Source organism: Malaclemys terrapin, chromosome 4 (genome assembly GCF_027887155.1).
Source record: "Malaclemys terrapin pileata isolate rMalTer1 chromosome 4, rMalTer1.hap1, whole genome shotgun sequence".
In the NCBI taxonomy this organism is placed as follows: Eukaryota; Metazoa; Chordata; order Testudines; family Emydidae; genus Malaclemys; species Malaclemys terrapin.
In genome coordinates, this window is record NC_071508.1 from 134,981,154 (window position 1) to 135,053,242 (window position 72,089).

The 72,089-nt window shown below is 43.6% G+C and overlaps 1 long non-coding RNA gene across 1 annotated transcript; it reads right to left on the reverse strand.

Moving 5' to 3' along the window:
- Positions 1 to 7,476: 7,476 nt before the first annotated feature.
- Positions 7,477 to 40,895, reverse strand: LOC128837092 (uncharacterized). The gene is made up of 3 exons (XR_008444887.1): positions 39,970 to 40,895; positions 13,759 to 13,810; positions 7,477 to 7,554 (listed from the first exon to the last, which is right to left on the reverse strand). It is a non-coding gene; the product is annotated as an uncharacterized LOC128837092 (long non-coding RNA).
- Between the last annotated feature and the right edge of the window lie 31,194 nt (positions 40,896 to 72,089).

The following is a 72,089-nucleotide window of genomic DNA, read 5'->3' on the forward strand; positions in this document are numbered from 1 at the left end:
ATAAATTAAAAGATGGCTAACTGATAGGTCTCAAAATGTAATTGTAAACAGGGAATCATCATCAAGTAGGTGTATTTCTATATGGGGTGCCGCAAGGATTTATTCTTGGCCCCATGATATTTACGTGTTTCATCATTAACCTGGAAGAAAACATACAATCATCACTGAATAACAGATGACACAAAAATTTGGAGAGTGGTAAATAATGATGAGGGCAGCTCACTGAGATAGAGCGATGTGGATCACTTGGTAAACTGGGTGCAGCCAACTAATATTGCTTTTAATTAAGGCCCTATTTAACTTGTGATACTGTGGAATTTGCGCACTCCAAAATATTAGGCTCCACTGCAATTTTGCCAGAGTCTTCGTAACCCCAACAAGGCTGGGCCCAGGCTTCCTGGAGCCCTTGACCTCCAATCTTGTAGTGGTCACTAGGGTGTCCCCACTCTGAGGTGTTCTCTCTCCACTGGACGCTTCCCTGACCCACTGATCATTACATACAGTTCAAAGCAAATACAATTTATTAAACAGCAACCACTTTTTTAAAAATAAGGAAAAAAATGAGAAAGGTTAAAGGAAAACACGTCACCCCACTCTGTGGCACGGGGACATCACAACCAGCGTCTCTGGAATGTCAGGGCAGTTCACAGTCTGATCCTCACATGTCCCAGGCCTCCTTCCCAGGCCCTGGTTGTGCTGCAGGGATGCTGCGGGTCAGACACTTGCTCTGGTGACGGCCATGTGCCTTGAGGCTGTAGGTGGCAGGACCCTTCTTTCCAGCATCACCCCTGCCCCATTGGGGTTATGATCCCCCCCTTCAAGTTTGTCCTGCAAGGCCTCTTGTCTGTGGGCATCTTCCTGCACTGGGCCCGCTGCCCAGGGCCCCCCTCGCTTTCCCCCCAGCTGCTCGCCACACCTGGCTCTGGACTGCTCCAGCCCCAGCCCCAACTCTAGCCCCAGCCCCGCTGCTGCTTTGCCTCCAGCTCCCTGGGCTGCTTTTCTGGCCCCTCTGGCTCTGGTTGCTGCAGCTCTCCTCCCAGCACTGACCTGCTTCTCTACTTCTCTCTGGCTGGCGCGGATCTGCTCCCCAGCTCGGTTAGGGGTTCTGCTCTCTCCTTAACTCGGCCCCACTCTGTTCCATGCAATTCCAGCTCACATGGAGGACGGGACCCCCCACCTCCTGCAGGGCCGGCTCTGGCTTTTTTGCCACCCTAGGCAAAAAAGCCACCCCCCCCCACCACCAGTGCGGCAGGGGAGGGCGCTGAGCAATCCCCGACCGGCCAGAGCGCCGGGAGCAGGGCGGGGAGCCCGACCGGGGCTCTCCGCTCTCCCCGGCGGCCAGAATGCTGGGAGCAGGGCGGAGAGCCGGCCTGGGCTCTCCACTCTCCCTGGTGGCCAGAGCGCCGGGAGCAGGGCGGAGAGCCCGGCTGGGGCTCTCCGCTTTCCCCGGCGGCCAGAGCGCTGTGGGGAAGGCAGAGAGCCCCCAGCGGCCAGAGCACCGGGAGGAGGGCGGAGAGCCCAGCCGGGGCTCCCCGCTCTCCCCGGCGGCCAGAGCGCCGGGAGGAGGGCCACTCTCCCCGGCGGCCAGAGTGCCGGGAGGAGGGCGGAAAACCCAGCCGGGGCTCTCCGCTCTCCCCGGCGGCCAGAACGCTGGGAGCAGGGCGGAGAGCCGGCCTGGGCTCTCCACTCTCCCCGGTGGCCAGAGCGCCGGGAGCAGGGCGGAGAGCCCAGCTGGGGCTCTCCGCTTTCCCCGGCGGCCAGAGCGCTGTGGGGAAGGCAGAGAGCCCCCAGCGGCCAGAGCACCGGGAGGAGGGCGGAGAGCCCAGCCGGGGCTCCCCGCTCTCCCCGGCGGCCAGAGCGCCGGGAGGAGGGCCACTCTCCCCGGCGGCCAGAGTGCCGGGAGGAGGGCGGAAAACCCAGCCGGGGCTCTCCGCTCTCCCCGGCGGCCAGAACGCTGGGAGCAGGGCGGAGAGCCGGCCTGGGCTCTCCACTCTCCCCGGTAGCCAGAGCGCCGGGAGCAGGGCGGAGAGCCCGGCTGGGGCTCTCCACTTTCCCCAGTGGCCAGAGCGCTGGGGGGAAGGCAGAGAGCCCCCAGCGGCCAGAGCACCGGGAGGAGGGCGGAGAGCCCAGCCGGGGCTCCCCGCTCTCCCCGGCGGCCAGAGCGCCGGGAGGAGGACCACTCTCCCCGGCGGCCAGAGTGCCGGGAGGAGGGCGGAAAACCCAGCCGGAGCTCTCCACTCTGCCCGGCGGCCAGAGCGCTGGGGGGAGGGCGGCGAGCCCGGCCGGGGCTCTCCGCTCTCCCCGGCGGCCAGAGTGCTGGGAGCAGGGCGGAGAGCCCGCCGCGGCTCTCCGCTCTCCCCAGCGGCCAGAGTGCTCGGCCAGAGTGCTCGGGCAGGAGCGCCCCACTGCGCCGCCCCCCTCCAGGCGCCGCCCCAAGCACATGCTTGGTGGGCTGGTGCCTGGAGCCGGCCCTGGCCTCCCGACTCCCTCATTAGCCAGCCCACCCTGTCAATCAGGCTGACCTGAAACATTGGCCTCTCCCCCATTGCTCCTGGGGACTGTCAGTCTCAGGGTCCTGATTTCCCATCGACCCCTCCCCTTTCCTTTTGGTACTGGGGCTAGCCAACCAAAAGAACCCCACTGAGTTTTAGTAAGGGGCCAACAGTGCCCTTACATTTGGGTACACAAACAGTGGCATCTCAAGCTGGAATAGAGAGGTTATTTTCCTGCTGTATTTGGCACTGGTGTGAGCACTATTGAAATACTGTGTCCAGTTGTGATGTTCACAATTCAACAAAGATGTTGAAAAATAGGAGAGGACAAGAGCAATAAGAATGATTAAAGAAATAGAAAACCTGCCTTATCGTGATAGACTCAAGGATCTCAACTATTTAGCTTAACAAAAGAGATGGTTAAGGGGTGACTGGATTACAATGTATAAGTACCTACATGGGGAATAAATATTTAATAATGGGCTCTTCAGTCTAGCAGAGAAAGGCATAACATGAGCCAATGGCTAGAAAATGAAGCTAGACAAATTCAGACTGGAAATAAGGCATACATTTTTAACAGTGAGAGTAATTAACCATTGGAATAAGGGTCATGGTGGATTCTCCATCGCTGACCATTTTTAAATCAAGACTCGATGTTCTTCTAAAGGATCTGCTCTAGGGAAAATTTCAGGAAAATTCTATGGCCTGCGTAATGCAGGAGGTACAACTAGACGATCACATGATCTGTCCTTGGAATATATGAATAAGAATTTGGCCTAATATTTTAACATCGTATTCATTTTTCTGTATATATTAGACAAAATCTTTCAAAAATATGAAATCCTTGGTTTTCAGTTACACCAAGGCCCCTTTATGTGACAGTGACTCTGACACTGTATGAACCCTATACATGATTCCTCAGTGTAAAAATGGGAATCATGTCTTCAGTGTTAACAGATCACAAGTGATACCTTACTGATGTTAAAAAATATTTATAAGTTCCAATATATTACTTTTAGCTGCAATAAATTTCTATGAGACAAGCCCACACATGCAAAGCAATTCAAAAACAGAAGCATCAAGCTAAAATCCCACACAGTAGAGTCAGGCAACATAGGCAAAATGCATTAGCTATCATGCATTACCACACATTTCCTTGCAAACGCTGGGTGCTGTCCTGCAACCCCTTAGTAATGCTAATAGTTGTTTTGAAGTTCAGTAGTCCAACGGACTATTCACATGAGTAAGGACACTAACTTAAGTGAGGGTTTACAGAACTGGGTCCAATGGGCCTGATACAATGTCCATCGAAGCCAATGTTACTCTTCCCACTGTTTTCAGTGAGTGCTGAATATGTTAAACTCTTTTGGAAACAATGGTAATGACACAGTAATTAAAATATGATCAATAGCAGTTTGACCTGAGTAGGAACTGAATAACTAGGCCCTTAAGCAACAGGGAGTCCAGTGCACCTTAAAGACTAACAGAAGAAGTGTCTGAAGAAGTGGTTTTTTACCCACGAAAGCTTATGCCCAAATAAATCTGTTAGTCTTTAAGGTGCCACCAGACTCCTTGTTGTTTGTGTGGATACAGACTAACCCAGCTACCCCCTGATACTAGGCCCTCAGACCTTATTTCATTAAACTTTTCCATTTATAATATTGTCACAGTTCATGGAGATTATTGCATATCTAACTTATCCTGTAACCATAATGTTGTTTATTCTTTGTTATGAACCTTTTCATTATTTCTCATTAGAACCCCAGAGAACAGAATCAGTTACAATATTCTTGTGATGAATTTCCCTTTAGTTGATATCAAAGTTGTGAAACAGGTAGGATCAGAACTGAAACTAATAACAGTGAAGTTAATCATGTCACCATAAGTGAAATGCAGTAATAAAAAGTAATTGAGTTTAATACATAATTTAGATCATTACTTCTTAATGCATTTTGCTTAGGTGTTGAAAGAAAATTATTTATCTCATACACAGTTAAGATTTCATTTGTTTTTATAATGGAATGCTTTCCAATTGACTTTAATAAGAACAGTTTGTTAAATCAGATTTTGAATTGGTGCATAGATTTGAAGTTCATATGGTAATTTTTGACATGATATATGTAGCACTTGCATTCCCCTCTTAAAGTCGTTGGATTTATTCTCTCACGAGATTTAATATTCATTGTTGTCTTATATTACAAAAATTAAATTGGTTTTCTCTGATGTCTTGATGGGAGGCAATTTGGCTTATGATTATTTTATTTTATTTTTAAAGCAATTAATAGCTTCACTGGCTTTTTGAGGCACTCTGTTCTTTTAGCTATCCGTCATGGGCCTTGTGACAAAATTCTCTGTGAAAAACTTTATATTACAGATGCTTTCAATGAAAGCAGACACTCTTAATTATTTTTTATTTATTTACATTTTCTCTTAATGATTCTCCTGACACAGTGCACTTCAGTAGCAACTTTAGTGACCTGGACAAAAGGTTCTTTATGGTGACATTATGCCATGCCATATTGTCAACAGAATAATATGGTCCAATTCCTGTTAGTGCATCCATTAGAAATCCCTCTCTATCTCCTTATTTCTTTCTGGGGTTCAGTTGAGAACTGCAGAACTCAGCTCACAAGGGATTTTTTTTCTAAACATGAAAATAGTCTAATTGTCAAAATGAGTATGTTACTTATGGGAGGATGTTTTATGTTGTTTAGGGATTAGGCCCTCAATTCAAGAAAGCACTTCCGCATTTGCTTAACTTTAAGCACATGGATAAGTCCCATTGCTTTAAGCACCTCATATAGTTAAGCACATGCTTAAGCAGCCTTCCTGAATGGGGATGGTTTATTGAATTGGCACCTAGAGCAAGAAGTTGAAAGTCAGGACTCTTGAGTTCTGTTCCCAGTTTCTGACATCGACATCCACTATGGGCTTGGGTAAATGCCTCTTTATGCCTCAGTTTCCCCACCTGTAAAATGGGTATAATGATACCTATCACACAGGGGCATTATGAGGCATATAGCCAATGTCTGAGAAGAAGTTTGAGATCTTTGGCAGAAGGCTGACAATATAAATGCAAGTCGATATTATCATTACTGTGCATGCATGTCCTTTTCACTATAATGTTTCAAAATGTGATCCATTTTGCATTTTTATCCATCACTTTTATTTATGATGACTCTTTTCACACCTGGTAAGTTTAAACCCACAAGAAGCTGAATTATCTGCCTTGTGAGCTTCAGTGTTACGAGGTGGAGGGCTTCTATAATTCCTGACAAAGGCTTGACCTGTAAAGGTGTGAACCACAAAATGTCAGCTGCAGTTTGTAACTTCCACTGTGTAAGATTATAAATATTGGACCAAATCTTTATCTTGCCAAAGTCAGTCACAACATTCTTATTAACTACAATGGGACCAGATTTTGGACAATTATAAACAAAAATCAGGGTGCTTTGTAAAGTCATTATTAATTGTCAGTGACACCAGAGACTACTGCTGGTTTTTCTGATACCAGGTGATTGAATGCAATCCCAACAGAAATCTTGAATGAGTGCATGTGTACATTTCTTTTACACTATTCTTTTAGTATCTCGCCATGAGCATTAGTTTTCTGCTATCAGACAATTCTACTAGCCTATTCCACTTTCATTCCTGCCTAATTTTTTCAAGTTACTCATTGCTGACTTCTTTCCTGTCAGTTAGCAGCCATCATTGATTTTGTTGATCTGTTTGTGGTGTCTTTTTGTCTCCTTCTGTTGGCATAGCATGTTCAGAAGACTCTCTCATTTTTTTTAAATTAATATTATAAAATCATAGAAATAAGAGCTGGAAAAGAATTACTAGGTCAATTAATCCATTGTCCAGTGGTGTGTCCAATGTCACATTACATGATTCAAGTCATGGAGTTCCTAGAATAATAAAATTGGTCTCACTAATATTCCAGGAAGATATTGACCTATTAATCCAATAGCTTGGTACAGAACCCCTGTGAGAACCATTATGCAGCCCATTGTCTGTGCTAGAAGCAAAACCACCTCTGCACCCCTTCAAGGAGATTTCGGCCTATGGATTCATGTAGCAATACTAGATACCACAACAATTAGCTGCTTATAAATCCATAGATCGACAGAGGTGCATCCAGAGGCCACTATCTGGCCCTTCCCTTGGTCTGCTGCCTTTCCACAATCCCCAGTTTATCTCTGTATTACCCTGGGGAAAGTCACCATGGAGCAAAGCACGATGGCATGCAGAGAATGCAGAGTCTCCTTGTGTGTTGTGCCCCTGCTGCTTGCACCCTGTGCATAGAAACCGCAATGGTTCTGCTTTCTTTAGAGACTCCAGCACCTACCGAGGTTGGGGTTTGTGGGTAGTAGCATTTGTCCTTGGATAAGGAGTTCAGGACTAGGCACGTACTTATTTTTTGCCATTTTAGTCTCCTTAAATGTGCATGTAAAGGATTAAAAAATATTACTAATATCAGTGGATTTTAAATATTTATATTCTCATTCAAAAATCGCCTTAAAGGTGGAGTTGGGGATTAATAAACAGATCAGGTCTCTATATCACTGTAAAGGTATTCTGAAGCCAGTATAATACAAATAAAACAGAAATGGACCACATGTTCCTTTTTTTCTATGTGCATTCATTTTAAATCTAAAGTCTTGCAGCATAAAGTCTATAAATACTTAACTGGATTTCTAAAAAAAAAAAAAAGAAGAATATGCTTAGAGGTAAGTAACTGATTAGCGGCTTATAGAGCACCCACAGTTTTGAAAAGGAAAAAAAAAGAAAGTTATTTCAGTCTGAAAATAACTTACCTGCAGGTGTGAGGTGATGCTATGCTTTCACGTTTCCAGGTGACACATTCTGGTGTAGTGTGTTTCGCATCGTGTTACCATGTCACATTCCTTCTGATGCAAAGTGACAGATGAAAAACTCAGGATGGGTTCTCCCCATATACCCCTGAGTCTGTGTGGGTGTATGTGTCTGCATAAGAAAGGTTCAGAATGGGTGCTGGCTACCTCCTATATAGACGAGGGAAAGCTTGCTATTTCCTTTATATCTGTGGGCAGAAGGAAGGAACTCATTAGAATGTGTCAAGTTTCTAGTTCGAGTGATACTGCACATGTAATCTCATTAGCTCTACTGGGGAATTGCAGGAGTACGTGTGTAAAACAAGGTTTTATGGATGTAGCTCAGCCAGTAGGTACTAATGGATGGATAATGGGTTTGTTCATTTGTTGTTTTCCTGATTTGGGGTCAGATCCTCTTCTGGTGTAAACTGGAATAGCTCCACTGAAGCACGCCGAGTTACGCCAGCTGAAGATCTGATTTGATCAGTATTTAGATCAGTTTTTCATTCACTGGGTAACTGATTACTGTGTTTTCTGAAAGTGTATATGTGCACATGCTAGGAATGTCACAGGAATGCAGAATGCTTGTTTGTGTTCCTCAGAGAAATGGGTGGACTGGTTCAAAAAAGTAAGAACCCAGCTCAGAGCCTTTACCCTGTCTCTAGCACAGAACCGTTTTTAAAGGTGTTTAGATTCTCAGTTCCCTCCCCACCTCCCTCCATTATTTATCATCCACATATACCTCACCTTCTGAATTCTGGTCTGGACCAAAGATGCAATTACTCCAGTGTCATGAAAGAGACTGACCAAGTGACATTTTCAGCCTGACTGAAAATAGAAAATGCCAGATACAGTAAAAGCTGTTTTATCTGGCATGTTGTGGGGATGGGGAGCTGCCAGTTAACTAAGAGGGAGGGAGTTTGGGTGCAAGAGGGGGTGCAGGGCATGGGCTCTGGGAGGGAGTTTGGGTGTGGGAAGGGGCTCGGGGCAGGGAATTGGGGCATGGGAGGGGGCTTGGAGTGCTGGATCTGGGGACTGTTCACCTCGGGTGGCTCCCCACAAGTGGCAACCTGTCCCAGGTGCTCCTAGGCGGAGGCACAGCAGGTGGCTGTGTGCACTGCCCCCGCCCCGCCCTGAGCATTGGTTCCGCAGCTCCCATTGGCTGGGAACCTTAGTCATCTTTTTTCCAAGCTGAAAAGTCCCAGTCTTATTAATCTCTTCTCATATGGAAGCTGTTTCATGGGCAGCAGGTATAAAAGGCCGAGGCAGGCTAAGTCTCTGCTGACCTAGGCCATGGCCCCACCCATGTTCCACCCAAAGGCCCCGCCCTCCTTCTCCCTCTGCCCTGAAGCTGGCGGGGACTCAGCTCCAGCCAGCCGCATGGGGCGGTGTTGGGGCCAGCAGTTTGGCCTGGTGCTGCGGGGCTGGCATGGCTGGGATGGGCGGGCCGGGGCTCCTCTGGACATGGGGGGCAGTCATCTTGGGGTGCCTCTGGCCGTGGGGATGGTGATGTATTCAAGATGTGGGCATACCATGGATTTATATAGAGACATTATGATATTTTCTATCTTATATATCCCTTTTGTAATGGTTCCTAACATTCTGTTTGCTTTTTTGACTGCTGCTGCATATAGAATCATAGAATCATAGAATATCAGAGTTGGAAGGGACCTCAGGAGGTCATCTAGTCCAACCCCCTGCTCAAAGCAGGACCAATTCCCAGCTAAATCATCCCAGCCAGGGCTTTGTCAAGCCAGGCCTTAAAAAGCTCTAAGGATGGAGATTCTATCGCCTCCCTAGGTAACCCATTCCAGTGCTTCACCACCATCCTAGTTAAATAGTTTTTCCTAATATCCAACCTAGACCTCCCACACTGCAACTTGAGACCATTGCTCCTTGTTCTGTCATCTGCCACCACTGAGAACAGCCGAGCTCCATCCTCTTTGGAACCCACCTTCAGGTAGCTGAAGGCTGCTATCAAATGCCCCCTCACTCTTCTATTCTGCAGACTAAATAAGCCCAGTTCCCTCAGCCTCTCCTCATAAGTCATGTGCCCCAGCCGCCTAATCATTTTCATTGCCCTCCACTGGACTCTCTCCAATTTGTCCACATCCTTTCTGTAGTGGGGGGCCCAAAACTGGATGCGACACTCCAGATGTGGCCACACCAGTGCCGAATAGAAGGGAATAATCACTTCCCTCGATCTGCTGGCAATGCTCTTACTAATGCAGCCCAATATGTTGTTAGCCTTCTTGGCATACTGTTGACTCATATCCAGCTTCTCGTCCACTGTTATCCCCAGGTCCTTTTCTGCAGAACTGCCTCTTAGCCAGTCGGTCCCCAGCCTGTAGCAGTACATGAGATTCTTCCATCCTAAGTGCAGGACTCTGCACTTGTTCTTGTCGAACCTCATCAGATTTCTTTTGGCCCAATCCTCCAATTTGTCAATCCTCCAGCATATCTACCTCTCCCCCCAGTTTAGTGTCATCCACAAACTTGCTGAGAGTGCAATCCACCCCATCATCCAGATCATTAATGAAGATGTTAAACAAAACTGGCCCCAGGACCGATCCCTGGAGCACTCCGCTTGATACCGGCTGCCAACTAGACATCGAGCCATTGATCACTACCAGTTGAGCTCAACAATCTAGCCAGCTTTCTATCCACCTTATAGTCCATACTTTTTTACCTTGCTGATAAGAATGCTGTGGGAGACCATATCAAAAGCTTTGCTAAAGTCAAGATCTATTACGTCCACCGCTTTCCCCATATCCACAGAGCCAGTTATCTCATCATAGAAGACAATCAGGTTGGTCAGGTATCTCTTGCCCTTGGTGAATCCATGTTGACTGTTCCTGATCACCTTCCTCTCCTCCAAGTTCTTCAAAATGGATTCCTTGAGGACCTGCTCCATGATATTTCCAGGGACTGAGGTGAGGCTGACCGGTCTGTAGTTCCCCGGATTCTCCTTTCCCCCTTTTTTTAAAGATGGGCACTATATTTGCCTTTTTTCCAATCGTCCTGAACCTCCCCAATCATCACGAGTTTTCAAAGATAATGGCCACTGGCTCTGCAACCACATCAGCAAACTCCCTCAGCATTAGATCTGGCCCCGTGGACTTGTGCATGTCCAGATTTTCTAAGTAGTCCTTAACTTGTTCTTTCACCACTAAGGGCTGCTCACTTCCTCCTCATACTGTGCTGCCCAGTGCAGCAGTCTGGGAGCTGACCTTGTCTGTGAAGACCGAGGCAAAAAAAGCATTGAGTACCTCTGCTTTTTCCACATCATCAGTCACTAGGTTCCCTCCCCCATTCAGTAAGGGTCCCACACTTTCCCTGACCTTGTTCTTGTTGCTAACATACCTGTAGAAACCCTTCTTGTTACCCTTCACATCCCTTGCTTGCTACAACTCCAGTTGTGCTTTGGCCTTACTGATTACACCTCTGCATGCTCAAGCAATATTTGTATACTCATCCCTAGTCATCTGTCCAAGTTTCCACTTCTTCTAAGCTTCCTTTTTGCGTTTAAGCTCACCTAAGATTTCTCTGTTAAGCCAAGCTGGTCGCCTGCCATATTTGCAATTCTTTCTGCACATCAGGACGGTTTAAAATACAGCCAGTTCCCCTGGACTCCTTTCCCCCTACTATTAGTCTCCCAGGGGATCCTGCCCATCAGTTCCCTGAGGGAGTCAAAGTCTGCTTTTCTGAAGTCCAGGGTCCATATTCTGCTCTTCTCCTTTCTTCCTTTTGTCAGGATCCTGAACTCGACCATCTCATCATCACTGCTGCCCAGGTTGCCACCGACTTCTACTTCCCCTACCAATTCTTCCCTGTTTGTGAGCAGCCGGTCAAGAGGAGCACAGCCCCTAGTTGGTTCCTCCAGCCCTTGCACCAGGAAGTTGTCCCCAACACTCTCCAAAAACTTTGGTCCACACTAGTATTGCACAGTCTCGGAATTCAGAGAAGGACAAGTTTTGCTCAGCCCTTGCATGGAGGTGAAAAGCTGAGAGATTTCTCAAGCCAGATTAATAACGGCATTGGTGCAGTTGCCAGCACAGGTGACCTCCCCAATTCAGGGGCTGAAGGGAGCTGATTCAGGCCTGGCACAATCTCTCCCATTACAATCGTCCCTAAAGGCTACCAAAAGTGCATGGAATCACCCAGATCTAGAAACACCCTGGCTACATCTCATGACACCCTCCCCCCTCACCACACCCCAACTCTGCCCCTAGCCTGCTGTGGCTCACCCCATGCAATGCGGGAGGGGCTGCAAGATAACATAGAGCTGTAGGAATCACCAGAGCAATCTCTGGGGAGGGATCTTATACCTGCCCTATGGCTTGTTTGCAGCTGCATATCTGGTATACAGGGACCACAGGCCCAGGCCAGTGTTGAATCAGCCCCCTTCTCTACTCCCCTCCTTGCAGACCTAACTAGGAGCTGGACACAGTCAGACCCGGAGTGGGTTTTATTTATTGAGAGTTAGCAAATAATGATCTCAGCCCAGCTGACTACAGTTACTCAAAATAACTTCTTCTAAGGGTGGATGGCTGGAAAGAGCTGAACCATCTGGGGAATGAGATGCCCACAGACATGTTATGGTTTTTAGCAGACAGTCTACCAGAGAGTCACATCACAGGCCAAAAATACCATCAAGCTGTGGTTTTACTGCTGGTGGTGCTGTTGTTTCGTTTTCATGCTTTCACTCGTGTGCCTGTTCTATTGGTTTATCGCATTACCCGATATAACATGATGCCTTCACATTTCTTAAAAAATCATTTTCCTTTGGATCAATAACAACGGTAGTAGCCAACTGATGTTCCTTGCAGCAGAGCAAATAAGCAAGTGCCTGCAGTCAAAATGTGTCAAGTGCTTCAGTAACAGTGTGGTTCCTGCCGGAGGCAGAAGCTCCTTAGCTAGCTATAGGAGGGGTGGGCATTAATTTTACAAATGGCTGGTTCCCAAAAGGATTCAAATCAGATACACAAAGCCGGGGCTGTACTTTGGGAATGGGAACAACATTATGATCGTGCTTCTGGCCCTTCAGAATATTTCTTTTTCAGACATGGGGATTGACTCACTGTCAGTAGTGCAGGAAGATGGAAATGACACGTCCTTTGTGCCAATGATCCTCCTGAACTCACCCTGAGGTAAGGCAAATGGCCTTTGCGCTAACACCTTCCATCAGTGCTTCTGCTACAGACGGCTTTCATTTGCAGGAGGAGTTTCAAAGGAGTGGGGGTTGCACTTCTTCCACGTAGCCCTCTTTGGCCATCTCCTCCTGAGGCTGCACTGACCCGAGACACTCCCAACCCCATCGGAGTAGGAGGGAGGTGGTGATCCCTTCCAGATGCTGCAATCTCATCCTTTGGTGGACTTTCCATCCCCAGGGCCTAGCAAAGGTGTTTATGCTGACGCAATCCAGGCTGGATTTTGCAATGAAGTTAGGCTGAAATTTCATGGTCTGAAGCTTCATTTCTCATCAGTTCAGGTATTTTGTATAAAAAACCCAAATCATAGCAAGACTGTCTGAAAAAGGGATGGGTTGGATTATGTTTACAAGTATTTCAATGCAAGTGAATGAATGGACTACATTAAAGATGGATCAGTTCACAATATGTCTGTTTCAGTACATTTTCACATAACCTTTGGTTTTCAAGCCACCCTCTCTTTTTTGATTCTTTACGCACTATGATTCCTTGCTTGATTACTGTGTTGGTGAAGGAGGGAACACGGTAGCTTCTATTGTTAACAAGCTCTGTGGTCTGAAACTGGATTTGTATCTGGGGATGTGTGTGAGTTGCACTGCAGCGTACCTATAATGTGGCTGACTGGGGGGTGGGGGGTGTGTGTGGAAATCCTGTTTGAAATAATCCTTGCGGATCTAATACACAGCTGGGAATGTTTCTGATCCAAAAGAAGCCAAATCTTAAATGTCTTGGAAGAAATCCTTAAAATCAGATCAGTGGAGAGGAAGAGCTTGACAGAAAGACAACCTGCTGTGCTGCTCGGAAGGTGTTCTAGAACCAAGTCAATCAGATATCTTCTACTCATCTACATATACCATGTGACTAACAACACCAGCCGAGGTGATGGTTCTAAGAGGATGAGCACTGCATTCCTGGGAGGAGTGATTATCTCCGAGGGGTGACAGGTTACATACTGGAAGAAAAACAATTAGCACAGCAGTGAGGAAGCCAGTGGAAGACAGATGGGAATAGCAATGTTAGAGGCTTTTAAACTCAGTGTGATGCATCAGAGATTAAACCCTTTATACAACAGGCCTGGAGAAGCTGGCTGAAATATTTTCATAAATGATAGATATTGTTAGTGATTACACTATTTGTCATATAATGGATTCAGACACTAGGTGATGGCATCTTGACTTGTGATGCTGTAAGTTCATAGCTTACCTGCTTTGATTATTTTAGTGGTGCTTTTCCTGTTATCATAGCAAAGGGTCTTCTATTAAGAACATAAAACAGCATATTAAATATACAAATTCTGGGGTTAACAATTCAGCAGTAAAAATTCTCTCTGACTCAGCTGGGCTAGGCTGCAGTTCAGAACCATTTGTTTTACAAATGCAGTTTGAAAATGTTTTGTTTTTTATTTAAATATCAGTTTGAAGTTCTAAGAAAAAAATTAAGCTAAAGTTGTATTTACACAACTGAAAAATGACTTACATTATAATATAATGTAAATATTTCACATTGCTAGATTGCCCCAACTTGACATGACCCCATTTACCAATTACACACAGAAAACTACATCAAAAGGACATTATTAAGGTTGCAAAGAAAGCACTCAAAAGGTTAGGAAATAGCAGAATTAAGGTGACCTGTGTAACCTGAATTCAACCATCTTGTGCATATGCATCATGATAGAGCCGTTAGTTACATAACCACATATTTTTAAAACATAACATAAATTAGTTTCTATGATGTGCATGTCTTTACCTTTCTAGTACCTCTCTAGCCATTTGCTAGTCCAAGATTTTGGACATGCTAGAATAATAATCATAATGGCTTAAGTTTTCAAAACTGACCAGTGATTTGGGGTGCTTCTGTTTCTGAATGCTAATTCAAGACTCCTGATTTTTTAACTTTTTTCTTTTTTAAAAAAGCCTTGAAGAATCTGGGAACCCCAACATTCAGTCACCTAAACTCAATAGTCACTTTTGAAAATGTACACCCTGTTGGCTAAGTATATGTCACAGCCCTAAGGTGTCACCTGCTGTGACTGTACCCCTTCACAGGCTCCTACAGCTGACAGCTTTAACTATCTTAATGGCATAAACATTTTAGCCGCCATCAAAGTGCATTTTCTAAAACATCAGCTTTTCAAAATTATGGAAATGAAATCCACAAAATATTCATGTAATGTTACTTTTCCACTCTAATCGCTTTAATGCACTTTACCAAAGTAACTATTCCCCATTGTAACAATAAGAAAAGAAATTGTTTACAAATTGTACATTGAAATTTAAGTTACTAGTAGTAGCAACAGGTTTATAGTGACAAGTCACTTTAGATTGGAGTTTAATTTATGAAGATTGCTTTACCTGAGGCTATGGTAATCTATGCCTTTGGAGTAATTCACACTCTGCCTCATTTCTAATGCAGTCAAAGACTGTCGTATTTCACTATGACAATGTAATCACAGATCCACATTAAAAAGTCATTATTGTTTAGAATCCAGCTTGGTTTGAAAAACACTTACTATAAAATTCAACAGCCTTTGTAAATTACCCAGAGGTTTACTCAAGAATACAAGGTGCAGTGATTTAAATCTGGAATTTACTACTTTATTGATTATATAGGATTTTTAGGTCACTGCATTTACGGGAAATGATTAGTGAGTAATCAAAGTAATAAACTCCCTGATGCTGGTTCATAAATAATTATGAATTGAATTTTCTTTATCAACTATTAGATGTAAACTGCTTTAACTGTAAGAAATCTTTATTAAACTTTTTTTTGTCATTTTTTGTAGTGTGGTCTGAAAATCAATAGTGATAATAAAAGAAAGACCCCAAAGCATTATTTCTGATTTTGGGGGGATGGGCATAAAGGACTCCATTAGACATTCCAACTGCACTTTTTGGTTGCCAGCTGATTAGCTAAAACTTTTGGACTGAATTTTAAACTATGCTGGACTTTCTTGCAAATTAGACAGCTCCTTTGCCAGCACTATTAGAGCATGTAGCCAATAAATAGATAAATTCTGCCTACTTAGTGATGTTTTAAAACCCAGATTTATATTCTAACAAGCAACTAGCCTTTTATACATTACTGTACATGCAGCAATTATTGAATTCCTACTTATCTTTAAATTGTTAAGAACCTTTTCTTTCCTTTTTCCTCCCTGTGAACTGGAGGGGTTTTAGCTGTGACTATTGAACAAGGATTCAAAAGCACAATAAAAACAAATGATGCAATGAACCAATTAAAATCATTGTATATATTTTTCTTTAATTAGGCATTTATGAGCTGTGAACTGGATCCGATATTCCCAAAGCACATGACATGTGGACATGTAATAGCAGCTTTCGGGATGTTACATTAGCTTTTTATGCCTGCAAATAGAGTTTGGTAAATTAACTTTAGGAGTAATTTAATTCAGTTTTGTTGGAGTACAGGACAGGTAGAAGCTGGAGATGCTCCTTTCATATTAGGTTTTTGAATATAGTACATTTAGTGACAATCGTGATCCGAGGTCAACAGTTTCACATTTTTAAGAAGCGGCTCATGAATATTTTCGGGTCTAGTAAAAGTGAATACTAAAGAGCTGGTTCACACAGAGATGGGCTCATTACCATGTTGGTGACTGAATACGTACAAGAACAAATTCTTGCCAGTAAATGAGACCATACAGACAAGTGTTTTTCTTCCTGCCTGAAGCAAATAGTGCCATTTAAAAATGATTTTAGACAGCTGACTTTTTTTTTTAATGCTATGGCTAAATTGGGCAAAGGAAAATTCTCTATTTAGGATCTTGTTGTTTTCAAGTTGATATATTTCTATCCCAACCATAATGAGAATATCTATAACTGGAGCTGTAATCCATGCAGCTCTGAATGTTCCCCTGCTCCTACCACCACCTTCAGATGACCCATGCAAATGAGCGATCATCAGTACTTTAGAAAGCTGCACTGGGACTTCCACCATGAAAAATAACAGGAATTTTTCCTGGAGCGTTCAGCTTTTAGGCACCAAGTTTCTGGGGCCCTGTAGAGGCCTATGGCTCTGCCCTCATGAATATCACTGTAGGACTAGAGCCTTTAGCCTGCAATGTGTTCTAGCGGATAGGGTAGTAGACTATGGGTAAGTCTCTATGTGAGCTGAGAGGTGTGATTCCCAGCTCGCGCAGAGGTACCTGTGCTAGCTCTGCTCAAGCTAGCACATATAAATAGCAGTGTCCCCAGGGACACAGGTGGAGGATTGGGCTAGCTGCCCAAGTGTGTACCCGGAGGATCAGGTGGGATTGTACTCTGGGTAACTAGCTCAAGCAGCTGCCTATACCACGGCAGACACACTGCTATTTTTAGGCACTCAAGCAGGGTTAGTGCCCCCCAGTGTAGACCAGGGACCAGCACTGGTCCATGGATCTGTCATTGAGAAACACTGACTTAGGAGACCTGGGTTCTAGCCTGCAGTATGACTTTGGGCAACTCATTTGACCTCTGTTTCCCCTGCCGTTGTCTGTCTGTAATTTTTTAGGGTGTAAGCTCTTTAAGGTAGAGGGTCTCTCTTACTATATATTTATATGGTGCCTACCTCAGTGAAGCACCACTGTAATATCAATAATAATCATTTGTGAATTAGATTAAATGCACTCAATACATTAAAGAATATCCTGCATTGAGTTGGTTACAAGTTACTGGAAATAATAGCAATTTAAATTGAATATTGTAAGTTCCATGTGGATTTGTTCACTGAGGATTTTAAATAATGTTGTCCAGGCAACAGGAGCTGCAACAGAGTCATTGTAGTAGAGATTTCAGTTCACACCAATCACATAGATAGTCTCTGGGGTATTAACATTTACTTTTGGAAAACCAGACAGCTCCTAGACCCTCAGCTGAAGTAAATACACTGACTTTCACCAGCTGGGGATCTGGCCCAGTGTCTTTAAGACGGCTAGTTGATAGCTATGCCTTACATGAGCCAGCAGAGGACCTCAATAGGTAACGGTGCTGAGCTTGTTTGGAAACCTGGCCCCAATTTTGGATGCTGAGCATTTGAAAATCCAGCTCTGAGCTCTTTTGGAGATCTGGCCGTAATTGACAGATCTTAGCCCCCATAACCGTACTCTGAAGCCGGAAAAGTAAAAACAAATGGGCAAACATCTGAAGTGACCAGGCAGTAGTAATAGTAATAAGGAAAGGCTTTGTTAGGTTTCTTAGACAACTTTGTTTCCTAAGCCCCGATGTGTCTGTACACAGCTTCATTTGAGCATACGCCCATTCTAATCACAATTTATAGGAAAGTTCCATTTATAAAGGGCTAATAAATGAGTAACAGATATTTTAATAAATGGTTCATTGATTGGTACAGATTGTTTATAGAATCCAACAAGCCAACAGATTGTTCATAATACTGGCTTAAAACTACCCATAACACCTTCTGTAGATGGGCTGATAGCTACCTACAGTAGCTACATGGCTGTTGTGTACTTATAACAGCTATAAATCATTTATTAGCCCTTTATAAACTATTTGTAAATGCAACCTTAAGATGAAGGGTGGCCTAAATTGTTGCCATTGAGTATTAAGTAATGCTTTGAAGTAAATGGATTTATGTTGAATCGGGGACAGTGTGACTCATGGGTAGGCTTTTGGAAAAGCAATTTTCCTGACTTGAACTTTTTAAGTAATTCTAGTTTGTTGTTCTGTTTTAGGACATGATCCTGCAACTCCCTGGACACTTGAATATTTCTTATAAGAGTTCAGAGTGCAGATTTTGAATGTGGTTGAACAGTGCATTAAACTTCCTTGGGTTATGTTTCAAGAAAGTAAATAAGCCCCTTGAAGATGTTTGCAATAAAGTAAGGTATCATTTAGTGACACGTTATCCAACCAGCAGTTCACATAGATGGTGGCTTATTTCCTTATTAGCATAATTAACCAATAGTGCTTTCTTCATGGGTCTCAATTTCTAATTGAGGTACAGCTGTGAAACAAAGTTCTGTCTCCATTAAAGCATGTTGTCTGATTACAAGGGCTTTTATTCCCACAATAATTGCATTTAGGGTAAACACTTAATTGGCAGGAATAATTAACCAAAAAGGGTGACGATTTCTGTATAAATCTATTCATTATTGAGATACTGCTGTGATAGCAATGTCTACTCCTAACTAAAATGAACATGTAGAAAATAGGGTGACGGAGCCAGACAGATAATAGCTAGAAGTCCAATATAGATTTCTAAATAATACTACAATTAATAGTAATACTTAGTACTTACATAGTGCTGTGTCTCTTCAAAGTACAGTACATGTTCATGGACTGCTAACATTTCTCATGTTCTCATCTTATCAGACATTGAGCTAATAGAAGTATTAGAAGACAGTCTACCGTACGTTATTCTGTAATTCTTCAGTTAGTGCAAAGATACTGGTCACATGCCTTCCTACCAACGCAAACTCGTAATGAATCCTGAGGTGACTCAGAAGCCTGAAGTTTGCAATTTGCTGCGGGGATGATGGGTGCGGAATAAATAAAAAAAAAGAACCCACAATAATCTATTCTGATTTAAAAACATTGGAAATCAGATTCAAGACCTGGATGGATGGATCACCTCCTGCAATGGTTTGGGATGAGAAGACCAGCTATAGGTTGAAAGGTATTGAATAGATGGATGGGAATTGAACCTGGTACTTCTGTAGCTAAATGCACCAGTCTTAACTGCTTTATATAAAGCAGTGGTTTTTAACCTGTGGTCTGCGGACCCCTAGGAGTCCACAAACTATGTCTAAGCTTTCCAAAAAGGTCCGTACCTCCACTTGAAATTTTGTAGAGGTCTGCAAATTTAAAAAAAACTTGAAAACCACTGATCTAAACAACCCAATGACTTTGGTGAGAGAGGGATCAGGCCAATTAACCTAGAGGGAGTACAGACACCCCCCGGGTTACGCAAATCTGCATTTACGGAAAAAGTTCCATAAGCTAGAAATAGTGTGGGGTTTTTTGCGTAATGGTCGGGTATATGTTTCCGACTTACGCAAAATTTGAGTTATGCAAGGCGTGCCAGAACGGAACGCTTGTGTAAGGTGGGGAGCATCTGTAATATTTATACACACCGATACATAACCTAGCCACTGGAGGGCGACAATGAGCCACACTGAGGTCTAGTTCTCAGGTCTCCTTTATTTTCTTTTATTCATGCTTTTTGGGCTTTCCCATGTCTTTTATACCCATTTTATAATTTAATTTCCATACTGTTTTTACTGACAAAGATCTGTATTATGTATTTTACATAAACTGCAGTACATTTAACTGTTTTATAATTGAATTTGTTTATATTTCATGTAGATTTCCTTCCTTTAAAAACTGCTAATGATAAAAAAAAATTAAAATACCTTTACATATGCTGTTCATTATGTTTTATGGATGCCTGCCTAAGCATAAGGTTACATGCAATGGGTAGGATTAGTTCCAGTGTTCACTCATCCAAATCTCAGGAATTCATAGATAATAGCTTAAATAGTTAGATCAACAGTTTGAGTGTGTATTTTGGAATTAGTCAATGCTCATTTGTGTCTTATCTAAAAAGAGCCAGGTGCTCAGTGCAAATTGCCATAGGACTGTTTAATCCCACTGATTTAAATATCCTCTTTTCTTTTCTTCTTCACAAAAGTGGAGGATGAATGAATGCAAACTTGTGAGGATGAGGAACACTTACTCGGGACAGAAAGGGTACTTCTATATTGTAGAGTGAGGCATGTTATCACTTCTATATCTAAGCACTCTTTTCTAGCCTCTGTCATCACTGTAGATCAAACTGCCTCAGTCCACACACTTACCAGTTTCTATCATTATTTTTCTGAAAAATTAAACAAATAGGAAAAAGGAAAAATCCTTATTTCTGTCCCACTCAAGCAGCCTGGCAGTTATCACAACAGCATAAATGAGAGACAGAAAGGACTGGTTAGGTCTTCTCACCCTTTTCTCTCCTAATGCCGGATTGCTTCCAATGGAATAATCTACTGGTTTTTTAGCTGAGTTTTAAGTGACCCAAAATGGAGTTGCCCCTTCTTCCTGTAGGAGAGAGAACTTTCTGCAACCATTACCAAAATGCAGCTGCTTCTGAGGTGGAAAATAACAGGCCAGCAGCCATTAAAATGGTAACAGCAACAATACAATGCACTTTAGAGACAAGAAGCAAAGAAGATCATCTCAGTCAATGAAATAAGCAGGCAGAATATAACTATCATTGTTTGGGAACCAGGGGATGCACCCCTCCTCTCGCAGAAAATGCCCTGGGATCTTAAAGACCATAAATGATCAGGCTCCAGGTATTATGTCTCATCCCAAAGACAGTACTACTAGCAGCTGGGGCCACCTGGCACCAAGCTGAGGTGCTCGTTCAGTAAAGTTTCAGAAGAGAAAGGTGAGCAATCTGGAATCGGGAATCAGGAGGTCCTGATTTCTAATTCTGCTTCTGACACTGACTGAGGGTATGTCTACACTATGAAATTAGGTTGAATTTATAAAAGCTGGTTTTATAGAAATCAGTTTTATACAGTTGATTGTGTGTGTCCCCACATAAAATGCTCTAAGTGCATTAAGTCGGCGGACTGCGTCCACAGTACCGAGGCTAGCGTCGACTTCCGGAGCGTTGCACTGTGGGTAGCTATCCCACAGTTCCCGCAGTCTCCGCCGCCCATTGGAATTCTGGGTTGAGATCCCAATGCCTGAATGATGCAAAACAGTGTCGCAGGGGGTTCTGGGTACATGTCGTCAGGCACCTCCCCCTCCGTCAGAGCAACGGCAGACAATCGATTCGCTCCTTTTTACCTGGGTTACCTGTGCAGACAACATACCACGCCAAGCATGGAGCTCGCTCAGCTCAGCTCACCGTCACCATATGTCCTCTGGGTGCCGGCAGACGTGGTACTACATTGCTACACAGCAGCAGCTAATTGCCTTTTGGCAGTAGACGGTGCAGTATGACTGGTAGCCTTCATTGGCGATCTGGGTGCTGGCAGACGTGGGGCTGCATTGCACACAACAGCAGCCCCTTGCCTTTTGGTAGAATATGGTATATTACGATTGATATCCATCGTCGTTGTACTGCAGTGGCTGTCAATCATGGGCACCTGGGCAGACATGCTCAGTCCTATCAAACAGTCTCGACAATGATGGCTATCAGTCGTAGTATGCTATTTTCTGCCAAGCGCCCAGTATTTTCTGCCAAGCACCCAGAAGATGCTGAGGGCTATCAGTCATGCTGCACCGTCATCTGCCAGCTTAAGATGTAAAAAATAGATTTGTTCTGTATTCATTTGCTTCCCCCTCCCTCTGTGAAATCAATGGCCTGCTAAACCCAAGGTTTTGAGTTCAATCTTTCGGGGGGGCCATTCTGTGTGACAGTTGTTTGTGTTTCTCCCTGATGCACAGCCAACTTTGTTAATTTTAATTCCCTGTACCTGTACGCCATGTCGTCACTCGCCCCTCCCTCCCTCCGTCCGTCAGATACTAGTTTCACGCCTTTTTTCAGACCAGACGCCATAGCACTGGGATCATGGAGCCTGCTCAGATCACCGCGGCAATTATGAGCACTATGAACACCATGCGCATTGTCCTGGAGTATATGCAGAGCCAGGACAAACCAAAGCAAAACCAGGACCAGCCGAGGAGGCGATTGCAGCAGGGCGATGAGAGTGATGAGGAAATTGACATGGACATAGACCTCTCACAAGGCACAGGCCCCAGCAATGTGCAAAACATGGTGTTACTGGGGCAGGTTCATGCCATGGAACGCCGATTCTGGGCCCGGGAAACAAGCACAGACTGGTGGAACCGCATCGTGCTGCAGGTGTGGGACGATTCCCAGTGGCTGCAAAACTTTCGCATGCGTAAGGGCACTTTCATGGAACTTTGTGACTTGCTTTCCCCTGCCCTGAAATACCAGGATGAGAGAAGCCCTCACAGTTGAGAAGCGAGTGGCGATAGCCCTGTGGAAGCTTGCAACGCCAGACAGCTACCGGTCAGTTGGGAATCAATTTGGAGTAGGCAAATCTACTGTGGGGGCTGCTGTGATCCAAGTTGCCAGGGCAATCAAAGACCTGGTGATATCAAGGGTAGTGACTCTGGGAAACGTGCAGGCCATAGTGGATGGCTTTGCTGCCATGGGATTCCCAAACTGTGGTGGAGCGATAGACGGAACCCATATCCCTATCTTGGCACCAGAGCACCAAGCCACCGAGTACATAAACCGCAAGGAGTACTTTTCAATGCTGCTGCAAGCCCTGGTGGATCACAAGGGACGTTTCACCAACATCAACGTGGGATGGCCGGGAAAGGTACATGATGCTCACGTCTGGCACTCTGGTCTGTTTCGAAAGCTGGAGGAAAGGACTTTCTTCCCGGACCAGAAAATAACCGTTGGGGATGTTGAAATGCCTATTGTGATCCTTGGGGACCCAGCCTACCCATTAATGCCATGGCTCATGAAGCCGTACACAGGCAGCCTGGACAGTAGTCAGGACCTGTTCAACTACAGGCTGAGCAAGTGCCGAATGGTGGTGGAATGTGCATTTGGATGTCTAAAAGTGCGCTGGCGCAGCTTACTGACTCACTCAGACCTCAGCGAAAAGAATATCCCCATTGTTATTGCTGCTTGTTGTGCGCTCCACAATATCTGTAAGAGTAAGGGGGAGACATTTATGGTGGGGTGGGAGGTTGAGGCACATCGCCTGGCCGCTGATTACGCGCAGTCAGACACCAGGGCGGTTAGAAGAGCACAGCAGGGCGCGGTGCGCATCAGAGAAGCTTTGAAAACGAGTTTTGTGACTGGCCAGGCTTCGGTGTGAAACTTCTGTTTGTTTCTCCTTGATGAACCCTCCGCCCCACCCCCCCACCCGGTTCACTCTACTTCCCTGTAAACCAACCACCCCACCCTCCCCTCCCCCTTCGAGCACCGCTTGCAGAGGCAATAAAGTCATTGTTACTTCACATTCATGCATTCTTTATTAATTCATCACACAACTAGGGGGATAATTGCCAAGGTAGCCCGGGATGGGTGGGGGAGGAGGGAAGGAAAAGGACACACTGCAGTTTAAAACTTTAACTCTTATTGAAGGCCAGCCTTCAGATGCTCGGGCAATCATCTGGGGTGGAGTGACTGGGTGGCCGGAGTCTCCCCCACCGTGTTCTTGAGCATCTGGGTGAGGAGGCTATGGAACTTGGGGAGGAGGGCTGTTGGTTACACAGGGGCTGTAGCGGCGGTCTCTGCTCCTGCTGCCTTTCCTGCAGCTCAACCATACGCTGGAGCATATCAGTTTGATGCTCCAGCAGCCAGAGCATCGACTCTTGCCTTCTGTCTGCAAGCCGACGCCACCTATCATCTTCAGCCCGCCACTTGCTCTGTTCATCCCGCGATTCAGCCCGCCACCTCTCCTCTCGTTCATACTGTGCTTTTCTGTAGTCTGACGTTGACTGCCTCCACGCATTCTGCTGTGCTCCGTCAGCGTGGGAGGACATCTGGAGCTCCATGAACATATCATCCCAAGTCCGCCGTTTTCTCCTTCTAATCTTCACTAGCCTCTGTGAAGGAGAAACATTTGCAGCTGGTGGAGGAGAAGGGAGAGGTGGTTAAAAAAGACACATTTTAGAGAACAATGGGTACACTCTTTCACGTTAAATTTTGCTGTTCACATTACACAGCACATGTGCTTTCATTACAAGGTCGTATTTTTCCTCTTATATTGAGGGCCTGCCAGTTTGGTGTGAGAGATCACTCACGCAGTGCCAGGCAACAGATTTCGGCTTGCAGGCAGCCATGGTAAGCCACAGTCTTTTGGCTTTTTTAACCTTCTTAACATATGGGAATGGTTTCAAACAGTAGCACCCTCATTTCCCATACCAAGCTCCCGTTGGGTTGGCCATTTAAAATGGGTTTGCAATGTGAAAGGAGGGGCTGCGGTTTCCAGGTTAACATGCAGCACAAACCCAACTAACCCCCCTCCCCGCCCCACACCCAATTATCAGGGATGATCACTTCACCCCTCCCCCCCACCGCGTGGCTAACAGTGGGGAACATTTCTGTTCAGCAGAGCAGGAAAGGGCACCTCTGAATGTCCCCTTAATAAAATCACCCCATTTCAACCAGGTGACCGTGAATGATATCACTCTCCTGAGGATAACAAAGAGAGATAAGGAATGGATGGTGTCTGCATGCCAGCAAACACCGGGACCATACGCTGCCATGCTTTGTTATGCAATGATTCCAGACTACGTGCTACTGGCCTGGCATGGTAAAGTGTCCTACCATGGCGGACGGGATAAGGCAGCCCACCCCAGAAACCATTTGCAAAGGCTTTGGGAGTACATGAAGGAGAGCTTTCTGGAGATGTCCCTGGAGGATTTCTGCTCCATCCCCATACACGTTAACAGACTTTTCCAGTAGCTGTACTGGCCGCGATTGCCAGGGCAAATTAATCATTAATCATTAAACACGCTTGCTTTTAAACCATGTGTAATATTTACAAAGGTACACTCACCAGAGGTCCCCTGTGTGCCCTCAGGGTCTGGGAGCACGCCTTGGGTGAGTTCGGGGGTTACTGGCTCCAGGTCCATGGTGATAAACATATCCTGGCTGTTGGGGAAACTGGCTTCTCCGCTTCCTTGCTGCTGTGAGCTATCTACATTATCTTCATCCTCATCTTCCTCGTACCCCGAACCCTCTTCCCTGTGTGTTTCTCCAGTGACGGAATCATAGCACACGGTTGGGGTAGTGGTGGCTGCACCCCCTAGCATGGCATGCAGCTCCACGTAGAAGCGGCATATTTGTGGCTCTGCCCTGGACCTTCCATTTGCCTCTCTGGCTTTGTGGTAGGCTTGCCTTAGCTCCTTAATTTTCACGCGGCACTGCTGTGCGTCCCTGTTATGGCCTCTGTCCTTCATGGCCTTGGAGACCTTTTCTAATATTTTGCCATTTCGTTTACTGCTACGGAGTTCAGCTAGCACTGATTCATCTCCCCATATGGTGAGCAGATCCCGTACCTCCCGTTCGGTCCATGCTGGAGCTCTTTTGCGATCCTGGGACTCCATCACGGTTACCTGTGCTGATGAGCTCTATGTGGTCACCTGTGCTCTCCACGCTGGGCAAACAGGAAATGAAATTCAAACGTTCGCGGGGCTTTTCCTGTCTACCTGGTCAGTGCATCTGAGTTGAGAGTGCTGTCCAGAGCGGTCACAATGAAGCACTGTGGTATAGCTCCCGGAGGCCAATAATGTCGAATTCCGTCCACACTACCCCAATTCCGACCCGCTAAGGCTGATTTTATCGCTAATCCCCTCGTCGGAGGTGGAGTAAAGAAACCGGTTTAAAGGGCCCCTTAAGTCGAAAGAAAGGGCTTCGTCGTGTGAACGTGTCCAGGCTTAATTCGATTTAACACTGCTAAAGTCGACCTAAACTCGTAGTGTAGACCAGGCCTGAGTCACTCTGGAAATTTTAGCAAGTCACTTGAGCTCGCTGCTTCAGCTTTCTCATCTGTAAAATGAGGATAATCTACCTACCTCATAGGAGTGTGAGGATTAATTAATGTTTGTAAAGCATTTTACACATGTAAAATGCTCCATAAATTTTAAGTATTACTGTTACCAAGTAGGACACCTACTTAATTACCAAACCAAAGCCGTACATTCTCCTGGATAGTTCCTTACTAAGGCCCAGATCTTGCAAATACTTTGGTACTCACTGGGAATCTCCATGGTAGTAAGTTACACATATGCAAAAGCGCCTAAGTATTGACTAAGGTAGTGAGATCTAATGAGACTGTGGCTCATAAAGCTATAGCTATGATTAGGCATATCACACTACAAAATACTACATATTTTGTCCAGCTTCTAATACCTTTTGATAACAGCTCACTGAAAAACTGGGGGGAGAAGGAGGAGGGATTACAACATTTTGTTCCCTTTTTGGTTTATTTTGAATCAATATTTGAAATTTCAAAATTTTGTGCAAATGCCAAAATTTGGAGGAAAAAAAATCGACCAATAATATAGTTGGCCAGAAAAAAGAGAGGAACCCACCCACCTCTTAATGTTTTTGATCCCCCTCTCCCTCCACCCCTTACCCTTAAGAAAAGAACTTTGAGGAAACTTTGAAAAACAGTGCATGCATTCCACCACTTTCATTTACAAGCAGAATACAGAGTCTGTAGAATATGCTCTACATTTTCACTCCCATGCTTTCCAGAGTTTAGCTAGTTGTCAAGACGACTAATTACACAAGAACTAATGAAAGATTGTCAGACACATTCAATGCATGTTAGTAAATATAAGATTCTGTGAAGCATTATTAAGGCAAACCTTTCTGAGAGGGGCATACACACTGTACCAGATATAAATGGCTGAAAATTCTTTATGCCTATTTTTATTTTTGCTGTCCATTCCAACTATCAGTTAAGCAGTAATGGTCTAGGGTGGGGATTAATGGTGAACTGACAGGCATTTGTGCCATTAGTCCCAGCTGGTCATTAATCCCCAAGAATGCCCTGTGCTGAGGTCACTACTGCTATTATAAGATGAAAATGAGAGAAAACATAGGCATATGGATTTTTTTTTTTAATGGCTGATGTGGTTCAATTGGTATGTACAGAGGGTGCTTCTAGGAATTAATGACCTGCACATTAGCTAGTTGGATTGCTCGAATCATCTGTACATTCCACTGAGGAGGTTACAGCCATGAAAAATATCTATAAACTTTTTCATATTTATCATGAAAAAACCCTATATTCCAACATTGATTTTCAAAATAAGAAACTTCAACCAGGCTGCCTATAAACTGGCCTCTAATTCACTACCTGAAAAACAGCAACGACTAGGAAAGGAAGATTTGTTTTGGGATTAAGACCTGGGCTCAGGAGAGGTGAGTTCAATTTCTGGCTCTGCCACTGACTTGCTATGTGACCCTGGGAACTTTGCTTAGTCTCTTTGTGCCACTATCTGTAAAATGGGAACAGTAATGCTCCCCTTTCTCCCACCTTTCTGTCACTCTTGTAAGCTGTTCAGGGCAAGGACTTAGACTTATTATGTATTTGTACAGTCATGAGGCTCCGAACTTGGTTGGGAACCTATATGCTACTAGAATACTGGTAATAAAACGCGTGGAATACATTCCTAACCTCAGAGTCCATTTGAGAATTATTTTCTCATCAGGGCAATGATAGGGGTTTTTTTCTTTTCCATCAGTACAGTGCCCCTTGCCACTTGTGTATGCTACACTACCAAATATTTATTACTACCCTTGCCTACTATCTCATATTTCTATTGTACTCACCAGCTCTGTCCTCATATTCTCTTTTTCTCTCACCTACTGTCACAATAATTTATAGAAGGGACCATTATGATCATCTAATCTGACCTCCTGCCTAACACAAGTGCTAGACTTGTGCTACTCTGGGCCAGATTCTGATTTCCTCTACAGCAGCATCTATCAGGAGTAATCCCACTGAGTATGCTAGGGTTAGTCTAGATGCACACAGATCCGAATCTGGCCCTGTATTTGACCCGTGTACTTATAGTCTCTAAATTTTAGCATGTAACTTTGGGCTTTTGTGTAAATGCAAATAAAAGTGCATGACAATCCATCATTATTTTGATGGCAATCTTTTGGATGTCTGGAGTCAAAGACCCTGATTCAGCAAAGCACATAAGCGTGTGCCTAAGTCCATCCCTTTTCACCAAAGTACTTAACATTCAACATGTTCTTTTCCCCACTGAAGTCAATGCAATTTACCATGCTGTACGAAGTAGAGAAAGACTTAAGTGCTTTGCAGAATCAGGACCAGAGGGAACCCCAAGTGCATGAGTGTTGGTTCAGCTCAAGGTCACTGCATGGATTTGCACCAAAAACATATTCAATCATTCAATAACAGTTACTTGTACCATAAAGGCCCATCACACATATCTATCCACTTTTCTTTGGAATCAGCTATATCCACAGCTATTCTGACCTGCAAACTAATCAAATTTCCATGTGCATGCTTATTATAGCTCTGTTTTGTTTTTTAACCTTTTGTTTCTGTATTTTATTCTTTTGAGATGAGGCCCCTAAGGAATCTAACTCAAATATCTTCTTGAGCTGCCATCTGCAGACTAAATAAAAAGAACCGGATTGCTCCTATCTAGTTAGCACCTGAATACTAAGAATAATGAAGTTGTATGTGTTGAAAGGTCCTTCATTTACATGGCAAGCACTGCTTTGTATGTGTCAGGGAAAACAGACTAGGAAATTGCTTTTGTTAGGTTTGCAGTGGCCTTGATTTTTGACATGAAGTAGTGTAACATTGAACAGCATAGCTGGCTTCCCATTGGGTAAGCAAAAAGGCTGACCAAGATAAACATTGTGGGTTACTAGAAGTGGAGCTGTCAATTGTACAGGGTAATTCTGAACATGAAATGTGTGTGTGGAGGGGCATATTTTTCACTTAGGTTGCCCTCTTCAAAAGGGTAAGGGCATTCCCATTCAATAACTTATTATATTTAGATTTCCATAAATCACACTCTTTGCTAGGCAGTCATACCTCCTGGTAACTGAGGGAATTCCATTAGAGAATAGCAGGCTGATGGATATTTTCCCCGTATCCACAGGTAGATGGAGTTACTGGATCATTTAAAATGTTCTTCTAATGAGAAGTGCCGCACTATGAGAATATCGAATTTTCTTCCTTTTAATGAAAAATTAAGATCTCTACTAAATAACCAATTAGGTAGAAGGACTTGTTACCAGCTCCACCTTTGCAATTTGTGTGGGTAGATGGATTTGCAGATGCTCTAGAAATCTCCACTCAAGCATTCATCATAACATCCTATTTCCAATGATCCACATTCTCAGCAATACAGTTCAGTATTTTGATATTGCATCTCTTGTTTCATTAACTATTGTTATTACTACATTCATGCCTACAGGTCCTAACTGAGATTGGGGCCCCGTTGTGTAAAGCACTGTACAAAGGCACCATATGAGACAATCCCTGCCCTAAAGGGTTTATAATCCAAGGCCAGGAGTACACTACAGAATTCTGCAGGCTCCGCTACATTGGTCATTGACATGAGGAGGTGATCCCTGATCAACATATCTGTGCCAGGAGACGTCCTTGGTGTAGACGTAGCTATATCAGTAAAGCTGCATTTTATCAGTGTAACGTGTTTCACTCCTGGGGAGTGGTTTTATTACAAGCACAAAGCACAGCTTTGCCAGTATAGTTGGGTCCACACTAGGAGCACTTTGCGGGAATAGGATACTGGCATTCCTATACCAGTTAGATGTGGCCTAAGCAGACAAGCCTGAGAAAGGGTGGAGATGAAAGAGACACAGAGAAGTGAAGTGACCTGCCTCAGGTTACACAGCCCATCTTTGGCAGAGCACAGAATTCAACCAGGACTCCCGATTCCACTCTTGTGCACAAAAGACAAAATGGAGATTCATCATATGACTATCACATGATCAAAACCATATATTTTCCTTCCATTCACCGTATATTTACTACAGTGGATCTATATTTTCTGGGTCAGTTGTTTTCAACCACCAATTTAAAAAAAACGGTTTTTAATACAAACATTCCTTTCTTTGGAACGTTATGAACATCTGGTGCACTGGGGATTGTCACAGTTATAACAACATCTTTCCTGCTCTTCCTCAAATAAACAACATGCTTTTTAATCAGGGGCACTCATTCAATGACCCTCTGTCACTGACCAAATGAATCGTGGGAACTGAGCTGTTGAGCAAGGGTTGGCACATACAGAAACAGGGATTTGATCAGAAATTCAGATTTTTTTGAGCCAGTGGCAGGAGAAAATAGTAGAAAACCTACCGGGACGCTCCTCATTTCTGGCCTAATTCACGAAGATTACTTGCCATAAGGTACCACTTGAGTAATGTAAAAGAAAAGCACACTGCTATGATGGGAAATGTAAAGCAGCTGACTCCTTGATGTGTCAGTAAACTGAGGTAATCTATCCCTGTCCACTAATGTTTATAAACATATTGTAAACAAGCAGAAATGAACAGCTCATCTCTCTAGGGAGAACAGATGCATCCTTAATACTGATTAAGTGTTTTGTTCTGCCTGAGTGTCTGGCAGAGGTTTATGCTCCTAACCAGGGCAGGGGGAGACAGTGGAATGACAGTCTCATATTCTCCTGGCTCTTTAACTGCTTTGGGGGACTCAGTAGGCAGGATAGCATGTATAATTCCACAGATGATCACTCTCCGCACTACAACATGACCTGGGATACATGGCAAATGGCAGGTTTTTAAACCTGCTACCCAAGTTTCCTTGTTGCCCTGAAAGTCAGAGCGAAAGTTTAAACGTGAGTGGGTCAGCTCTGCCGGTTGCTCAGAGAATGCAGTCTAGTACTGATACCATGCAAACTTCATCACAGCTAGAGTATCTGAATGCTGACTCGCTGCAGTGGTAAGAATCACAAATACAGCACATTTGCGCATGCTTTGCTTGTCAAAAAGTTGCTTATCATTTCCCTGCACTAGGAATTCTAAGTATCAGCCATGTTAGTCTGTATCCACAAAAACAACGAGGAGTCCAGTGGCACCTTAAAGACTAACAGATTTATTTGGGCATAAGCTTTCGTGGGTAAAAAGCCCACTTCTTCAGATGCATGGGGTGAAAGTTACAGATACAGGCATAAATATATATTGGCACATGAAGAGAAGGGAGTTACCTTACAAGTGGAGAGCCAATGTTGAAGGCCGATTTAGTCAGGGTGGATGTAGTCCACTCCCAATAATTGATGAGGAGGTGTCAATACCAAGAGAGGAAAAATTGCTTTTGTAGTGAGCCAGCCACTCCCAGTCCCTGTTCAAGCCCAAATTGATGGTGTTAAGTTTGCAAATGAATTGTAGCTCAGCAGTTTCTCTTTGAAGTCTGTTTTTGAAGCTTTTTTGTTGAAGTATGGCTACTTTTAAATCTGTTATTGAGTGTTCAGAGAGATTAAAGTGTTCCCTTACTGCCTTTTGTATGTTTCCATTCCTGAAGTCTGATTTGTGTCCATTTATCTTTTTATGAAGAGACTGTCCGGTTTGGCCAACATACATGGCAGAGGGGCATTGCTGGCACATGATGGCATATATCACATTAGTATATGTATAGGTGAATAAGCCCATGATGGTGTGGCTGATGTGGTTGGGTCTTATGATGGTGTTGCTAGAGTAGATATGGGAACAGAGTAGGCAATGGGGTTGTTACAGGGATTGGTTCCTGGGTTAGAGTTTCTGTGGTGTGGTGTGTAGTTGCTGGTGAGTATTTGCTTCAGGATTGGGGGCTATCTGTAAGCAAGGATTGGCCTACCTTCCAAGGCTTGTGAGAGTGGGGGGATTGTTTTCCAGGATAGGGTGTAGATCGTTGATGATGTGCTGGAGAGGTTTTAGCTGGCGGCTGTACGTGATGGCCAGTGGTGTTCTCTTAGTTTCCTAGTTGGGCCTGTCCTGTAATAGGTGATTTCCATTAGTAAGGTAACTCTCTTCTCTTCATGTGCCAATATATATTTATGCCTGCATCTGTAATTTTCACTCCATGCATCTGAAGAAGTGGGGTTTTTTACCCATGAAAGCTTATGCCCAAATAAATCTGTTAGTCTTTAAGGTGCCACCGCACTCCTCGCTGTTTTTAGGAATTCTAAAAATTCCTAGACTCTTGTGAAATAACTTCCTATCACAGAAGTTAGAGATGGAAACTTGTTATGTCAGTTGGTCTCCTTCTGCGTGGGTTGGACTGATACCTACAGTACATTTCTGTACTGTAGATATATCATCTACTTGATTTTTAAAAAATGCCTCCAGTTTTGTAGGCAGCACTTTGCACCCCCTAATTACTTACAGCCACAAATGAAAGGACATAGACATCTCAAGTAACTGATTTGCACGCTCAGTCAGGTGGTTAGATGTCTAAATGCTACCAGTTGGCTATGTGGTTGTGCAGAGGTAGAAAATTATAGGCATTGTTATATGCAGGTGCAAAATTGGTGGTTGCCTCTGAACATCAAGTCACTTCTGCTATTGATTCAGTGTCTAAAGAGCATGACTCTTGTCATGAAAGTAAAATGATTTTTGCAGTTGCTGCTGTTTACTTGTGTTACTCATTTTAACCTCTGCTTAGACTATCTCACAATTCACCAGCAACAACTGACAATTATCCACCAGACTGAATAATACTCACTGGAATACATATAATAGAGCTAAAGATGTATAATTTCTACCAAGGCTTTGTGCTTTTGTCATTATATTTACCATCATTGATTATGCTAGTGCTGGCTTCCTTTGCAAAGAGATACCTTTCAGCAGTAATGTGTTGTATGTTTGCTGTTGGCTGGATAAATACAAACATATCTGAACAAAAGCCTGTGAAACCCATTCATTCATTCAACTGTTGTTCCCCTGAGTGTGATTAGCTTCATCTTCATTGCATCCCTAGTACAGTAGATGTGCTGAACTGCAAGAGAGAGGGAAACTTATTTAAAACAGGAGCCAGACTCCGTATTTTCTCTTTGTGCATATAAATCAATCAAAGCTAGACAACATGAAGATATTTATTAAAGGGTGATAGCATGTAGAGCCACTTTTTCAGTGTTTACAAAGTCCTACTAAATAACTGCAATGATTTCTAGGGTTAACATACTGCCACCTATACTGTGATATATATTATGCCACTCTGTGGGAGAGAAATGCCCCAAGATATACACATTTCTATCCTGAGCAAAAAAGTGATCTTATTGTTGTAATTCTTAAAATTTTCTGCCCTGTTTCAGTAACTCCTACTCAATGTCTTACGACTAAAATCAGGACCAAATTTTGAATATTTTTGATATCTTATTTACCCTACTCCACAAAAAAATCCATGTTTCAGAGTAGCAGCCGTGTTAGTCTGTATCCGCAAAAAGAAGAACAGAAGTAATTGTGGCACCTTAGAGACTAACAAATTTATTAGAGCATAAGCTTTCGTGGACTACAGCCCACTTCTTCGGATGCATTCCATGGAGGTCAACGGGACTCTTGTTACAGAGTCATGGGACTTGTCATGAGTAAGGGTATAGGAACCTGACTCTTAGACAGTGAAATCTTCGGAGCAGGAACCACGTTTTTCTAAATAACCCAGCACACAATTGGGTGCTGGGAAGAAGATTCTCCTAATATGATAAAATCCTGTATTGCTAGGATTTTTTTTAGTTTAATATATAAAGGAAATGAGAAAAATGCGTAGTATAAAACAATCTGTTTCGAAAATTCAATTAAGGATGAACTAAAAAAGTTCAGTAAAGTTGACATGTAGGAAGAATTTCTCTCATTAACACAGGGGTTTTAGTGCACTCCATATAGACATCCCAATATGTTGCCCATGTCATACACTCTATTGCCTGTGAAGACTAACAGCCAATATTAATTAACTTGTTCACCCCACCTCTAATTACTAACACTGAGTAAAATCTGCTGTGTGTTGAGTGTTTTCTAATTCAGCAATTAAATCAATACATATATTTCCTTTCCCTGGATCCTTCCCAGTCTTTTTAAAAAATTATTATTGATGATTCACATTTTCATTTGAAGAAAGGAATGACGAAAAGTGACACCTGGTCCCTTAAGGAGAGGTGAGGTGGATACATAGCCCAGCCAAAGCATTAGTGAGATATTTGTGTGCCTGATTTGCAGTCAGCATGTTACTCCATTTGTGACTTCATAGCCAAGACTTTCTTCCCTCAGGCCAGCATTATTTGGAAATGAAAAGAGAGAACTCCTACAGACAAAGATAATCTATATCTGAAGAATCCCTGCACGCCAGTAGTGACAGAACAAATAGGCACATGCTGAATGAGGTACAGGCAGGTCATGTGTGAGTTGATCTATGGAACTGCCTTACCATATCAAAACAGCTGGTGCACAGCAGGTGATATTGACTTGTCTTTAGGTCTCGCACAGTATTGTTCATGGACCAGCACTGAGTATATCAGTTAGCATTTGCATTCCTCTCTATGTTTACAGTGTAAGAGGAGAACTATTTTTAGCTCTTTTCTAACATAACACGGACCCATATCCAAGGCAAAACATGACCAAATTATTGTTAAAGGGGATATGAAACCAGGAGTGATTTTAAGGCTAAGATCTGAAAAGGCAGCTAAGGGACTTAGGCACACAGCTTCTGTTAAATTTCAATGGGAGTTGGGCATCTAACTGCCCTAAGCTTTAATGTTAATCCCAGCCTAACCCAGGCTTTCCTGTGTGGCCAGCAGGTCCAGCTATGGACTGTGGGAGCATGTCATTGGGTGTATATACCCCATGCTGGCCCAAAACAAAGGGGTTAATGCAGGCACAGTTGGCCAATTCTGATTGGCAGCCTCACAGCAGCTGGGAGAATGAAAGAGAAGGGAAGCAGAAGCGTGGGACGGCTGCCAGAGGAGCAAGCAGGCTGGAGAAGGGAGCTCCTGCCAGCAAGCTGCTGAAAAGCCACACAGAGACAACACCCTGAAAAGAGACGACTGGACCAACAGGCTAAAAGGCCTACCGAAACCAGGGGAGGTAGGAGTTTATAGGGCCCTTGACTGACAGTTTGCCCTTGGCTATCTAACAGTGAAGGCAACCATATTTGACCAGCTACAGTTAAGCAAAGAGACCTACTCTTGCTGCTTTAGAGAGCAACGATTTAACTCATCCATGTGGTACCGGAACCTGGCAGAGAGGCTCAAGGATGTTGGCTGGAAGTGGATGAGGCCAGAAGCCATGTCAAGCAGGCAAATAGCTGGCAATGATTGTTCTCGAGCAAATCCTCCTGACCTGCCCCACTGCCATGCAGGAATTGATACTGAGACACAGACCAGAGGCTCTGGAAGAAGCAGTGACGCTAGCCAAAAATTATTTTGAGGCTGAAGCCCCACTCACCTGGTCTGGGAAGACAGAGCTTGCCTCTTCTATGTTGATAAGGGCTGACTGAAAAAGGAATGACCATTCTGAGGCCACAGGATGAGGACCAGTCTCACCCCTGACAAATAAGACCTCACGCCAAAGATTGGGCACAGCTTACTTCCCATCCCATTCTCCGAAGGCCAGAACTTTGGACACCATGCCAGGCCAAAGCCCCGAGTATCCTGCCATTACAGGGTTCACCAGTGAGGGTGGTCTGTTTGTGGTGTGGACAGGAGGGGCATATTAAAAAACATTGCCTGACCATGGAACGTAATTATGGGGACAGCTCAAACCTCCCCAGCTTTGACCAAATGCCAAAATTGACGACCATGGTGCTCATCGATGACCTAGAGGTGCAAGCCCTGGTGGATTCAGGTTGCAAACAGTCCCTAGTTAGACAAGACCTGCTGAGGGAGGCTGAGGTCCACTTGGAAGTCACTGTGTCCCTGACATGCCTCCATGGGGAAGTGAGGGACTATCCCTGTACTAAGGTCCATCTAATGGCAGGAGGCCAAACAGGTGACCGCACAGTAGGTCTAGTGTGTAAACTGCCATCCCCAGTTTTGTTGGGATGGGACGGACAGGCTCCACTTTAAGACACGGCTAAAACCCCAGTGAGAAATGGAATGGAGATGACTAGACAAGCCGAATAGAACCTAGGCAACCTCTTTCCCTTTGAGGATGAAGACTTCTTTCTACCCCAGATGAAAACCCAGTGGATTAGGTGGGAGAAGTGCGCTGCCAGATATGAGTGGCAGGACTTACATAACAGAGGTCGTGGCTGTTGTCCTAGAGCTTTGAACCCCAAGCAAGACCCAATAGATGTGTGGAGGCTATTGGGCTCATCTAACTTGTGGGTTGAACAACAAAGAGAGGATTCCTTATGGAGGGTCTATGAAGAAGGCATAGCTCTCATAGATGGGAAAGTGGTCAGGCCTGAACTTTCCACCTGTCTGCCTTGTTCTAGTGTTGAGACACCAACTCTATCATCTGGCACAAGGTACCTTGGAGGGGGAACAAGATACACAACTCCTTGTACCACATGTATTCAGACAGGAAATACTCAAGCTAGCTCATAAGGTATCAATGGTAGGCCACCTGGGATGGAAGAAAACCCTTGCCCATCTCTTACCCTGCTTCTTTTGGCCAGGAATTCACAAAGAAATAAAAGATTATTGTGAAGCCTGCCTTGACTGCCAATTGGTAGCCCCTAAATGGTATGACCAGCTCCATTGGTTCCCCTTCCACTCATAGAAATCTCATTTGAGTGGATAGACCTCATAGGACCCACAGACAAGAGTTCTGCCAGCTACCAGTACATACTGGTTGTCATTGACTATGCCACCTGCTACTCCGAAGCAGTTCCCCTATGAACCATTATGGCCCTGGTCATAGCAACAGAATAGCCAAGAATATGATGGCAAGGAGCAGCAGATATTATATTTGAGCTATAAATTACTCCCCTGAGAGAAAACATACGCAATAATTGAAAATTGTGGTGAAATGGTCTATTGAGACACTTAGATATTATTTACTAGACAACCACTTTACATTGGTGACTGACCACGCCCCACAAAATCAGCTGAACCACAAGAAAGAAACAAATGCATGAGTAATGAGGTGGTAATTCAGCCTATAACCATACTCCTTCTCGGTAGAACACCACCCTGGCTGCCAAAATAAGAATTTGGATTGCTTCTCCAGAGAAGGAAGGAGAACCGCTTCTTCAGAGAACACTCTTGTTTCTGTCCAAAGGGGTGGGGGTCTGTCATGGGGTGTATATACCCTATGCTGGCCCAGCAACCAATGACTTAATGCAGGTACTGCCAGCCAATGCTGATTGGCAGCCTCGCAGCAGCTGGGAGAATAAAAGATCTGGGAAGTGGAGAGGTAGGGTGGCTGTCCGAGGAGCAAGCAGGCTGGAGAAGGGAGTTGCTGCCAGCAAGCTGCCTAGAAGTCACTCAGAGACAGCACCCTGAGAAGGGATGACTGGACCAACAGGCTGAAAGGCCATACAGAAACCAGGGGAGGTAGGAAGGAGCTCAGAGCAGAGCCAGAGTCATTGACTTGCTTAAAGGCCCTGAGCTGGAACCCAGGGAAGTGGGTGGGCCTGGGTTCCTCTACCAACCCCCTGACAGACTTAAGAATAGAGGGGTTTTTTTAGACCCCTCCCCCTACGCCCCCAGGCACCATGAACTGACTGACAGCTCTGCCAGACAGAGCGAATTTAGGTGCAATGAAGCTCCTGACTAGAGGGGGTGCTGTTGCACCAACACACCCACATACAGGGCAGAATAATTCTGGGAGAGTACAAAGTATAGAAGAGGAGCAATGGTGGCTGTGAAACTGGTAAACGCTTGCGCTCTTACAGCTGTGATTAAAGAGATCAGTAGCTGCTTGAAAGCCACCTGCTTTCCTTCCTGCTCCTCCAGTGGCCCCTAATATAGCTCACATCTATGGACAACACAGCAGGCTCTGGTAGTGACCTAACAGCTATGGGCTCTGCTTCCGTAACAGCTTGCCACAAGCACATGTGTGATCTGACCCTGTGCTGCTAGCTATGGGCCAACTGCATTCCAAGCAGCATGTATCTTTCTGGTAGGTGGGGGAACAGTGAGGGTGGGCCAGGAGGGGAATGGGAGCAAAAGGAACGAGCTAGAAATATTAAGCCTAATTGCAGGAGAGGGGTAGTGGAAAATATCCTGAACTTCAGGGCTTGATGCAGCTCCTACTGAAATCAACAAGTCTTTCCATTGACTTCAGCTGGAGCAGGATTTGGCCCTAAGAAGGGATGGAAGGGGAAATCATGGGCTTGTATCAGGGAGCATGTAAGAGTTCCTGTGAGTGTCCTACACAGGACCCAAAGTGTCTCAATTAATTAGCATCAGACAGTTTAAGACCAGGAGTGACCACCAGATTGTCTAGTCTGACTTCCTGTCTATTACAGGCCACTAAACACCCCCAATCACCCCACACCAGGCCCAACAACCAGTTTGACGAAAGCGTTAGAGTCCTCAGGACACAACATTATTGTGTGCCACAAACAGGGAACAGGAGGGACCAAGGTGTGCACCAATGTCTGAGGCCCCTGCAAATGGCAGGGAATTGATGAAATGAGATATACCCATCCCAGATGATCCTGGCAAATCATTCGCATCCAATGCTGGTCAGGAAAGTGAAATAATTAAAAACTGATTCCATAGTTATTCTTTTGTGGATTACTCAGGCATTACCAAGCAGAATTTGGGTCTCTGTGTTAGTCATTATCATTATTAACTACTACTATGTGCACTGCACATCCATTATTGAAAACAAAATTTGGCCCTATATGTTTCAACTGGGGAAGTTAATCCCTCTGAGCTGACTCCAAATGCTTCTGACTTACAGGCAGCAGGGATAAGTGGCCCCTGGAAGTTTGGTTCAGGTTCCATGGGGGGATGCCTAAGATGCCAGTGGGATCAGTTCCTCTGCTGCCACAATGCATCTCTGTGGAAACTCACTCTCCTTCTTCCTGCCCATTATTCTTTTTCATTTAAAGCCAGAGACATTTGGGTCTGTGTATAGCAATTGTCCAAAATGGGACTTCCCCTCCCCCTGGACTGGACCAAATCGGACATCTAATTTCATGTGTCCACTCAGCCTTGACATGCAGGTGAGGCTGTCAGTTATAATCAAGGGGAAATGCATCTCACAATGAATACTAAAAGCATGTGAAATGGTGCCTCAAATTTCTTGCAGCCTTTTTATTGTGTCTAAACTGAGATCTTTTGTGAAGTCCAAGGCATGTGCTTATAACACATCTTTGTGCTAGAGAAAGCACTGCCTGTTGCAGAGCACTAAAGGAATGTGTCATATTGTCATGCTGCAAGGGTCATTTTCCCATTGTGCCTATAATCTGCAGAGTCTGAGTAAGAGGACAAGAGAGACCCTGAAATTGCACAAAAATGTCTCCAGATTTCTATGATATACACATCTGGAATCAATTGCTACATTAATTAGTATATTGATTTTTTTCCCCTCTGGCTACTCTCCCACTTAACTATTTGTTCAGCTTGATTTGTGTTATCTATTGCCATGGAGAGGTTTGGCTTTAAGCTGCTACTAGACTATTAAGAAAATGAGAAATAGACAGGAGGCTTTCTGCCATCACTCACCAGATTATTACACACTCACAATAAACATATCTCCCTGGAGGCTGGGCACAACATTTGTTCCTATGTAAAAGAAAAAAACGCATGCATGTTGTTTTGTTATACCAATAGAATGAAAACCAGCAGGATCTTATTAAGAGGGATAAGGGAAAGATGCCACATTTATTGTAAATATAAAGATAAAGCAAAAGATAAAAGTAAACAATGTTGTTTGACTACTTATTCCTATCACTACTTATTCCTTATACACACACACACACACACACACATATATATTTCATTCACACAATCATTAATTCAAGTTCTGTATAGGTGTTATAGTTACCAGCCTAGAAGTTGCTCATGCCAAGTTACTGGCCAGGTATCATGAGGATGGAGCCAAGTCTGTGTCAGGTGCACCTGATGCTCCTGGAGGCTGGTAGCAGAACCAGAGACTCAAAATCCTCAGTCTTGGAGTCCATTCTTATAGGAATTAATTCCTATGTTAGTCTATGGGAGCTGTTTCATTCTGCTATTGCTGACTCAATCAGCAGATGGCACATTCCTGGACACATTCCTGGGCACATTCCTGGTGGCTCCAAACTGTCCAAAGTTTGTGTTTCTCATCCTTCCAGGCGATGGGGTGGATCCCAGTTTACCCTCCGGGGGTTGTCTGGTCATCCACTTGACACATTCTTCGACCGATGGATACTCCCTTTCTAGACTGGCACCTCCCTAACCATTCATGTACATCAAGCACTCATCAACATACATTCCATATCTTAATCATATTTTAATTTACAATCTCCACCACTTTCAGGGTGTGTGCTAATTCATTTGAGACTCCTGGCCCTTTAATCACAGAGGGTGGGGGTCTGTTCCTAGGGGCCGTTGCTGTTACAATGAAATGAAAGTCACTTAACGGTGTATAGTGTTTGTTTACATTGTATCAATTACTTCAATAACAAAGTCAATTAACTTGTTTGTAAGTTTTACATAGTAATAAAGTATCTTTCACAGGATAGATACAATGAATGGTTTCTACAGACAGTAGCTTACAAGTTTTAACAGAAGATCCAAGAGATTTTTGTACTTGGTGAAACTGTTGGATTTTAAAGTGTGGGGGGCAAATTATGAGGGGGTCACTGTCACTTGGGGGAATCACTGTTAGTACCTTCTTTAATATCCCTACAGTTTGTCTTAGATTGAATGCTCAGTTGGCCTGAAGAAGTGTTGCCCACAGAACACTTGTAGTGAGAGAAAAAGAGGCAATGGAGGGATTATCGCTACAGTACTTTATTCAGATTTGCTGTCAATAAAAATGCTGTTAGCTTTAGCCACCTCTTGTTGCACATGCATTGCACACAGTCAGTCTGGGCCAGGTCCTTAGCCTCCTTGGCCACTGACTTTCATGGAGCTCCATCGATTTACACTAGGTGAGATCTGCCCCCCAGACTGCATCCTGTGACCTTGGAGTGTTCGAGCACGTCCTGTCTGTGGCCATGTTTGCTGTTTCTCAATCCTGTTTTTTCCTGGCAGTTCTCTTGATGACTTCTAAAAATGCAGCCCATGTCCGCCGGCCTTGTTTTTCCTTCAAAAAATTGTATATACCCCCTGCCATTTCTTTTTGATCAGTTCTTATTTAGTTCCTGCTGTGGAGTCTATGTGTAAGAGACAATTACTATAAAAGATCTCACCATGCAAGTTTCTATTCACCGTACAATACCCCATGTATGACAGGTTGTGGGGCATCTCACTCATGTTAAACTGTGGATTACCCACTACTGTTACTTAATGCATATGTAATGAAGAAAAAAATCAGGAATGAATAATGGTTATAGCTGATTTGACCTTACTTTATACAATGTGAGGCCGTTTCTGGCAATAGTGATCTCACTGCAGCTTTAATGACCTCATCTAATTATTGCTAACTCAAAGACCTTTAGTGCTTTAATGCGAGTCAGAGAATGCACACCAGCAGACTAATGAACTCATCACACTGTGCTAGTCTTTAACCAGAAACAGAGATTCATTTGGAAAATTAGAAAAAAAATACATTATGGAGAGGAAGGCTGAGATTATTTAACATTTATTTCCCTGAGTTGAAAGAGGAAACGATAATGCCATTGCTAGAGAAAAAATGAGATGAAAGTCATATTATCGATTGCCATAAACTGTTCTCTTGAGTGAAAGGAATAGAAAAGGAAGGGGCAGTTTCTCTTGAGTGAAACGTAGAGAGGCACATTGACTTTTATTTATTTTTGACAGATGTAGCTCATCTAGATTAGCCCATGATCATTAGAAAATTCATAATATAAGAATCATCAAACTCAGCATCTACTATGGTATTCATCAAAATATTAAGGATGGGGAAGGATCTATTGATTTCTCAACAAAAGTTATGCAGAATGTTAGCGTGTCTAGCAAATACTTTTATTTTGCTGTTTGCTCTCATTAGTACTTGATCTGTTAATGAACCTGCCTTGATCCAATTTGTTCAAGAATTAGAAATCTATATTTCCCACACGCAAAGGGACAAGGTTGTTATAATCTGTTAAACTCCCCAAATCAATATCTCACCCAAAAATATAAATGCAGAACATGATAGCATAACACTGTAAACTTTAACAGCAGGGCATCTGTTGCATATTAATCAGTCTTCAAAGTGCGCCTGGAAATGTCATGACCACAAGATTCCTCATGAAATGTCTCTTACTTCCTGCTTCTGATCAAGCCAGGAATATTAGGAGAATGGCCTTCTGTATAATATAATAGCACTCCGGCCCCTAGTTCTAGGTGGTGACCTGGAAGAACAGAGCTGTGTGCAAATGAAAAAAACAGGAAAGGGCACATGGGGGGAATGTTTTCCAAACTTTTACAAACTTTCTGCTCAATTTTGATGTGTGCTTTGGGTAAAGGCTATCTTTAGAGCTGGTTGGAAATTCTCAGACTAAATGTTTTTCTGTTGGAGAATGCCAATTGATCAAAATCAAATGTGCTGCTGAGATTGCTTGATTACTATGAAGTTGTGATGGAAGACAAGCAGGGTTTCGATGGAAATGGGTGATGGGGGATGGATCACTTGATAATTACCTGTTCTGTTCATTCCCTCTGGGGCACCTGGCATTGGCCACTGTCAGAAGACAGGATATCGGGCTACATGGACCTTTGGTCTGATCCAGGATGGCTGTTCTTATGTAACTCGGAAAGGTTTCCTGTCAGTTTACTTGCCCAGCTTCTCAACAGACTGGACTGCCAGACTCCTGGCTCTTTCAGCAGTCTGCCTGGCAGGCTGGTGGGGGAGAAGAGGAGGGAACTAAGAACCTGGAAGACCTGGCTTCCAAACTGTGAGGTTCCTGGGTCAGCCGAGGCTTCCAGGCTCCCAAATTCTCTTCAGCCCATGGAGCAGGATGATGGGGAGCCTGGAAGGCCTGGGAATCATGGCTCCTAAGTAGTGCAGGCTCCCAGGGCTTCCCAGGTCTGTAGCTCCAGGACAGCCTACCAGGAGGCAGGACCGGCTCCAGGGTTTTTGCCACCCCAAGCAGCGGGGGGAAAAAAGCCGCGATCGCGACCGGTGGCAGCTCTACCACACCACTTTCTTCTTTGGTGGCAATTTGGCCGCATGTCCTTCCCTCCGAGATGGACAGGGACCCTCCGCCGAATTGCCGCCAAAGAGCCCGACGTGCCGCCCCTTCTCCTTGGCCGCCCCAAGCACCTGCTTGCTCAGCTGGTGCCTGGAGCCGGCCCTGCCAGGAGGACTGTGTCAGAGCCGGGACTCTATTCCCTTTTATGGAGAATTTTAACAATTTTTTTTCCATTCAGAACAAAACAAAATGTCTAAATATTGAAATCTTCCATGAAATGGAATTACCTTTCTCCATACAGCTAAAGTTATTTTTCCCTCAATCCTCTACACTGATGCAGTTCTGTGGAATTAAGTTAAGCTCATAGAGTTCTAGGTCTTCCAGTTCCTAGAGAGGACAAGGAGTATTGTATTGAGGACATAATAAAGTAAGTGTCTTGTGGTAAGAGGTCATGCTTTAGTTCTCTTCATAAGCTGGTGCTGCCTGTGTCTTTTCTTTTCTGCTACTACAACTTATTTGACTGGTTTTATGCTTCTCAAGGCCATATCCTACTTGCCTTACCACCAACTCCAGGAATTCCTTATGTGAGTAAGACAAACAGGAATTGGCCCATTCCTGCCATTACACCTTTGTGCATTAAAGTAAATTATGAAAAAGCAGTTGCTTTTAGAGAGCTGTATTTAATAGCTCCATTGCAAGAGACAACACAAACAATAGGGAATTTGTTTTCTTCTCCTCTTTTGCTGTCTTCCTGTTTCTCTCTCACATCCAGACTTTTCTTCATATTTGTGTTCATGTCTCCTTTATTTTCTCTCTGGCAATAATGACTTGCTAGTACTTATGATCAAAGGACAATTCTGTTCCTCAGCTGGATCTGGTTGTACTATAAAAATTATTATGCTGGTCCCCCTGGTTTTATTGCTTTAAAGAAGGAAATTAGGTTCAGAGTTCAACAGTTTTGTAAGGATCATTTTCATTCTGTTCTGAACTGGGACTAAGTTTATGAGATGTGGTGCACCATGGGGTTACAATAAGGAAAAGGTTGAGAAACACTGTGTGAGACCTACTCTACATACACTAGGTATAAATGTGAAGATTGCCATATGTAGTAGGTCATAAAACCAGGTGCTGTGCTTGTGCACACTCAATGACAGCCAGGGTCAGGGCCGAACCAGAGTCTCAGCTGTTCCTTTAACTAAGATCTTGTTTACACTGGCAGCAGTGTGTAGGGTTCATGTAGCTATATGTGTCAGTGAAGGCTCTGGTATTAGGTGGAGGCAATGGGGAAAAGCTCTGGCAGCTCCCTGCAGCGGGGAAAGGCTCCCAGCAACAGGGAGGCAGTAGGACAATATACTGCTAAAAAGATCTTGGGTGTGTAGACAGACATGTTGGGTATATATGCTAAGGTCCTTGTGAGTCTTTACTCTGCTCACCTAAACAGTGCCTGACTGTCTACACTACTATTTGTATCCAGGCTGGGGAGGCAAGTAGTGTATAAACTCTACACACTGCCATAAGAATAGAGATGATCTAAGGCACAGTCAAGCTTTGGGAATGATGCAGTGCCATGCCAGGCATTTTCAAACTCTTAGGCCAGATCTATACTACAGAGTTAGGCTGACATAAAGCAGCTTACATTGACCTACATCTGTAAGTGTCTATACTACAGCATTGCTCCTGCCAATGTAAATCCCCCACTATACCAACCGAATAATTCCACCTCCACGAGCTTAGGTCGATGTAGTTAGGGTGACGCAGTGTCTGTGCAGACACTGCATTACTTACTTTGCCTGTCAGCACCGTGTGCAGCTCCCATCTGGGAGCCTGGCTGCCTGGTGCTGAGAGCCTAGGCTGTCAGCTTGGTGTGGAGCTGACAGCCGCAAGGAGCTGAGAGCCCAGGATCTCAACTCCCAACACTCCCCCACTTAAATCGGTGTAAGTGCTCCTGGTGAGGACGCGCACCACTGGCGGAAGGAAGGTAGTGTGGACATGAAAAAACGCAGTAATGATTGCAGTGGCGGTACGTCAACCTAACATAAGTTGATTTAATTGTGTAGTGTAGACAAGGGCTTAGTGTGTTTTATATCAAGAGTTCTCAACCTTTTCCTTTCTGCGGCCGCTGCCCAACATGCTATAAAAACTCCACAGCCCACCCGTGCCACAATAACTGGTTCTTGGCATATAAAAGCCAGGGCTGGCATTAGAGGGTAGCAAGCAGGGCATTTGCATGGGGCCCCATGCCACAGGGTCTCCTATAAAGCTACATTGTTCAGGTTTCGACTTCAACCCTGGGGGGTGGGGTTCAGGGCCCTGGGCTTTGGCCCCATGAAGTGGGGCTTTGGCTTTCTGCCCTGGGCCCCAGTGAGTGTAATGCTGGCCCTGCTTGGCAGCCCCCATGAAACCTGCGCGAGGTCCCCTAGGGGGCCTGGACCCCTGGTTGAGAACCACTGTTTTATACAACTTTACAGGTGAGATGTTCAAAAGCACTCAGTGTGGGCTTAATGCTGATCTCACTGAAGTCAATGTTAAAGCTCTCATTGATATTAATAGGAGCAGAGGAGGCCAGCTCTGACTGGAAGTTAGAAGCCTAAATACTTTTGAGGATCTGGGCCTGAGTGGTTTTGAAAATCCCACCCTGCATGTGCAAAGCACTTTGCACACATTAATTAAGTCTTGCAAGCCCCTGTTTTACAAAGAAGCTCTGCAGATTAACATTGCTTTTCATTATAAAAATAAATACCAAATGAATTGTAAAAGGTAGCTCTCAGTTTGTACAATAGCTCAGCCTTGAATAGGTTCATGGAACACAATTGGAATGTGGTCAGCATGACAGTTCTTGTATTGCATCACCAGCTATTGTCAGCTAAATTACCTCGTCATTGCCAGGCTCCTTGTACCAATGCAATGCTTCAAGGAATGCCACATCAGTTCCGTAGGGTGAATACTTGAAGATCTGGAGCAAGGCAAAGAATACATGTTTGTCAAGCAGAAAGACTGGAAATGCATTAGGTAGGGAACATCTAACTTAACTGGATTCCTAACCAGTCCCTTCCTTTAGCCTTGACATCAGAGATCTGGATCATCATTTTGTGCAGGACAGGAACTGCTCACGCAGCCAGGTAGTTAAATGTGCAATTATTCATTTTTTTCATGAAAATCTAAATCTTGAATAAGTGATCTTAGTGTCATTCACGTGTGATTCTTGCACTTTTGCTGAGATGAGAAGGTTAAACCAATGGCAATCTCAACTTCTTATAGTTACAGAAGCAAGACAAATATGGGTACAGCTATCGAAGACATTTACCTTCAGACGCTTGTTTTCCATAAATGTGTGATGAGGGGCAATAAAGAGCCTGATCTGTAGCTGGCGTAAATTGCTATAGCTCCACTGAAGACACAAGTCCTGTGCTGGTTTACATCACCTGACCGTCTGGCCCTTAAAATCAATTACAGAAAGATATTTGGCTTGGAAGGAGGCAATTATCCACTTTTCTCAGCAATTCTAAGATAGAGCTTTTTCTTCCCTTTTTCAAAACTTAGAGACTTACATGAACTAAATAAAGGTAATCACTGGCACTGCTTACAGTTTAGACAGACAATTAAACAGCAAATTAATCAAATTTGGAATATAATCCCCAAACAATCTGCACTGTTAATTGTTCTCAAAACACTGGCCAAAATCAAAAGGTGAGCCTCTGGAATATACAAAATTCCTTCTTTCCTCCACCCAAAGCAAAAAGGACAAAATGAGGACAAGACTTGAAATAGCTTTTTAGTTGAATGATTTGGGACAAAATCTGAGTTACAAACTAAAATTTCTTTGGGGAGAGGGTCACCAATTCCACACACACTTACACCCCCACACACCCCATGTTCACATATCCAGTCATTCCTTATGAGATTAGTAAGGATAAGGAAAGAAAAAGACAATAAGATTGAATTTGAATCACCAAACCATTGCCATTTGTCTCCTTTCTTTTGCCATTCCAGAAGCAAAACTGGGTCTGATCAATGCAATCCATCAGACAAGTCAAAAACTCCTCGGTGATTCATTTTGGGCCCCTAAAATGACTTGGTACGGACTTGGTATGGACTGGAGACCATTGACTTCAGTGGGCTTTTGATAAAGTCCACAATCTTCCTAGCTGGAGAAGCTTAGACTGCACCAGGTCCAGTGGCTAGGATGCTAGCATAGGACTCAGGAGACCAAGTTTGATTGCCTGCTCCACCTAGGGTGACCAGATGTCCTGATTTTATAGGGACAGTCCTGATATTTGGGGCTTTTTTTCTTATATAGGCTCCTATTACCCCCCACCTCCATCCCGATTTTTCACATTTGCTATCTGGTCACCCTAGCTCCACCACAGATTACCTGTGTGACCTTTGGCAAGTCATTTAGTCTCTGTGCCTCAGTTCTTCATCTGTATAATGGGGATAATAGCACTTCCCTACCTCGCGGGGTTGAGGATAAATATATTGAAAATTGTAGTCTCTGAGACATGATGACAATGGGGAGTCATATAAATGCTTAAATTATATCATTATTTTATCAAGTCAATTACCTTTTCTCTTTGTCAAAAATGGCTACATTGACCAATTTGTTACCCCTCCCTTACTACTCATTGTATCTCATAAAAGGCAACAGCTTAGGAAAGAATTAAATGAACCATCAGCCCCTTCCAAAACTTCTGGTCCTCAACTGAAATCTACTTTCAAACTCTTCCTGAAGAAGGACACCTTTAATGATTGCCTGGATCTACCTCTGGCAGACTCCCTGTCTCCTTCTCCAGCAACCTACTTAAAATGGCATTTTGATATAATGAGGAACACCATTAAATAGCTACGCAATTAATTCAATTTCCCAAAACATACTAATACAAACACTAAATTACAGCATAAGAGCTCTTTATTGTTTGGTTTCTTTTTAGGAAAAGTCTTTGGCGTGAGAGATCTCTCTCTGTGTCTTAGGAAAAAAGGAGCAGAATGAGGTAGTACACTTCAAACATCCTGTGTCATGATCAAAGAGAGTAAAACTCAACGCGGAACACTCTTCTCCACCTTTAAATGTAGATATAAAGGATATAGGTGTTAGCTGCCCTATTCCATCTGCCAGCTGTGACTCTGAGCAGAGTAAGAAAAGCATTTCAGATCTGCAGGTTTAATAACCACTTTCCGTTTTTTAATGAACCACTGGAGATGAACTGTGATCAGTTATTGCCTAACATGATTTGGGTTTCTCTACAAAGTATTAATTTTTATAGCTCAGCTACTCTACACCACTACAATTACACAGCTTAAGATACCATTCGCAAATGTTGCACAGTGTATACAGAAGGTGATTACTAAATTACTAGATTGAGATTATATTTTCTACCAGTCAATAATTCAAATGGAAAGTGATCATAGGAATTTGTATGTTATATACAAACTCGGTTATCTAAAAACCCACACATGGGGAAAGAGTGTTTAGCTTCACTCTTAAATATTCTGATACTCTGGTTCCCTCTAACCGTTTCCACAGCTGTAGGTCTGTGGTCAGACACAAAATAGTAATAGGTGGGATTTTCAAAAATGCCTAAGTGATTTCGGTGCACAATACCCATTGAAAGTCAATATGATGATTATTAATGTTATGATTACACACATTTATGAGGTGACTATCACCGTGGCATCTGGGCATAGTTTCCCTGATTTGAATTAAGAGCAAATAATATGTGTATAATGGGGCAAATTCTTTGCTGGTGTAAATTGGCACCACATTGATGTCAATGGCGTTTCACCACTTTATGCCATCAGAGAGTTTGGCCCATATAGCCTAAAATCCTTTACTCTCCTAAATCATGCCATTGCCTTCAGGGACTATAATATAAACCCAAAGTAACATGGATTGCAGGTTAATTCCAGCCATGCTGAAATGTATCACACACTAGAAGGATCACATATTTGGTCACGGATGTCTCCTCAATAGCAAATGTTGCTCACAAGGTACTTGTCAAAACTTGTTGCAGTGCAGTAGTTGAAGTTAGACAAATTAGAGGATTGGGCCAAAAAAAACCTGATGAGGTTCAACAAGGACAAGTGCAGAGTCCTGCACTTAGGATGGAAGAATCCCATGCACTGCTACAGACTAGGGACGGAATGGCTAGGTAGCAGTTCTACAGAAAAGGACCTAGGGGTCACAGTGGACGAGAAGCTGGATATGAGTCAAAAGTGTGCCCTTGTTGCCAAGAAGGCTAACGGCATTTTGGGCTCTATAAGTAGGGACATTGCCAGCAGATCGAGGAACGTGATCATTCCCCTTTATTCGACATTGGTCAGGCCTCATCTGGAATACTGTGTCCAGTTTTGGGCCCCACACTACAAGAAGGATGTGGAAAAATTGGAAAGAGTCCAGCGGAGGGCAACAAAAATGATTAGGGGTCTGGAGCACATGACTTATGAAGAGAGGCTGAGGGAACTGGGATTGTTTAGTCTCCAGAAGAGAAGAATGAGGGGGGATTTGATAGCAGCCTTCAACTACCTGAAGGGGGGTTCCAAAGAGGATGGAGCTCGGCTGTTCTCAGTGGTGGCAGATGACAGAACAAGGAGCAATGGTCTCAAGTTGCAGTGGGGGAGGTCCAGGTTGGATATCAGGAAAAACTATTTCACTAAGAGGGTGGTGAAACACTGGAATGCGTTACCTAGGGAGGTGGTGGAGTCTCCTTCCTTGGAGGTTTTTAAGGCCCGGCTTGACAAAGCCCTGGCTGGGATGATTTAGCTGGGAATTGGTCCTGCTTTGAGCAGGGGGTTGGACTAGATGACCTCTTGAGGTCCCTTCCAACTCTGATATTCTATGATTCTATGATTCTAAGCTGCTGTTATCTCATCTTTCAGGTATGCAACTTTTTAGGGCAGTGTGGAAAAAGTCTTGCTCCCCCTCATGTTTTGTGTTAACCACAACATATCAAAGTCAGGCTTCTTATTCCCATTTAAGTGACTATAGGGGGTCTCCAGGGCAGGGCGAAACAAAGGATGAATAGCTTTATATAGAATATCAAAGTCTAAAGAACAATGGGAAATGTTAAAACAAAACTAAACAGGAACACTATTTACCTAATAAAAACTAAAGGAAAAGACATGAAAACAAATAGTAAATATATGCAAAATTGTCTTTACAAAATAAGGGAGGAAATGAGCTCAGCATCTGTTTCAGGCCAATCTGGTTCTTCAGACTTTTATACTAATCATGGCTCTTCCATCCTGGTCATGTATTTTCGAAAACACCCTCTTCACTGGGCTTTTGTATTACTGATGAATAGGGCCCTGACTGATTTCACACTCATATTGGATCTCACACTGGCTTTACACTCTAGAGAAACTCCATTGATTTTAATGGAGTTTCTCCTGATTTACTCTGGTATGAGTGAGAACAGAGTAAAATCCTAGAACACCATTCTTCCTTCCAAGATGCTTCCAGGTTCCTATATACAACCCCAGCATGACTCATCTTAACCATGACTTCACCATAATAGTGTCTTGTCTTGAACTGGCTTCAGACTTGCATCTGAAGAAGTGAGGTTCTTACCCACGAAAGCTTATGCTCCCAATACTTCTGTTAGTCTCAAAGGTGCCACAGGACCCTCTGTTGCTTTTTACAGATTCAGACTAACATGGCTACCCCTCTGATACTTGGCTTTTTAAATAGATTCACCATAGATAGAGTCATGTCTTCTCTCTATCAGTTTAAATCCCAAGAGAATTTGGGTCTAAAAGTCAAACCCATGTCTTGGTGGGTTACTACCCAGACAATCTATCAAAGTTATCTTTTGGAAAGTCCCAGGTCATTCATCTTCCATCACGTATTCAGAACGATAAGGATGATTATGGGGTAATGTGACCATATATTAAAATAGAGCATATATTAAAACTGTATAATCATAAAGTCATTTCTAAAGAATAATAAAATATCATATCATTACAAAGTCATAAAAATGTAATAAAAGTATGTTCTTAGGAAGATTTAAAAGGTAATTGTGGTCTTTAATGTTGTAATAATTACACAATTAAAATTACAAAATCACATGAGTAATTAAAGCAAAGGATCTCCAACCACGACAGTCTTTTAGGTTTTCAAAGCTTTAGATTCCACAATTAAACGTATATCCATATAAGGCTAGCATTCATAGGTCAATTTACTATTCATTGGTCAGGCCAGGCTCCGTTTTGATCTCAGTAAGTATCGGTGCAAATCAAATTGTGAAGTCTCACAGGTTTCATTGTAAGGGATACTTTCTGAGTTGCCAACTTTATTTGGCGCCCCCCGAAACTCGATGAACTGCTTGTACTAAAGGCTGGCCTTCTCTTCACATTTAAATGTCCTGCGGATCATAGGTGCCAACTTTTCCTGGTGCCGGTGGGTGCGTGACCCCCCACCCCTTCCCCGCCCCACCTCCACCCTGCCCCGCCCCCTCCTGCCCCTGCCCTGTCTCCATTCCAACCCCTTCCCCAAAGTCCCCGCTCCAACTCCACCCCCTCCCTGCCCCTATTGGACTCCTTCTCCAAATCCCCACCCTGCCCCGCCTCTTCCTGAGTGCGCTGCATTCCTCATCCTCCCCCGTCCCTCCCAGCGCTTGCCACCGTGAAACAGTTGTCACCACTGAGAAAAGCCTAGCTCCATCCTCTTTGGAACCCCCCTTCAGGTAGTTGAAGGCTGCTATCAAATCCCCCATCACTCTTCTCTTCTGCAGACTAAATAAGGCCAGTTCCCTCAGCCGCTCCTTGTAAGTCATGTGCCCCAGGCTCCTAATCATTTCTGTTGCCCTCCACTGGACTCTCTCCAATTTGTCCATTCTGTAGTGGGGGGCCCAAAACTGGACGCAATACTCCAGATGTGGCCTCACCAGTCCAGAATAGAGGGAATAATCACTTCCCTCGATCTGCTGGCAATGCTCCTACTAATGCAGCCCAATATGCCATTAGCTTTCTTGACTACACTGTTGACTCATATCCAGATTCTCGTCCACTGTAATCCCCAGGTTCTTTTCTGCAGAACTGCTGCTTAGCCAATCAGTCCCCAGTCTGTAGCAGTGCATGGGATTCTTCCTTCCTAAGTGCAGGATTCTGCATATGTCCTTGTTGAACCTCATCAGATTTCTTTTGTTCCAATCTTCCAATTTGTCTAAGTCACTCTGGACCCTATCCCTACCCTCCAGCATATCTACCTCTCCCCCCAACTTAGTGTCATCTGCGAACTTGCTGAGGGTGCAATCCATCCCATCATCCAGATCATTAATGAAGATGTTGAACAAAACTGGCCCCAGGACCGACCTCTGGGGCACTCTGCTTGATACCGGCTGCCAACTAGACATCGAGCCATTGATCACTACTCGTTGAGCCCGACGATCTAGCCAGTTTTCTATCCACCTTATAGTCCATTCATCCAATCCATACTTTTTTAACTTGCTGGCAAGAATACTGTGAGAGACTGTATCAAAAGCTTTGCTAAAGTCAAGGTATATCACATCCACCACTTTCCTTATATCAACAGAGCCAATTATCTCATCATAGAAGGAAATCGGGTCAGTCAGGCATGACTTGCTCTTGGTAAATCCATGTTGACTGTACCTGATCATCCTCCTCTCCTCCAAGTGTTTCCAAATGGATTCCAAAATGGACCCGCTCCATGATTCTTCCAGGGACTGAGATGAGACTGAGCTGTCTGTAGTTCCCCGGATTCTCCTTCTTCCCTTTTTTAAAGATGGGCACTATATTTGCCTTTTTCCAATCATCCGGGACCTTCCCCGATTGCCACGAGTTTTAATCGCACTGCCCTACCTGCCAGGAACATTGTGAAGATAAATACATTAGAGATTATAAGGTTCTCAGAAACTCTGGTGATGGGGGCCATAGATAGATAGTTTTCATTTGTAGGAATGAATCCTGTTGATTTTATAGTGCATTGTGGATACTTTTGGCTATCCACTAAGAAGGGAATTCAAACACTGAAGAGGAAGGGATAAAAATGTACTACAGACCCTTCTCCCCAGCTTCAGTGACTCACATCAATAGACTGGAGTTTATTTTTAAGCAGCAGGGATGATGTGAAGACACTTCCTGACCAGTTTGACCTAAGTTTGCAACATTGTGTGTATCAAACAATGCAATTATTATTTGCCGTCCGGCCCGCTCCACAGAGATTTTGATTAACCAGTTTTCTTTTTACTCGAAGTAATACTTTTGGGGGAAAGAGCCTCTGTTTTATCCCTTGTAGATGGGGGCCAAGATGAAGCGTCCAGTTTTGGGCCCCCCACTACAGAATTGGCACTACATCTTGGCACTACAAGGGATATTTTTTCAGTATTCCAAGAGCCACTGTATGCCATCTATCTGAATGGCTTTCTGATTGTAGGTGAGGAAAAGAACAAGAATAAACAAAGGTAAGGCCCCCTCCCCACCCCGAGAGAGCTCAATATGCATGTCTCCTCTGTGCAGGCTGCTGAATACTGCAGTTTGCTTTAAAAACTAAAGGTGCGGTATACAGAAAGTCTAGGCAGCACAGATTCAGAGATACAAATGCTACCGATAGTGAGTGTCATTCTGCTTACCCCAATTTCTAATAAACTCTGGGGTAGATTATATAGCTCATGAGACAGGGGTTGCATTATTACATCTACCTCCACTGTAACCCCTGCTTCCATTCGCTAAGACTGGACCACTTGCTGTGCCTATCTTCCTCATCCTGAAGAACAATATTGGCATCATCCCTTTATTAAAATGTGAGAGAGATGTGGAACTGTCAGTTCAAAGAATGGAAGGGGTCTGAATTTCTGAAATAGAATGGAGCTAAGTATATAAAATTAATCTTCCCTTGTAGGCGTGCCATTGCCACTTCCTCTCTACTTCTGTGTGTGAGGCAATTCCATTGTCTTCCCCACACAAACTTTCCGTTAGCTGATCACAGGCCAGGCCCACAGTAAAACCAATCCTTGCCACCAGCCACTAGGAGAAATTTCACACAGTACAAAGTAGATCTCCAAACCCTGCCTTCTGAGTACAAGCCCTAATATAAAGTTAAATTAAATTTTAACCCGAGCTTTTGTATGATAACAACACAGATGACCCACATCACTCCTGAATATTATAGGCACCAGCTCCGGACTTTCTAGCATTTAATTAGGCAAAAAATTATTATTCAAAATATGAGCTGCAGAAATATATATCATGCTTTAAAAAAAATAATTTGAGACACCTGACAGCACACATCCCTAGCTACAGAAATCCAGCGCAATGCAGAATGTAGAGGGGAAGTGGGACTTTGGAATTTAAATTGACCAATTTTGTCAATGAATCAATATCTCCAGAATGAGGACAGAGTGCAGATGAAAGCAGTTTTAAGACCTATTTAAGCCTGTAAGAGCCTATTTGTTTTGCACCTATTTCACATGGCCACCCCCTAATATTTCATCTATATTCATTTTTATAGCTTTCCAAATTGTAGGTGTCACCTATTACAAGAAAAAGAAAAAAAAATACATTAAAGGAACAGTGAGGGCATGAGTTAAATCCACAAAAACCAAGAACTTCCAAGATCAGGTTGAAACCATGTGCCAATATTCTTCTCTATAATGATTCAGGGGACTTAAGAGATACCAGGCTTGATCCTATGCCCACTAAACTCAATGATAAAACATCCATTGACTTCAGAGAGGCAGGATCAGGTACATATGGTGTACATTTCACATTGAACATCTTTGTGTGAATGCCAATTCATTGTCCCGCAGGGGGCTTTAATGCCTAGGCACAATGATTTGGAGATGAGGATGGGTGGGAAGGTAACATAGCTTTTTGCAATACTGTCTCTTTGTACAAGAGTATTAGAAAAAAAAGGCAAAGGAAATATTTCATGTGCTGTTCCTTACTAACTGATAGATTCATAAGGCCTAGACACCCGGTGTTTTTGAGTGTGCTGTTTTGGAGAGGCAACCATGCAGGCAGGTGGGAGGCAGGGGAGGAGCAGCAATGAGGGTAGCCAGAAGATGGCAAGAGGACCCTGAGGACTGCTTGGTTAACTGACTCCCACTTAGCAGGTGCAGCTGAACTAGCCAGCCTCCGAGAGGAGCTGCATGCCAGCTGTGCACAGTGAAGGAGAAGCATGCTGGCTGGTGGGGATTGAAGCCCGTGGGGAAAAGCTAACGAGCCAGCCAAGGAGAAGTGGCTGTGTGAAGACACAGGATTACTGTGTAGTGAGAGTGCTGTAGGCCTTTGGTCTCCAGCTGCTCCTAACATGCCACTTTAGTGCTGTGTCTGAACTAACAGGATAAAGATATTAGGTGTGAGGAGGTGGGCGAAACATTTCAGGGCCTATGTGCACTCGGTGGGTTGATCGGGCCCTCCTCACGGAGGCCTATAAAAGATGTCAAAGAATCATAGAAATGTAGGGGTGTCAAGAGGTCATCTAGTCCAGCTCCCTGCACTGAGGCAGGATGAAGTAAACTTGGACCATACCTGACAGTTGTTTGACTAACCTGTTCTTTAAAATCTCTGATACAGGGATTCCACACCCTCCCTTGGAAGCCTATTCCAGTGCTTAACTATTCTTATAGTTAGAAAGTTTTTCCTAATATCTAATCTAAAGCTCCCTTGCTGCAGATTAACCCAATTACTTCTTGTTTTATCGTCAGTGGAAATTAGGGCTGCCAACTTTCTACTCCCACAAAACCGAACACTCTTGCCCTGCCCCGCCCCTCCTCTGAGGCCTTGCCCAGACCCCGCCCCCATCTCCGAGGCCCCACCTCTGCTCACTCCATTCCCCCCCCCCGCTCACTCTCCCCACCCTCACTCACTTGCTCATTTTCACTGGGCTGGCTCAGGGTAGGGGTGAGGGCTCCGGCTGGAGGTTTGGGTTCTGGGGTGGGACCAGAAATGAAGGGTTCAGGGAACAGGAGGGGGCTCTGGGCTGCAGCAGGGGGTTGGGGTGTGGGGGGCATGAGGGCTCTGGCTGGGGGTGCAGACTCTGAAGTGGGGCTGGGGATGAGGGATATCCTATAGTGTGGCACGCAGAATTGGATACAGTACTGCATCTGAGGCCTCACCAGTTCTGAGGAACAGTAGGGCAATTACCCACCATGTCTTATATATGATACTCCTATTAATACACCCTAGAATGATGTTAGCCTTTTTCTCGATTGCATCACATTACTGACTCATGTTCCGTTTGTGATCCACCCTAACCCCCAGATCTTTTTCAGCAGTATTACCATCTAGCCAGTTATTCCCTATTTTGTATTTGTGCATGTGATTTTTTTCCTTCTTAAGTGTAATATTTTTCACTCATCTTTATTGAATTTCATCTTGATGATTTCAAACCAATTCTCTAATTTGTCAAGATCATTTGAGGGATAGGATTAGAATTCAAAGGTGCTTGCAATCCCTCCCAGCTTGGTGTCATGTGCACATTTTGTAAGCATACTCTCCACTCCATTTTCCAAGTCATTAATGGAGATATTGGATAGTACCAGATCCACGACTGCCCTGTGCAGGACTCCACTAGATATGCCCTCCCAGTTTGACAGATAGCCACTGATAACTCTTCTTAGAGTACAGTCTTTCAATCAGTTGCGCACCCACCTTATGCTAATTTCATCTAGATTACATTGCCCTAGTTTCTTTATGAGAATGTCATGTGGGACTGCGTCAAAAACCGTACGAAAATCAAGATATATCATGTCTGCTGCTTCTCCCCCTATCCACTAGGCCAGTAACTCAGTCAAAGAAGGAAATTAAGTTGGTCGGAATGATTTGTTCTTGACAAATCCATGTTAGCTACTACTTATTATCAGCTAGGTGCTTACAAATTGATTGTTTAGTAATTTGTTCCAGTATCTTTCCATGTATTGAAATTTAAGCTGTCTGAGCTGTAGTTCCCTAGGTTCCTCTTTGTCCCCTTTTAAAGATTGGTCCTAGGTTTGCTCTTCTCTAGTCTTCTACGACTTCACCTGGCTTCTATGAGTTCTCAGAGATAATCACTCACAGATCTAAGATTGCTTCAGCTACTTCCTTAAGTACCCTGGGGTGAATTTCATTAGCCCTCCTGACTTGAATAGATCTAAGTTATCTAAATATTCTTTAACATGTTCTTTCTCTATTTTGGTTTGCGTTCCTTCCCTCTTGTTATTAATATTTACCTTGGTAGTGAAAACTGAAGAAAAATAGGAATTAAACACCTCAGCATTCTTGATATTTGTTATTAGTTCTCATTCTCCACTAGGTAGATGACCTATACTTCTCTTCATCTTTTTCATGCTCCTAATGTATTTAAAGAATGTCTTCTTACTGCCTTTTATGTCCCTTGCTAGGTGTAACTCATTTTGTGCCTTAACTTTTCTGATTTTGTGCCTACACGTTTGTACTATTCTTTTGTATTCATCCTTGGCAATTTGTCTATATTTCCACTTTCTATAGGATTCCTTTTTCATTTTCAGATCATTAAAGAGCTTCTGATGAAGAACTTCTGATTCTTCCTGTCTGTCCTTTCCATTGGGATAATTTGCTGTTGTGCCTTTAATATTGTCTTTTTGAGAAACTGCCAGCTGTCCTGAACTCCTTTTTCCTCTTAGATTTGGCCTACCAGTTCTTCGAGTTTGTTAAAGTTTGCTTTTTTTAAGTCAATTGTCTCTATTCTGTTGCTCTCCCTCATTCTTAACCTTAGAATCATGAAATCTCTCATTTCATGATCCCTTTCACCCAAATTACCTTCAAGCTTCAGATTCATTACCAATTCCTCTCCACTGGTCAGAATCAACTCTAAAATGGCTGTCCCCCTGGTTATTTCTTTCAACTGAAACAAAAAGGTGTGCCCAATACATTCCAAGATCTTATTGGAAATTTTTCTGTTAACCCTCTTGCTGCTCTATTATACTTTTGTAATATAGCTACCTGCAGGCTTTTCTCACCTGCCCCCTTTGAATCTAGTTTAAAGTCCTCCTCACTAGGTTGGTGAGTCAGTGTGCAAAGATTCATGATTCATAGATTCCCAGGCCAGAAGGAAGCACTGTGGTTATTTAGTCTGGCCTCCTGAATAACAGAGGCCATAGAACTTCCCTGAAATAATTCCTAGATGCTCTTTTCCTTCTTGGTCAGGTGGATCCCATTTCAACCCAGTAATCCTCCTTCCCAGAACAGATCCCATGGCCAAGGAAGCCAAAACTCACCAATTGACACCATTTGCAAAGCCACTCATTCATCTCCAGGATGTACATGTCCTTGCCTCAGCCATTACCTCAACCGAGAGGATGGACAAAAACACAACCGATGGACCCAGATCCTTTACCCTCACTCCCAAAGCCCTGTAGTCACTGCTGATTTGTTTGGAGTAATAATCAAACCTAATGGTACCTTCAGTTCAGAGCCAGAACAAGATGGGATTTCTTTGACTCAATGTGAAGCAATACAACTGTACTACAAAGCCCCCATTACTCTACCACAACCTGGAGACTAAGGCTACACTTTCAAAAGTGGCCACTGATTTTGGGAGCCCAACATGAGATATCTTGGGCCTGATTTTCAGACGTTTTGGGCATCCACAGTTCTAGTTGAAGTAAAAGGATGATGCAAGTGCTCTGTACCCCTGAAAAACAAGTCCAAAAGTTATCAAATTGGGCATCCAAGATCATTGGCCACTTTTGAAAATATAGGCCTTAATCCTTAGAAAACTGCATGTCGGCCAGTTCTGAGGTGGGTGTCTCCTGGAGATTGGTTATTGCAAAGGTTTTGGTGAAGCTCTTTCTTTGGCTGTTGGGAGGAGATTCTGGCTTAGGGATATCCGTTTGCCATGAGTACTACTGAGTGGCCTTATCTCCCCACCTCTGGGAAACAGCCCCTTTTTCAGCATCTGGACACTTCAATGAGAGTCAGCTTTCCCAGTTGCCAGGTCCTACCCCATTCCACACCTCAAGAGTCAGTATGGAAATATTACATATGTTTACAGCAGAGGTGGGGTGAACATGTGTAGCATGTAGCCCAAACTAGCTTTAGCGGGGGAGCCAGGCAACTGGTTATTATATGCAGGTAGGGAGAATGAAGCTTTCTGCCTGTCAGGAGTAAGGGGTTCTACTTCAGCAGAGCATAGCAGGGTTAGAAAGATGTGAGAAAGCTGAGGAAGGATTTATTTTGTAGAGGGATGGGGGGAAAAGGACACTGTGCTACAGTGAAGCTGTGGGCCATATGCTGAGTGTAAGCAGGTGGAAATATTCAGGATTCATCTTTTGTACCTTGGTCCAATTTGCTGAGGGCTGAGCATTCTCATCCTAAGAGTTAAGGGATTAGTTCCTGCAGAAATGGGATACGGAGCCTCTCACCAACAGGTCTGACTCAAATGTGGCCTAAGTGACTAGTACTCCAAAGCTACCACTCCATGTCCAACTGGGGCCTATGTGAAATGAGTGAGAGATCCAAATCCACCTCTCAGGGGACAAGTGTTTCCCAACAGACATGGGAAGAGCAGCATGGGGAATCTTGCATTGCTTGGTACCAAGGCATGGTACACACTCGGAGAGGTGATTTCCACCGTAAAATCAGCTGTCTGTCTTGTGTCTCCTTAACACAGAGTGTAATTGGAATGAGGTGTGAAAGCAGACATAAGGGATCAAATAAAAAAAAATGGTTGTGATTTCAGATAATTTAAATGATATTCTTTATTTCATGGTCACTTCTTACTTTTGTTCATCTCTCCATATTCTCTTGAGTTGAAAGGCAAGGAAAAAAATTCCCTTAGAAATGGTATAAGACTGAATACTTCTTGGACTTCTTTATGTCCTTTCATCTAATCAGACTGCTTTACTTCACAAAATACTTGGGGCTACAAAAGATGCAGCTTCTTACGATTATAGAATCCTTCTGTAATCTCCCAATCAGAATTTCATTACCTTGCATTAAAAACTATCAGAAATCCCACAACAAGAAAGAAATCCAGCTGTTGTTCTGCCTGATGCATTTGCTCTCATATCAAACAGTGTGGTGGGGGAGAGGGGGAGGATATAGATTCAATCTGGAGATATGCAAACCATTGAGCTTTATCCCTTATTATACTTAAAATGAGGAGTGTATTGATTTTGTAACTATATCAAATGGAACTTTAATAGAACTTGTATGTGCAGCATGGTCTAGTGGATGGGGCACTGGAAGAGGAATCAGGACATCTGGATTCTACTCCTAGCTGAGCCATTGAACTGCTCTATAACCTTGCATAAGCCCTCCACCTCTGTTTCCCCTCCCATCCTTTGTCTGTCCTGTCTATGATTCCCTAAGTTCTTTGGAGCAGGACTATATCTTGTCATGAGCTTAGCACATCAGCCCCATATCTCAGCTGGGGTTTCTAAGTGCTACTGTAATACATAGACACACCATCATCATAAATAATGTTAAATGGTAACATTTCAGAATCCCAGTTCATTTTATCAACATAGAAATATTTTAGATGTTTATCGTTATGAGTGCTGCATCCTCTAGTTCCAAGGGTGAAAGCATATATTGTCAACAGCTCAGACAGTATTTGCCATAAGTTGGATGAAATGTATGACATTTTTGGCACATGTGGCAAAGATGTATCTCATTTTTTTAAATGATTGAAGGTACTAATCCTCCTAATGCATGTAAAGACATGATTGATCAAAACCAGAGCCAAGCTAGTCTCTGCTCTTTGTATCATATATGTCAGTGACCAGAGGGAACCAGACTCAGCAATGAGGGAAATAGGGCAAGGAGAGGGACCAAACTATTTTATGTCCCTCCTACTTTGTCACCATCTCTCAAGCCAGCACCCAGCTGTCTCAGAACTGTCTGACACTGCTGGACACCTGCCTACCATTTTATTCTCTCCAACAAAAGAAACTTGTAACGTCCCTGGGGAGTCATAGTAGTAAAATGTATACCTCTCGGCAGGGGGGCAGGGGAAGATAGTTGCCTCACTCCAACATATCTATCATCCCAGAACTGGATTTTCTTTCCCCTTTGGGCCAACATTTTCCTGTGGTTGCCCTCAAAGAGATTTATTCTTTGTAGTGTGTTTATAAAAGTGTAACTAGAGAAGAACATGCATACTGCGTTTGGCCCTTAAGGTGCACATGTCTCTCTATGTTGCAGGCTATATGGTTATACAGATGTAACTGAGGGCATTATTCAAAGGCAACAGGTCTGCCTGGGCAATTCATTTCACACAACCCCTCTCACTGAGAGGAAGAGCCCAACTTGATTGTCAGTGGCTGAGTTGTGGTGGAAGGGCTGGCTCTTTTAGATAAACTATCTGTTCAGCTGTAAAGGACTAAGTCATGAGTAGCCTTGGGGATAAAGATGCATTAGGTGTCCCCTTACTCCCTTGTGTGAGCTACCCAGATCCCAGTCCATGCACTGGGGACAGCAGTTGACACTAAGCTGCTACTCCCTCTGCCCACACTGGACAGTGGGGAGTAGATAGAGCCTTGCCTCCGCTCCAGCATCACACCAGCTAAAACACCTGGGAAGTGCAGCGTGGGAAGTGAGCTGCATCAAGAAAATGGCGTGTGCACTTTTCTCTCCCTGTGTAGGAAAGGGAGAGTGTGACTCTCAAATCAGTCCCAGTTTTGCTCCCGAGCCAGCGCAGCTACGTGCTGCCAATTACTCAGGCAAAGTATCAATTCTACTCAAACTGATCAACTCATCTACCATGAATCTAAGCAGTGAATCAGGGGAATTTTTTGGGGAGCATGTAAGATGGTGGTGGGTACAGACACACCTACTAGTCCAAAAAGAAAAAAGTCAGGATATATTTCCATTTGTCCAAAATCTACCTGTCTGCTGTCAGAGATAAGAGGCCAATTTCAGAATGAGAAAGCAGCTGATTTCCACCTGTCCTAGATCAGATTTAGTTCCATAGGGAAATAAACTAGATTAATGTTGCTATAGAGAAGGAAATCAAAGGTTTATGTTGTATAAGACCTTTCAGTAACACAGTTACATTCATACCTCATGTCATCTTTTTATAACCCCCTCTTAGCTATGAATGGCAGCAACAATGTTCAACCAAAATTGGATAGGGCTCTCTGTTGACCCAGAAGAAAAATAAAATACAATTCACCAAATGTTCATTTCTGATAATTTAGCATTGCTTTAGTCAATGCCTTACTGACAATCTAATAACCATGAACACATACATAAGCAGTATTTCCAGTCCCAGTCAATGAAATTAAGTAATAATTCCAAGCATAAGAAGTATCATGTTCCCCACCCACTTGGCATACTAAAGTTAAATTAATTATATATATATATATACACACACATACACACTTACTGGGGGGGGGGGTTCTTGTTACTGTAGTTCTCTGTAATTGAGATTAATCTTAGCCTTTCATCTTACTTATGTGTGCGTGTGTGTGTGTGTGTGTGTTAGTTTATGCCAGCCCACCCCCATGGCTGCAATTTTATATAGTATGGGGGAGTTTATTTTAATTTGTAATATTTAATGCACAGTGTGAATTTAGAAGAGAATACTCCAGGCGTCAAAGAGATATATGGTACGAAACAAAAGAAAATGTCTCTATGACTGTTTTAAATCTCTTTGAGAAACGATGAATTAAAAGGTACCGTATACCTAGTGCTGATATAGATTACCAACAAAGAGCTGACTCCATTAGGTCACCAATTACATCAAGGCAACAGAAATGGCTATTTAAGCTTCAGTTACAACTTCACAGCTTGAGCCATCTCAACATCATTTATTAACTATAATACAGTTCTCAATCAAATACCTTTTACTGGTTATATAGCTCTTCATATGACTCCCCTGCATACAATTCTGTTGAATGGTCTGGAAAGACCTAACAAATAGCTAAGGGTCAGTCATGTACTTCTGCCCTGGGAGACAATGATTTAAAAGCTCAATATAGCAGTTTGGTTCCTCTACTTGGACTGTAATTTTAAAACTAGATGACATAATGCATGAAATGAGTTTTTAAAATGGAATGAAAAATCATTTCTCAACACTTTTTAATTCACCTTTATTAATGCACGCACTTAGGAATTTCGGTTTACTGGCAAAATGCTAAGGACCAGACCCTCAGCCTCGTTTAAATCAGCATATCTGTTTTGAAGCTGATGAACTATATCAATTTACACAGGGGTGCTGGAACAATTTGTATAGTGGGGGTGCTGACAGCCACTGAACCAAACTGTAAACCCTGGATATCACGGAGACCACTTCAAGCCAGGGAGTGCGGTAGCACCCCCAGCACTCCTAGTTCCAGCACCTATGAATTTACCCCAGCTGAAGATCTGGCCTTAGCATTTTGCCGTAAAACATGTTTCTATTAAAAGTCCTCCTTCATTTTCTTCCTGACTTTGTAGTACTCAAATGTCCCTGATGTAAGGACGTCTGGGATTTCAGAAGCTTGAATTTTACATTTTTTAATTCCTGAGCTGATACAAGTAGTGCCCTGCTTGGGAATATTTTTGATTCTCTGCTTGCACATTGGTTTTTGTGAAAACTGTATCCTCAGTGCTGCATCATTTCTAGCCCAGGAAATGAAATAAATTCCTATAACTGGATGTATGTGGCACTGTATGTCCCCACTAGATTGGTTAGTACTGAAATGGCAAAAGCATCCTCCAGAGTCAATTCTGAGCCTGGGCCATAAGCCCACAAGAAAATACAACCATATAGACATGCCTAGGTCAAAGGTCCAGTCGAGCACCCGCTTTTGGTCAGTCGTCAGATTGCTGTGAGGGGATCCAGCCCCAGGATCCCATGTGTTTTAAACCAGTGGAGTCTGAACAAACCCCATGCATAGTCCCAGTCTTGGGGTCCCTAGGCAAACTCTCAGGGTGCAGATCTTCTGTCTACCACCTACTCCTGAGATCTGCAACCACCTAGCCCCCAGCACAGCCCCTAGAACTAGTGCTGATTCCTCAGACCAGAGCTTGTAAACACACCATCTCTCAGAACTCCCGCCAGGGGGTGTTCTGGGGTTAGTTTACCTCTTCAGCGGTCACATGCTAGGTATAATGCTTAACACTCACAGACAGACCTTGCACAAGATTCTAAACCACCATTGGACTGCACTTAACAGGTAAAGCACAGAGAAAACAACAAACATCCTGAATACAATGCCCCTCAGTCTAGCTCTCTCCTCTCTTGGGAGTCGTTGGAGGACCATATAAGCTCAGGTAAGCAGGGTTCCCTCCTGCCTTAACAGGCTGCTGCAGCAACTTCTCTCTGCTTGCACTGGAGAAAATGTCCAAAACCCCCAAATAGATCAACTCCTGCCTTTTATAACCTTCCTCTCCCTTTGTCAGGGAACTCCTGAGTCAGCCACTTCAGGTGATCCCAGACTCCTGCCAGGTGATTTTATTGCCAGACGACTTCTCTAATGTCAAACCAGTAGTTCTGGGTGGGAGTGAATCTATTGCCTAGGGTGTTTGTATTTGAATAGGGGACTATCCCAAGTTAATGATCCCCTATTGTTAGCCCTGCATCACAATACCTTGGAATTTCAGTCCAAAATGGAAGCAAAGAGACAGCAGAGACTTGTGATGGGTCTGCAAAGCAAGGGACAACAACTCCTATTGCACTTCCCTTTTCCCTACCCAGATAAGTGGAAAGGTCCTGAACTAGTAGGTGGCCGGGCTCTGTTTGGGGAGTGGGAACCACATGGCAGCTGGAGAGAAGCCCAAGCAACTGTTGACAGAGCCTTATGTGGAATAAGCAGAGTCCTGGATATTACAGCTGTATGCAGGTCTGTGCTGGACTTATGGGAGAGCAGCAGCAGCTGGGTAGGGAACCTGTGCAGGTGGCCCAATGAGAGACACTATCTGAGCCTGGCTTGGAAACCCACAAATGCTTACATGCTTGAATATAGACTGGACTGTGGAGGGCACTAGGCCCGAAGAGCCTGATTCTCAGATGGACTGCACAGAGACACACAGAAAAACCAGTATCGCTCACTTTGAACAGTAACTGTTTACACCTCTGCACCTAAAACCTTTCCCTTAGCCATGTGTCTGAGTGGTTACTGGGACCCATCAGGACTAGCACCTACAAAGCCTAGCTGCTGAAGCACCTGCACCTTGGCAGGGGGTTAGACTAGATGACCCATGTGGTCTCTTCTAACCCTATGATTCTATGATTCTACAGTGCTTGCCTCCAAGATGCAGTTCACCTGGCACACAACTGGCGCCCTAGGGGTTTGCGGTACAGAGCAACCCCAATAATTACAGAAGACAACTAGCTCCCACATTCAAAATAGAGTTTGCAGTTGGATCAGTCTCACAGAATTCATAAATTATATGGAGAGATTCCCCAAATCATCACGGCTAGTTCTTTCCTGCGGAAGCTGTTTAACTGAAAAGTCCCACAGCGAAGAGCTGTCTAGGATTATTTACTGAAGAAGTGGGGTTTAGTCATCTTTACTATGCCCAGGGACTTGACTTAGTTGCATTTTGTAGGCTTTATTTATTATAGTATTCATGAGCCTGCAGACTGACAGCCGAGCACCAATTAAACCAGAAACACAAGCGCCTCCCACATGCCAAAGCATGTTACATCATGTATGTGCCAAAAGATGAGCAGGCAAATAAATATAGGCCTGGATGTGTCTGTTCCAAAAGACAGAATCTGTGACAAAGGAGCTGAGGCAGTTTCAAGAGAATTCTATCTAGGTCGGGAAGGTTGTAATAAGGATTTTCAAATATTTGCTGTAAAAAGGTATCACTACAGAAAAGTTATGGTAGCTGGGGACTAGGATTATACCTGGTACAGAACTGCACTTTCTGAAACTGAAACACAACTGAAACTATCCCTTTATGGTTCCCCATTTTTGTTTTGTTTTTTGGCTAAACCTAAGATTTACTAGGAATTTTCCTTATTTGGCTCATGTCAACCTCTTATAATTTAATCCAGCAAAAATGATGATGTTTTGTTCTCTCCCTATGTGAATGGAGAAACTATAGCCAGGATGGGCAGGGATGGTGTCCGTAGCCTCTGTTAGCCAGAAGATGGGAGTGGGCAACAGGGAATGATCACTTGATGATTATCTGTTCTGTTCATTCCCTCTGGGGCACCTGGCACTGGCCACTATCGGAAGAAAGGATACTGGGCTAAGGGACCTTTGTTCTGACTGTTACAGGGAACAGGTATGGCTGTTCTTATGTTCTTACATAATCAGCTGAAAACATCCTTTAACCATTAAATTCATTGGCACCACTCCCATTGACTGGAATGGTGCAGAATTGGGCCCAGGATATTTCTCTGAATTGACCAAATGTTTCCACCCAACTCTACTTAAGGGCATTTATAGCCATTCCCTAGGTCTCAAGTCCACTTGTGGACATGCCAAAACAATGAAGGCTGTTGTTTTAATACCACCCCTACAGCTGCAGTCTCCATGAGCCTGGGAAGAGAGCATCACAGGCAGAGCTGGCCAGAAAATGTCAATACCTCTCCCTCCCCCCGATTTAAATGCTAAATGGAAACATACATTTTTAACATTTTGTCTCAAATTTCATTTTTGTCTGCTTTGTGGTCAGTTCTAGGTTTGAGGGAAAGTCATGCAGTGAAATGACAAAGACACTTCTTTATCTCAGAGTTCACTGAGGGCAGAGATTCTGAAGAGACCCATTTCTCTGTACAGAGGCGCTCCATACCAGCCTGACCTGATTATGGTCAGGCCTATGCAGTACTGGGCTTGACGGTGTAGGTGCCCCAAAGCTAATCCATATTTTGAAGTGAGGAGCCCCAGTATGAGATCATTGCTTCCTCCAGTGGTCCTGTGCAGATCCCAGTCACTCTGTGTCTTTCACTCAGATCCTAGCAAGGACATTGCAGTCCTGTAGCTGCAGGCCTGCAGTGATTAGGGAGTGAGAGGCTACAGAGGTGCTTGTGGAGGCTCTGTCAGTTCCCCTCAAAAGTTAGCTAGTAGAGGATGGAGGAGCCACAGGGGCCTCTTCTTAACCTCACTTCTGCCTGTGATTATCCTGGGAAAGGAAAGTGGTATCTGCTAGCCCAGTGGTGCCCATTCCCAGCGGAGAGCTTGGTTTTGTATAGAGCTAGTTGGAAATTTTCCATTTAAACAGTTTTCAGTGGAAAATTTGTTTTTCCAAAGTGTCTGCTTTCTGTAGAAAATTTCAGCTTTCTCTCAGAAATCCTCAAACCTGAAAAAAACGATGCCTTTCCAACCCAAAAAAGCGGGGCTTTTTTTTTTTTTTTCTGAAAATTTTCTGTTTTTGGTTTTTCTATGCAACGTCAAACATTCCCTGCAGCAGATTTCTATGAAAATGATTTTTTTTTCATTTGTGTCCAAATTTTCCATAGAACCCCCCCCACCCCAAATGTTTTCTGACCAGCTTTGGTTTTGTAGCCGTCAGCTGACTCTGGTTCCCCAGGCTGTCCCTCAGTTGAGGAGATCCTGACGGGATCTGTGCCTAGAGATGTTGGGAGAGGCACTACATCTCCTCTCTATTACCCTCTCGCAACCATACAGGGGCTGACGGGAGGGGAGGGAGGAGTCTAGGAGTTCAGCTTTTGGGTACAGGTTGTGTGGCCACAAAGTAACTCTGCAGCTTCTATAGCCCTCCTCAGGATTCAGTTAGTCCTCTATGGCCATGGATAGCAGTCAGCGTGCAGGGTTATGGTCATGGTCCATGCCTGCTGCTGAGCACCTGATACAGGAAATAGTCCGGAATTGCCTGGTGCTGCTACCTCCTACAACCCTACTGTATTCTCTATTATCTTCAGTGACTACAGGACTGTTCCAAAGACCATTGAAGTCCATGGGAGTCTTTTAATTAAGTTTTGGGTTAGCCCTGAGCTGGCTTTTTAGGAACTGTGACAATACAGTGGCAATGTCTTAAATCTGTTGTTGTTGTTGTACACAGTTTTCCATGTCAACTGCACCTGTGTCACCATATCACCTATTCCTTTCCATGTGCTTCCCGATGTTCTCACTTCCATATAGTGCTTCCCTAGGCTCTGGAACTACCTGGTTGCCACACCAGCATACATTTTCCCAGTAATGCTAAATGGTTTGTTCCACAGACTCACTGCCTTGTACCTGCAGGATTTGTGGCCATATCTCCTAATGCCCATAGAAACCTTAAATCAATGTATGTAAGCCTAGTTTGCCATGATCACCACTGAGGACTACAGATCAATGTAATGTTTACACTATTTATATAAAACCCAATATACAAGACCTCTATGATGCTTACATATGGTTTCATTCATTTTAATAAAGTGTATCTCTGATGAGTTTTATTCCATCAGCTTTTGTAAACTTCTTATTCTAAACAATCACCGGCACAAAGATATTGTGTTATCCAAGTCTAGGTCAAGCAAGACTTACTTGATCTCATCCTATTTCCATAATAATCTCTGTCATTTCTGAAAGAATAAGAAGGTAAGGGCACTTTTATTGCTGCAATAAAAACAGCAAAGTGATCTTCTGATGGCACTTAATTAGATTCATTTTATCTTCTTTGACTGAGCATGACATACTGTAACCCTTATTTATGAAGTAAAAATGAATGTCTTATGGTTCCTAACACAATTGGAGAAGAAATTACCATGGTATTCAGCTTAATCTGTGTTTGTATCCGACATAAATGATCTTAAGATAAATTACAGGAAATTATTTTCTATTCCTGGTAACCATAACAACAGATGAGAATTGGTCTAGTTCAACTTACTGACTGTTCCTGGACTCTTTAATATGTAATAAAAGTTATAAGACAAAAGCAATCCACAGGCTTGCCTTTTGTTTATGCAAGAACAATCATTGAGGCACTGAAAGATAATTTTAGGTTAAAGTTAAACTTCAGTCTTCCAGCTCTTCATCACACACAGGGCGGAATATATTGCTTTTCCAAACCAAGATGGTTTAAGGAACACACATTGGATCTACCACAGAAGAGGACACATGGCAGGCACAACAAACAATGACACCTGCTTGAATTGTGGGAAGCAAGAAAAGATTATTATTTTTTTTAGACATTGAAGGAACATGATAGGAGTGTGCTGGGTGGGCAGAGAAGATCAGTTTTATGGGATTTTAGGAAATATCCCAGATCTGAGCAATCCACACAAACCCATTGCTTAAAGCAGAACATTAATACGGGACAATGAACACATCAGCATAGAAATCAGATGCTAAAGGGAGGATTCTGAAGAACTGGGAGCTTTTAATAAATTGAACAAAGCAGGATTGGACTCTGGAATAGATGAGCTTGCAAATCTAAGGTGAAAGATGGGGACTTTGAATAGACTGGACTTGTTTTTTGTATTGAATAGGTTATTCAGGATTAAGTACCTGGAAGCTCCCTGGAGGATGAGAATAGAACTTCTCCAGGATATATTGGACAGTTATGGTCATATAACAACACTGCCAAAGTCTCTGTTGTGAATCACTTTTTGCTTCCAATTGCAGTCCTAGGTGCTGTTAATAAGGAAGGCGAGCTCTGGTCACTGTTCTGAATTGGGTTCAAGTTCACAAACGTGTACCATATAATTTTAACCTGTTTTTCTCTTATCCAAATGTCACCTTCCAGAATGTTAAAAAAAAATTTATATATCTGTATTACTACAGGTCAGATCCTAGGGTGTGGCCAAGCTGTGCTCAGTGCAGGATGTGGCGAAATGTGTCTCTAAGCTACATTTCTGCTCTTCTGATCTTTCAACTGATCAGGGTTTGGCTCCTGGAGTAACTAAGAGCAGCTAAAAGCTTCACTGAATTATATTGGAAGCAATATTCCCCTACGGACCTTTCTGTTAACTGGGACTGCTGGAGCACAAGGCATCATAGCCTATTCCTATTCCTAACATGCTCCCTATAACAGCTGTAAACCAGCGTATGTTTCTCCCATATTCCAGCAGCATAATGTGACCTTAGATAGTCAAGGATCAGACCATGATTCTGCACCACTGGGCTAGCCAAATAGATGCAGCAATCAGAAACATGGACCCAGCAATCAGGCAGGAGCAGAAGTCAGTGGCAATTTTGGGGAGAAGAGGGACTGAAGGCAGCAGCCAAGTGGGCAGTGCTAACCAATATGCCCACATCGCCATGGCTTGGGTGCAGCTGTTTGGGTGGCAACATAACATTTGGAAAAGCAACCATGTAGGCAGGCAGGGAAGAGGCAACACCAAGATAACAGAACGGATCCTAAGTCAGTACTAACTGCCTGCCTGCCATGTGTTTAGGAGGTTTAAATATACTGGCAATCTGGGAAAGGAGCTGCAGCTGCATGCCAGCCATGCATAGACATAGTGGAGAAGAGAAAGAATGAAAGAAACAGCCCTGTGAGTAAGAAGAGTTGGGTCATGGTGGATCCACAGATCAGTAGAAGAGAGACAGATCTGTTAAAAGCCTTGCAGCTGGATTGTTGCAACACTTTGATCTCTTGGCCACTACTAATACCTCACTTGGCACCACCATACAAAAGGATTAAGAATATGGAAGGGATCGTGCAAAATTGTAATGCCTATGGGCATGTATTGAGTTGACCCAACCATGGCAACACTAAATTGGTAATAACTAAACCGTCTAGTACATCAAGTAGGCAGGAGCAGGAGAGCTCGTGAGCTGTCACTGCCATAGTGCAAGACAGGACAGGCAAACAGCCACAGACCAGGGTTGGCAGGGACTGTACAAAGCCCAATATTTACTTCAGACTGTAGAGTAGAAAATGGGAGCCTAGCTTCTGACACAAGCAACAGAACAGCAAGAATGGATCGAGAATACATCAGAACAGCAAGCAGAGAGAATTTGGATTTAGGATGACATTACATCTTATAATTGGATGGTAGAGGACAAACAGCATTGGGTGAGGTGAGTCAAACTTTCTCATGTGTACTACTACTATGCTGGAAAATGCATAACTCAGTAATCATGGGCCATGCAAATCAGACCAGCCTGATGATGTCAATGATTTATACCAGCTGAGGATCAGACTCATAATTATTGAAGTTAATGGAACTAAGTCAATTTACATTCACCAAAGATTGGTTCTTTATGTTTATTTCTTTTCTTTCTGAAGACCTTACAATAGATAATAATACAAATGGATGATTTCACCATATACTCATTGCTCTCCTCAGGGAGAATTCCATAGATAGGGTAGTAACCGGCTAACTATAATGGTTCTTCCTTTGACTTCGAAAGTGCACCTTTCATCTTAAAAGTATATAAAGATCAGTGCAAGGAATCTGAGAGCTGTGTAGAGAATGAACGTTCTGGGTCATGAAGGGTTCTGAGATTTCAAAATTGGGCTTTGGTCCAAACTGGAGCAAAAGCTGAAAATTTCAAAAAATTTTGGGAAGAATAATTATATATATAATGTCAAGTTGATTAAAATGTTTCCACGTGTGACTTTTAAAAATGTTGTATTATCTTATCCTATATGTATTCAAAGTTCAAAATGAGAAGTCATTTGAAATAGATGATAATACTTAGTCCTGCCATGAGTGCAGGGGACTGGACTAGATGACCTCTCGACGTCCCTTCCACTCCTATGATTCTATGAAATGAAAAAAAAATCAAAACTTTTTTCCATTTTTCTTCCAAAAAAAAAAAAATCCATCAAAATCAAGCCAATTCTGTGAACCATTTCAGTCTTAGTACCACCACATATTCTAAATGGAATATGATTCCATCAAAGTTTCTCTGACCAGCTCGGCTGAGTAGTTCTAATCCTTGTAGTCCAAACAAACAGAAGAATGCAGTCTGCACATGCAATTATCTCTGAAGCAACAAATGGAAAATCATTGGAGAAAGAAAGCAGCCCTATTTTAAGCTAATTTCAACATAATAGAGACTTCCTTTTCCGTCTTGTGCAGTTCCTCTGCATCATTTCAGAAACCACAAATGTTAAGTGATTTTATCCAATA